Here is a 71,611-nt window from a genome sequence, read left to right as displayed (position 1 = left end):
ACAGTGCATTGCCGGTGTCACCCCCATGGCCACTGCCCGCCCTGCATCCCTGCGCTCGGCTGCTCCACGGATTTGAAAAGTCATGGAGACTGGAGAGGTGCCCAGCGGGGACGCGGCCAGCCAGGGGGAGGGGACATCGCTGCCACGGGGGGGGCCCTGCGGCTCCGCTCCCCCACCCGCAGTCCTGCCCTGGGGAGGGGCGTGCGCTCACACGCGTGTGCACGCGTGCAACCGCGCGTGCAAGAGCAAACGCACCCTGTGTGCAAAGGGCTCGGGGCCACGCGCGTGCACCCCTGTGCAAAGGGCACACGTGGCCTTGCACACACACGTACCTGTGCAAAGGGCACCCCGACCCTTGCACACACACATACCTGTGCAAAGGGCACCCTTGCACACGCACAGAAACCCCGTGCTCACATCTTTCTGTGCAAAAGCATGCACACCTCTGCACACACCCATGTGCACCCTGGCACACAGCTCCTCTCCTTGCACGCCGCTCTGGGCTGCAGCTGATGCACGCACTAGTGCATACACACCAATGCAGCTCCCTGCACACGCACGGGAATAGGAGCATCTACCCCAGCACGGCTGCATGCATGCAGCCCTGTGCATGCATGCGCACCCTGTGCACGCGCACAGGCACTGTCGTGCACGCATGCACCCCTGTGCACGCACACACCTCTGTGCACATGCATGCACCCCTGTGCACACCACGCACACCCTGTGTGTGCATACACACTGCTGTGCACACACGCGTCCCTATGCAGACACACGCACCTCTATGCATGTGCATGCACATGCTGTGCAAACTTGCACCCCTGTGCACACACACACACCCCTGTGCACCCGCGCACACCTTCGGTACACACAAATCCCTCTGTGCACACATGTACCCCTCTGCACACACACAGACACCCTATGCACACACACCTGCACCCCTGTGCGTGCACACACTCACCTGTGCACATATGCACACCCTGTGCACATATGCATGCCCTGGACAGCCATGCACCCCTCTGCACACTCACAGACACCCTATGCACACCCGTGTGCACACACCTGCACCCCTGTGCACACACACACACACCTGTGCACATACGCACACCCTGTGCACATATGCATGCCCTGGGCAACCATGCAGCCCTGTGCACACACGTGGACACCCTGTGCACACACCTGCACCCCTGTGCACACACACACTCACCTGTGCACATATGCACACCCTGTGCACATATGCATGCCCTGGACAGCCATGCACCCCTGTGCACCCGCGCACACACATAACCCTGTGCACACATGCACACCTGTGCACATGTGTACCTCTGTGCACGCGTGTACCCCTCTGCACACTCACAGACACCCTATGCACACCCCTGTGCACACACCTGCACCCCTGTGCACACACACACTCACCTGTGCACATATGCACACCCTGTGCACATATGCATGCCCTGGACAACCATGTACCCGTGTGCACACACGTGGACACCCTATACACACGCCTGCACTCCTGTGCACACACACACTCACCTGTGCACATACGCACACCCTGTGCACATATGCATGCCCTGGACAGCCATGCACCCCTGTGCACCCGCGCACACACATAACCCTGTGCACACATGCACACCTGTGCACACGTGTACCTCTGTGCATGCATGTACCCCTCTGCACACTCACAGACACCCTATGCACACACACCTGCACCCCTGTGCGTGCACACACATGCCTGTGCACCCACGCACACCTTGGGCACACACAAATCCCTCTGTGCACACACATAGATACACCTGTGCACACGTGTACCTCTGTGCACGCATGTAGCCCTCTGCACACACACCTGCACCCCTGTGCACACACCTGCACCCCTGTGCATACACACACCTGTGCACATATGCATGCCCTGGACAACCATGTACCCGTGTGCACACACGTGGACACCCTATACACACACCTGCACCCCTGTGCACGCATGCACACCTGTGCACACGTGTACCTCTGTGCATGCATGTACCCCTCTGCACACTCACAGACACCCTATGCACACCCCTGTGCACACACCTGCACCCCTGTGCACACACACACACACCTGTGCACATATGCACACCCTGTGCACACATGCATGCCCTGGACAACCGTGCACACACGTGGACACCCTATGCACACACCTGCACCCCTGTGCACATACACGCACCTGTGCACATATGCACACCCTGTGCACATACGCATGCCCTGGACAACCATGCACCCCTGTGCACACCCACCCACCCCCGTGCACACACTCGCACACCCTGTTCACACCCACACGCTGCTCCGTGGCCCCCATCCGCTCCCCAGCACCGCAGGGCTCCCCTGTGGGTTCCCAGCTCCTCTCGGGGTGCCCCTCTGTTCTCAGGGACCCCCCCCTTGTCTTTGCACCCACCGCTGCTCCATGGGGCACCCAGCACCCACCCTGCCCCCGTCCCGGGTGGGTTTGCTCCCACGGGGGTGGATCCACCGCATTCGCCTTCGTTATCCTGCTGCTAACGAGGCCACGGGGGAGGGAGGCAGCAAAACAGCGCCCGGTGCCCTTGGGCACGGGAGGGAGCTGGGCTGGGTGCCAGGGCGCCCGCAGCACCCATGGGACCTGCGGCACCCGCAGCACCTGCAGCACCTACAGCACCCATGGGACCTGCGGCACCCGCAGCACCTGCAGCACTTGCAGCACCCACAGCACCCACAGCACCCATAGGACCTGCGGTACCTGCAGCACCTGCAGCACTTGCAGCACCCACAGCACCCACAGGACCTGCAGCACCCACAGCACCTGCAGCACCCATGGGACCTGCGGCACCCGCAGCACCTACAGCACCCGCAGCACCCATAGGACCTGCGGCACCTGCAGCACTTGCAGCACGCACAACACCCATAGGACCTGCGGCACCCGCAGCACCTGCAGCACTTGCAGCACCCACAGCACCCACAGCACCCATAGGACCTGCGGTACCTGCAGCACCCACAGCACCTGCAGCACCCATAGGACCTACAGCACCTGCAGCACTTGCAGCACCTGCAGCACCCATAGGACCTACAGCACCTGCAGCACCCACAGCACCTGCAGCACCCATAGGACCTGCGGTACCTGCAGCACTTGCAGCACCTGCAGCACCCATAGGACCTACAGCACCTGCAGCACCCACAGCACCTGCAGCACCCATAGGACCTGCGGTACCTGCAGCACCCACAGCACCTGCAGCACCCATAGGACCTGCGGCACCTGCAGCACTTGCAGCACGCACAACACCCACAGCACCCACAGCACTTGCAGCACCCACAGAACCTACAGCATCCGCAGCTTTTGCAGCACCTACAGCACCCGCAGCACCCATAGGACCTGTGGCACCCACAGCACCTGCAGCACCCTTAAGACCTACAGCACCTGCAGCACCCACAGCACCCGTGGCACCCACAGGACTTGCAACACCTGCGGCACTTGCAGCACCCACAGCACTTGCACTACCTGCAGCACCCATAGGACCTGCAGCACCCACAGCACCCGCAGCACCCGCAGCACCCATAGGACCTGGGGCACCCGCAGCACCCATAGGACCTGTGGCACCCACGGCACCCACAGCACCCATGGCACCCCCAGCACCCACGGCACCCATAGGGCCTTCGGCATCCATGGCACCCATAGGACCTATGGCACCCACAGCACCCACAGCACTTGCAGCACCCGCAGCACCCATAGAACCTGGGGCACCTGCAGCACCCACAGCACCAGCAGCACCCGCAGCACCCATAGGACCTGCGGCACCTGCAGCACCCACAGCACCCGGAGCACCTGCAGCACCCATAGGACCTGCGGCACCTGCAGCAGCCGCAGCACCTGCAGCACCCACAGCACTTGCAGCACCTGCAGCACCCACAGCACCAATAGGACCTGCGGAACCCGCGGCACCTACAGCACCCACAGCACCCACAGCACCCATAAGACCTGCAGCACCTACAGCACCCACAGCACGCACAGCACCCGCAGCACCCATAGGACCTACAGCACCCACAGCACCTACAGCACCCACAGCACCCGCAGCACCCATAAGACCTGCAGCACCTACAGCACCCACAGCACGCACAGCACCCGCAGCACTCATAAGACCTACAGCACCCACAGCACCTGCAGCACCCACAGCACGCACAGCACCCATAGGACCTACAGCACCCACGGCACCCGCGGCCCCGCGCCAGGATTAGCACCGCGCATCCCGGTGCCGTGCGCCTAATCCGGCCGGCACAGGCGGAGCCTGGCAAGGTCAAGGCCCGAGCGTGCGTGAACGTGCACACGCGTGTGCAAGAGCAGCGGCTGCAGCGGGAGAGCGCGAGCAAGCGCGTGTGCGAGTAGGTGCATGTGCAAAAACGTGTGTGTGCAAGTAGGTGCATATGCAAAAACGTGTGTGTGCAAATGGGTACGTATGCAAAAACGTGTGCGTGCAAGTGCACGCATGTGGACATGCAAGTGTGTGCAAGCATGCAGGTGTGCAACCGTGTGCGCATGCATGGTGTTTGTGCATGCAGGAAGGTGTGCGCGGCGTGGCTGCCCAGCATGTGCACACGTGTGGCTGCATGTGTGAGCGTGTGCATGCAGGTGCATGCATGCACGCCTGTGCAATGGTATGGACACGCACACCCGTGTTCCTGCACCCTGGTGCGTGTGCGTGCCAGTGTCTGCCCCACGTGCGGGTGTGCATGCTTGCAGGCATGCGTGGGTCTGTGCACACTCATAGGCATGCATGGCCCTGTGCACACGCGTGTGCACACTCATAGGCATGCGTGTCCCCGTGCACACGCGTGTACACACTTGCAGGCATGCGTGGCCCTGTGCACACTCATACCTATGCATGGCCCTGTGCACACTTGCAGGCATGCGTGGCCCTGTGCACACTCATAGGCATGCATGTCCCCATGCACACACGTGTGCACACTTGCAGGCATGCGTGGCCCTGTGCACACTCATACGTATGCATGGCCCTGTGCACACGCGTGTGCACACTTGCAGGCATGCATGGCCCTGTGCACACGCGTGTGCACACTCATAGGCATGCGTGGCCCTGTGCACACGCGTGTGCACACTTGCAGGCATGCGTGGCCCTGTGCACACTCATATGTATGCATGGCCCTGTGCACACGCGTGTGCACACTCCTAGGCATGTGTGGCCCCGTGCACACGCGTGTGCACACTCATAGGCATGCATGTCCCCATGTGCACACTTGCAGGCATGCGTGGCCCTGTGCACACTCATACGTATGCGTGTCCCCGTGCACATGCGTGTGCACACTTGCAGCCATGCGTGGCCCTGTGCACACGCGTGTGCACACTCATAGGCATGCGTGTCCCCATGCACACACGTGTGCACACTTGCAGGCATGCATGGCCCTGTGCACACTTGCAGACATGCGTGTCCCCGTGCACACGCGTGTGCACTCCAGTGTGTGGGTTGCGGGTGTGTGGACATGCAGCCCCCCCCCATGACACAGACACCCCCGCAATGTCACCCGCTCAGATCCCCATCGTGTTGTCCCCATGGCACAGACACCCCCATGGCACAGGGGTCTCCCCCATGGCACGGACACCCCCATGGCATGAGGGTCCCCCCCATGGCACAAGGGTCCCCCCCATGGCACGGGGGGTCCCCCCCATGGCACAGAGTCCCCCCCCCATGGCACGGACACCCCCATGGCACAGGGGTCCCCCCCATGGCACAAGGGTCCCCGCCATGGCACGGGGGGTCCCCCCCATGGCACAGAGTCCCCCCCATGGCACGGGGGTCCCCCCCATGGCACAGAGTCCCTCCCATGGCACAGACACCCCCATGGCACGGGGGTCCCCCCCATGGCACAGAGTCCCCTCCCATGGCACAGAGCCTCCCTGGCACACAGTGTCCCCTGCAAGGGACACAGACCCCCCCCCAACCCATGGCACAAAGACCCCCCCCCTATGATACTGATCACCCCATGGCACAGAGACCCCCCCATGGCACTGAACCCCCCCCCCCCCTTCCAATGGCACAAACTACCCCATGGCAGGGGGACCCCCCATGGCACAGGGACCCCCATGGCAGGGGGACCCCCCATGGCACAGAGACCCCCCCCATGGCACAAACGTCCCCTCCCCATGGCACTGACCCCCCCCTCTGACGGCACAAACCACCCCATGGCACAGAGACCCCCCATGGCACAGAGACCCCTATGACAGAGCCCCCCATGGCACTGACCCCCTCCCCATGGCACTGACCCCCTCCCCATGGCACAGAGCCCCCCTCACAGCACGAATTCCCCCCCCCCAACGCTGTTCTCCCATGGCACAGATCCCGCTCCTTGGCACAGACCCCCCCCATTGCACTGAGTCCCCCCATGGCACAGAATTGCCCCATGGCACAACCCCCCCCAGGGACACCCCCCCCCCCCCACCATGGCACTGTCCCCCCCATGGCACTGCCCCCCCCATGGCACTGCCCCCCGCCGTGTCGCTGCCCCCCCCATGGCACTGCCCCCCCATGGTACTGCCCCCCCCATGGCACTGCTCCCCCCAGGGACACCCCCCCCGTGTCACTGCCCCCCCCCATGGCGCTGCCCCCCCCCAGGGACACCCCCCCCCATGGCACTGCCCCCTCATGTCACTGCCCCCCCATGGCACTGCCCCCCCCCAGGGACACCCCCTCCATGGCGCTGCCCCCCCCCCCCATGGCTCTGCCCCCCCGTGGCACTGCCCCCCCCAGGGACACCCCCTCCATGGCGCTGCCCCCCCCCATGGCTCTGCCCCCCCGTGGCACTGCCCCCCCCTAGGGACACCCCCCCCATGTCACTGCCCCCCCCATGGCACTGCCCCCCCCGTGGCTCTGCCCCCCCCGTGTCACTGTCCCCCGTGGCGCTGCCCCCCCATGGCACTGCCCCCCCCAGGGGCACCCCCCCCCCCCATGGCACTGCCCCCCCCGTGGCACTGCCCCCCACCCCCGTGTCATTGTCCCCGCGTGGCACTGCCCCCCCCCCCCCGTGTCACTGTCCCCCGTGGCGCTGCCCCCCGCTCACCTGCCGGCCTCGTACCCGGCTCGCAGCAGCCTCGCGCTGCAGCGCTGCGCCGCCGTCTCGTGCCCGTGTCCCGCGTGGGGGGCCCCGGCGTCCGGGGGGGGGGGCCGCGCGGGGGGCTCCTCCATGGGGCGCCGCGGACACGGGGGGGGGGGGTCGCGCCGGGGAAAAACGGGGGTTACGATGGGGGGGGGGGTGTCACACCGCGGGGGGGTCACACTGAGGGGTGTCGCAAGGGGGGATGTGGGGTCTTGGGGGGGGTCACACGGGGACGGGGGTCACCGAGGAGGATCGGGTGGGGGGGGGGCGGGTGGGGGGGGCGCGAAGGGGACCCGGGGGACACGAGAGGGCCCGGGGGGGGGGTCAAGGGCTGCCCGGGGGGGTGTCCGGGGGTGTCGCGAGGAGGTCAGGGGGTGGCGGGGGGAGGTCTGCGGCGGGGGGGGGGTCCCGGGGGTGTCCCGGGGGTCCGGGGGGTCCCGGGAGGTCGCGGGGGTGTCCGGGGGTTCCCGGCGGTTCCCGGGGGTTCCCAGCGGTTCCCGGGGGTGTCCGGGGGTGTCCGGGGGGTCCCGGGAGGTCGCGGGGGTGTCCGGGAGGTCGCGGGGGTGTCCGGGTCTCCCGGCGGTTCCCGGGGGTTCCCGGCGGTTCCCGGGGGTGTCCGGGGTGTCCGGGGGTGTCCGGGGGGTCCCGGGTGGGTCGCGGGGGTGTCCGGGGCTCCCGGCGGTTCCCGGGGGTCTCCGGGGGTCTCCGGGGGTGTCCGGGGGTGTCCGGGGTGTCCGGGCCGGGGGGGTCCCGTTCTCTCGGGCTGCTGCTCCGTCGGGCGGGGCGGGCGGAGGCGGCCGGGGCGGGCGGGGGGGGGGGGGCGGGGCCGCCCCCTCGGCTCCGCCCCACGGCGGGGGGGGGTGGCCCGGCCCGAACCGACCCGACCCGGTCCGACCCGGTCCGACCCGGGCGGCTCCGCTCTGTCCAAGGGGGCACCGAGACCCGGGGGGAACCGACGGGGTGGGATGGGGGGGGGGCACCGGGAGAACCGCCCCCCCCCCCGGGCAGCCCCCCCGTGGCCTCGGCGCTGCCCCCCCCCCCCGCGGCCTCGCTCAAGGTCCCGCGGGGGCCGCGGCCGCCGTGGGAACCGCGCGGCCCGACCGGCCCGGCCCACGCGCGGCCCCACGGCGCGGGGGGGGGGGCAACGGGGACACCGGAACCGGGGATGGGGGGGGTGTCCGGGGGTCCCGCCGCGCGCCCCCTCCCCACCGCCACCCCCGTGGGCTCGGCTGTCCCCGCGTGTCCGTGGGCGCCCCGTGGGGGGGGGATGTCCCCCGCGCTGGTGGCATTTGGCCGCCCGGGCTCGGCAGATGTCATCGGATTAGGACGCGCGGGGATTACGCGCGGCCCTGCTATTTAGCGGGCGCCGGGCGCCCCGCCAGCGTGGGGGCCGCGTGGGGACGGGGGGACCCGCTGCGGACCCCCCCACGCTGCTGTGGGGCGCTGGGGTGCAGCGTGGGCAAGGGCAGGGGCGAGTGTGCAAGGGGAGAGTGCAAACGGGGGTGCAAGGTGTGAAATGGGTGTGCAAGGGGAGCGTGCAAGGAGACGCGGGTGCCTCTGGGTTTGTCGAGGGTGCAAGGTGGCCCCTGGGTGTGCAAGGTGGGCCCTGGGTGTGCAAGGTGGGAGGCGAGTGTGCAAGGCTGCAGGAACGCGTGCCAACTGGGGAATGGGCGTGCAAGGCAATGTGCAGCGCGGTGCAGCATGGCGCGCTGCAGAGCGTGGCTGCACGGTGCAGTGCAGCATGGCGCAGGGTGCGGTGCAGCACGGTGCAGGGTGCATTGCGGTGCACTGCGGTGCATTGTGGTGCATGGAGGTGCATGGCGGTGCATTGCTGCTGCACCGGAGCCAAGGTCGCGGCGCATTAGCGCTCCATCTGCCAGCGCGGGGCTGAGCGCCGATTAGCCGGGCGCCCTGCCTGGGCAGCTCGCGGCATCCGGCCCTTCCGTGGGGCTCCGGGGTGTCCCAGGACACCGGGGTGGATGAGCCCCAGTGCAGCCCATTGCAGCCCCTGTGCCACCCGGTGCAACCTGGTGCCACCCAGTGCAGCCCCATTGCAACTCCAGTGCCACCCGGTGCAACCCAGGGCTACCCAGTGCAGCCCCAGTGCAACCCTAGTGCTACCTGGTGCAACCTAGTGCCACCCAGTGCAGCCCCAGTGCAACCCCAGTGCCACCCGGTGCAACCCAGTGCCACCCAGTGCAGCCCCAGTGCAACCCCAGTGCCACCTGGTGCAACCCCGTGCCACCCAGTGCAGCCCCAGTGCCACCCCAGTGCCACCTGGTGCAGCCCCAGTGCAACCCACTGCAGCCCCAGTGCTACCTGGTGCAACCCAGTGCCACCCAGTGCAGCTCCATTGCAACCCCAGTGCCACCTGGTGCAACCCAGTGCCACCCAGTGCAGCCCCAGTGCAGCCCCCATGCCATCCGGTGCAACCCAGTGCCACCCAGTGCAGCCCCAGTGCAACCCCAGTGCTACCTGGTGCAACCCAGTGCCACCCAGTGCAGCCCCAGTGCAACCCCAGTGCCACCCGATGCAACCCAGGGCCACCCAGTGTCACCCAATGCAGCCCCATTGCAACCCCTCTGCCACCCGGTGCAACCCAGTGCCACTCAGTGCAGCCCCAGTGCAACCCCAGTGCCACCCGGTGCAACCCAGTGCCACCCAGTGCAGGCCCAGGGCAACCCCAGTGCCACCCGGTGCAACCCAGTGCCACCCAGTGCAGCCCCAGTGCAACCCCAGTGCCACCCGGTGCAACCCAGTGCCACTCAGTGCAGCCCCATTGCAACCCCAGTGCCACCCGGTGCAACCCAGGGCCACCCAGTGCCACCCAGTGCAACCCCAGTGCCACCTGGTGCAACCCAGTGCCACCCGGTGCAGCCCCATTGCAACCCCACTGCTACCTGGTGCAACTCAGTGCCACCCAGTGCAGCCCCATTGCAACCACAGTGCCACCCGGTGCAACCCAGTGCCACCCAGTGCAGCCCCAGTGCAACCCGGTGCAACCCAGTGTGGACCCAGTGCAACCCGCTGCAGCCCAGTGCAGCCCCAGTGCAACCGGTGCAACCCAGTGCCACCCAGTGCAGCCCCCCTGCAACCCACTGCAGTCTCAGTGCAGCCCCATTGCAACCCACTGCAGCCCATTGCAGCCCCAGTGCCGCCTGGTGCAACCCAGTGCCACCCAGTGCAGCCCCAGTGCAACCCGGTGCGACTCAGTGTGGACCCAGTGCAACCCACTGCAACCCAGTGCAGCCCCAGTACCCCCTGGTGCAACCCAGTGCCACTCAGTGCCACCCAGTGCCGCCCAGTGCAACCTGCTGCAGCCCCAGTGCAGCCCAGTGCAGCTCCAGTGCACACACCGTGTTACACACTCACTCCTTCCCCAACACATCCAAGCACATCCCACGCATGCTGCATGCGTGTGCAATGCAAGCTGGATGCGTTTGCACACGTGTTGCACAGCGGGTGTTGCATGCACCTGCACACGCATGCATTCGCGCACGCGCTGGGGTGTTGCACCATCGGCGCGGCTGTTTACAGCCCCGCGGGTCCCCGGGGCCCTGCGTGCCAGGTAACCCGGTCCCAGCCCGTGGTGACGGTGACGGTGACGCCGGCCGCCCGGGGGATTAGTGACAAACAGGCGGCATCGGCACAAGCCTCTTAGCAACAATCCTGCCCTCGGCCACTCGCAGCCCTGGGGCAGGGGGGGGACGTGTGACGTCCCCAGGCCACCTCCGACCCGAGGACCCCGGCGCCCGGGGACACGGGCGCCCAGGGACACGGGCACCCGTGCATGCATGCAGGACATGCAGCACCGGCCGCAGCTGCACCCTGGGGAGGCGGCGCATGGAGGCGTCCCCAGCAGCCTGGTGCTCTGGCACCCCAGGAACCCCCTGTACCCCCAAACCCCAGGATGCAGGGACCCCAGCACCCATGGACCCCAGCACCCATGGACCCCAATGCCCAGGGACCCCTGTGCCCAGAGACCCCCCAGGACCCCCGTGTCCTGGTGTCCCCTAGGACCCAGGTACCAGGGACCCCAGGGACCCCTGTGTCCTGGTGTCCCCTAGGATCTGGGCACCAGGGACCCCAGGGACCCCTGTGTCCTCGTGTCCCCTGGGACCTGGACACCAGGGACCCCAGGACCCCCTGCACCCCCTGCACCCCAGGATACAGGGACCCCCGCACCCATGGACCCCAATGCCCAGGGACCCCTGTGTCCTGGTGTCCCCTAGGACCCGGGCACCAGGGACCCCAGGGACCCCTGTGTCCTGGTGTCCCCTAGGACCCAAGCACCAGGGACCCCAGGGACCCCTGTGTCCTGGTGTCCCCTAGGACCCAAGCACCAGGGACCCCAGGGACCCCCGTGTCCTGGTGTCCCCTAGGATCTGGGCACCAGGGACCCCAGGGACCCCTGTGTCCTCATGTCCCCAGGGACCCGGACACCAGGGACCCCAGGACCCCCTGCACCCCCAAACCCCAGGATGCAGGGACCCCAGCACCCATGGACCCCAGCACCCATGGACCCCAATGCCCAGGGACCCCTGTGTTCTGGTGTCCCCTAGGATCTGGGCACCAGGGACCCCAGGGACCCCTGTGTCCTCGTGTCCCCTGGGACCCGGGCACCAGGGACCCCAGGACCCCCTGCACCCCCAAACCCCAGGATGGAGGGACCCCAGCACCCATGGACCCCAATGCCCAGGGACCCCTGTGCCCAGAGACCCCCGGGACCCCCGTGTCCTGGTGTCCCCTAGGATCTGGGCACCAGGGACCCCCAGGACCCCTGTGTCCTCGTGTCCCCTGGGACCTGGACACCAGGGACCCCAGGACCCCCAAACTCCCAAACCCCAGGATGCAGGGACCCCAGCACCCATGGACCCCAATGCCCAGGGACCCCTGTGCCCAGGGACCCCAGGGACCCCTGTGTCCTCGTGTCCCCTGGGACCCGGCCACCAGGGACCCCTGGGACCCCTGTGTCCTGGTGTCCCCTAGGACCCAAGCACCAGGGACCCCGGGGACCCCTGTGTCCTCGTGTCCCCAGGGACCCGGGCACCAGGGACCCCAGGACCCCCAAACCCCCAAACCCCAGGATGCAGGGACCCCAGCACCCATGGACCCCAATGCCCAGGGACCCCTGTGTCCTGGTGTCCCCTAGGATCTGGGCACCAGAGACCCCTGGGACCCCTGTGTCCTCGTGTCCCCTAGGACCCAAGCACCAGGGACCCCAGGGACCCCTGTGTCCTGGTGTCCCCTAGGATCTGAGAACCAGGGACCCCAGGGACCCCTGTGTTCTGGTGTCCCCTAGGACCTGGGCACCAGGGACCCCAGGACCCCCAAACTCCCAAACCCCAGGATGCAGGGACCCCAGCACCCATGGACCCCAATGCCCAGGGACCCCTGTGCCCAGAGACGCCCGGGACCCCCGTGTCCTGGTGTCCCCTAGGACCCGACCACCAGAGACCCCAGGGACCCCCGTGTCCTGGTGTCCCCTAGGACCCGGCCACCAGGGACCCCCAGGACCCCTGTGTCCTGGTGTCCCCTAGGACCCGGCCACCAGGGACCCCGGGGACCCCTGTGTCCTGGTGTCCCCTGGGACCCGACCACCAGAGACCCCAGGGACCCCTGTGTCCTGGTGTCCCCTAGGATTTGGGCACCAGGGACCCCGGGGACCCCTGTGTCCTGGTGTCCCCTAGGACCCAAGCACCAGGGACCCCAGGGACCCCTGTGTCCTGGTGTCCCCTAGGATCTGAGAACCAGGGACCCCAGGGACCCCTGTGTCCGCTATCCATGTCCCCAGGGTCCCTGGTACGTGGGGACCTCAGCACCCAGCGCTCCCTGCACTCCGGAGACCCTGGGACACAGGGACCCCCGTGCCCAAGGACCCCCGGGACCGCAGTGTCCCCGTATCCCGGCACCTGGGGACCCTGGACCCTGGGGACCCATGGACCCCGCGCCCTGTCACTGCAGCACCCATGTCCCCAAGGGTTGGGGACAGTCCTGGGCACTGGGACTGGGTGGTGGCAGTGCCACCTCGGCCGGGCCCTAGTTGGCCCGGGCCAGGCCTGGGTCCCCGCTCGGGGCAGAATGCAGCCCAGAGGGCTCGGGAAGGGAGCCAGGACGCCTGGGCCCCCTTTGGCCCCGTTTCTGTCAGGCGCCAGGACGCCTGGGCCCCTCTGGGGTCCGATCCCGGGGCACAGCGGGACCCATAGCCGTGGGGCAACCCCAGGAGAGGGGCAAGTGGCTTTGGGGACCGCCGGTTCCGTGGGGCTCTGGCCACGCGTGGGGCCTCCCAGGGCCGCGTTCCGCCTCCCCTCGCCCGGGGCCGCCCCGTTCCTGCCGTCCCGCGCGCGGCCCCTTTAAGGGGCGTGTCCCTCTGGCCCCGCCCCGGGAAGGGGGCGGGGCGACGAGGCTATAAAGGGAGGGGGCTCCGCGGGGGCTGCGGTGGCTCCGCGGTGAGAGCGGGGACTTGGGGACACGAGGGACTTGGGGACACGGGGGACTTGGGGACACGGGACACGGGGACGGGGGACCGAACCCAGGGGACAAGGAACCAGTAGACACCGGGCCCAAGGAACACTGGACCCAGGGGGTGACACCGGACCCAGGGGGTGGCACCGGACCCAGCGGACACCGGGCACAGGGGGTGACACCGAGACCAGGGGACACGGGATCGGGGGCGACAACAGCACTGGGGGGTCTGGGTGCTCCGAGGGTTCCCAATCTGCGGGACATCGGGTGCAGGTGACACCGACCCGGGGGGCACCGGTTCCGGGAGGGTCCGTGGGGGGATCCAAAGGGTCCAGGGGGGCAGCCCCGAGTGGGGACGCGGCGATCCCCGTTGAGCGGGGCCGGTCACCGAGCGGGGACACGCGGGGGTTTGTGGCCTCTCAAGGGGAGGGCTGGGAGGTGGCACGCGGGGACACGGGGACACGGGGACCCCCGCCCCGGTGCTTGGTCACCGGCGTCTCGCATCTTCCCCCCGCCCCGGTGCAGGAGCAACGCGGAGCTCCACGGAGCGGGACAGCCCCACGCGGAGCTCCACCGAGCAGGACAGCCCCACGTGGAGCTCCACGGTGCGCGACATCCCGGTGTGGAGCTCCACGGTGCGAGACAGCCCAGCATGGAGCTCCACGGTGCGGGACAGCCCAGCATGGAGCTCCACGGTGCGGGACAGCCCAGCATGGAGCTCCACGGTGTGGGACAGCCCTGTGCGGAGCTCCACGGAGCGGGAGAGCCCCGCGCGGAGCTTCACGGTGCGAGACATCCCGGTGTGGAGCTCCACGGTGTGGGACAGCCCCACGCGGAGCTCCACGGTGTGGGACAGCCCGGCACGGAGCTCCACGGAGCGGGACAGCCCGGTACGGAGCTCCACGGTGTGGGACAGCCCAGCACGGAGTTCCACGGTGTGGGACAGCCCCACGCGGAGCTCCACGGAGCGGGACAGCCCCACGCGGAGCTCCACGGAGCGGGACAGACCCGCGCGGAGCTCCACGGAGCGAGACATCCCGGTGTGGAGCGCCGCGGTGCGGGACAGCCCGACACGGAGCTCCACGGAGCAGGACAGCCCGGTACAGAGCTCCACGGAGCGGGACAGCCCCACGCGGAGCTCCACGGTGCGAGACATCCCGGTGTGGAGCTCCGCGGTGCGGGACAGCCCCACGCGGAGCTCCACGGAGCGGGACAGCCCGGTACGGAGCTCCACGGTGTGGAGCAGCCCGGTACAGAGCTCCACGGAGCGGGACAGCCCCACGCAGAGCTCCACGGAGCGGGACAGCCCGGTACAGAGCTCCATGGTGCGGGACAGCCCGGCACGGAGCTCCACGGAGCGGGACAGCCCCACGTGGAGCTCCACGGAGTGGGACAGCCCGGCACGGAGCTCCACGGTGCGGGACAGCCCGGCACGGAGCTCCACGGTGTGGGACATCCCGGCACGGAGCTCCACGGTGCGGGACAGCCCAGCATGGAGCTCCACGGAGCGGGACAGCCCCGCGCAGAGCTCCACGGTGCGGGACAGGCCCACGCGGAGCTCCACGGTGTGAGACAGCCCCGTGCGGAGCTCCACGGTGCGGGACAGCCCCACGCGGAGCTCCACGGTGCGGGACAGCCCAGCACGGAGCTCCACGGTGCGGGACAGCCCCACGCGGAGCTCCACGGTGCGAGACATCCCGGTGTGGAGCTCCACGGAGCGGGACAGCCCCACGCGGAGCTCCATGGTGCGGGACATCCCGGTATGGAGCTCCACGTAGCGGGACAGCCCATCACGGAGCTCCACGGTGCGGGACATCCCGGTATGGAGCTCCACGGAGCGGGACAGCCCCATGCAGAGCTCCACGGTGTGGAACATCCTGGCGCGGAGCTCCACGGTGCGGGACATCCCGGCACGGAACTCCACGCTGCGAGACAGCAGATCGCGGAGCTCCGCAGGGCAGGGTAGAGCACCACGGAGCTGCGCTGCGCGGAGCTGCCCGGCGCAGAGCAGCAGATCTCGGAGCTCCCTGGCACGGGGCTGCGCGTGGCGGAGCTGCCCCCCGCAGCGTGTCCCCTCGCGGGTCCCGTGTCCCCTCGCGGGTCGCGTGTCCCCTCGCGGGTCGCGCGTGTCCCCGGCCGTGCAGTGGCCCGTGCGGCTCTCCCGGCTCCTCTCGCTGCCCTCGGCCCTCCTGGGGCTCCTGGTGGCCCGGGGCGGCCCCGAGCGCGGGCCGGGGGCTGATCGAGGTGTCGCGTGTCGCTCCCACCCGTGAGCGCCGCCCGCCCGGGGGCTCCTATTAAAGCGGGGGCTGCAGCACCGGCCACGAGCCCCGCGTCCCGCGTGGGTCTTTGCCCCGCAGCCCCCTCCCCAGCGTGCGCGGCCGGGGGCGGTCGCGGGGCTCTGTCCCCTGCGGTGGCCCCGGCGCCGCCCGCGGCTCCTCGGAGCCGGGGGGTGACAGTGCCGCGGTGCGGGAGGGGACATCCCTGTCACCCGCATCCTGCATCTCGCAGCGCCCGTGGACGGGGCCGGGCGGTCACAGTCTGGGCACGGAGGTGACAGTGGCAGGTGGCAGCACCTGGAGCTGGGGGGGACGTGGGGCAGCCCCGGGGCAGGGGTGGGTGCGAGGCAGGTGGCACTGGGAAATTTGTGTCCCCGTGTCCATGTGGGTGGCCATGTCCCCATATCCGCGTGGCTGTCCCATGTCCACGCCCCCATGTCCTTGTGGGTGACCCTATATCTGTGTCCTTGTGGGTGTCCCCGTGTATGTGTGGCTGTCCCCATATCCATGCCACCGTATCCATGGTGGGTGTCCCCGTATCTGTGTCCTTGTGACTGTTCCCGTGTCTGTGTCCCCATGTCTGTGTTGCTGTCCCCATGTCCTTGTGGGTGTCCCCATGTTCATGCCCCTGTGTCCACATGGGTATCCCCATGTCTTTGTGGGTGTCCCCATGTCCTTGTGGGTGTCCCCATGTTCATGCCCCTGTGTCCACATGGGTATTCCTGTGTCTGTGTCCCCATGTCTTTGTGGGTGTCCCCATGTCCTTGTGGGTGTCCCCATGTCCATGCCCCTGTGTCCATGTGGATGCCCCCATGTCTGTGTGGGTGTCCCCATATCCATGCCACCGTATCTATCTGGGTGTCCCTGTATCTGTGTCCTTGTGAGTGTTCCCATGTCTGTGTCCCCATGTCCTTGTGGGTGTCCCCATGTTCATGCCCCTGAGTCCACGTGGGTGTCCCCATGTCTATGTGGGTGTCCCCGTGTCTATGTAGGTGTCCCCATGTCTGTGTGGGTGTCCCCATGTCCTTGTGGGTGTCCCCATGTTCACACCCCTGTGTCCACGTGGGTATTCCCGTGTCTGTGTCCCCATGTCCCCACGCATGTCCCCATGTCCCTATTGTCTCTGGTGCTCCCGTCCTGGCTCTGCCCCGAGCCAGCTCTGTCCCCCTCCCAGCCCAACTCCCCCACAGCGGAGGGGACAGCAGGTAAGCGCAGGTGACCATGGGCCACCGTGGGTCCCCCCCTCGCATGTCCCCAGTGTCCCCAGGGGGCCACCCAGGCTGGGGGGGCAGCTGTGGGGCTCCATTAAGGGACTCTGGGGACATCCCCATGTCCCCCCTTGGCCTGTCCTGGATTTAGCCCCTCTCTTGCCCATCTGGGGACCCGGGAGGGGGTGTCCCCCCACATGGGTGCTGCGTGGCCCTGGGGACAACGGGGACCCGGTGGCACCCGGGTGGCACCCAGCCAGGCTCTGTTTGGGTGGCTGGTGACGGATCACAGGGCACCAAGGTGGTGACCAAGGGGGTCTGTCCCCATAGTGGTGGCCCACAGGTCCCAAGGTGGCAGCCAGGGGGGCCCTGTCCCCATAGAGGTGACCCACAGGTCCCAAGGAGGTGACCAAGGGGGTCTGTCCCCATAGTGGTGGCCCACAGGTCCCAAGGAGGTGACCAAGGGGGTCTGTCCCCATAGAGGTGACCCACAGGCCCCAAGGTGGCAGCCAGGGGGGCTCTGTCCCCATAGAGGTGACCCACAGGACACCAAGGTGATGACCAAGAGGGTCTGTCCCCATAGGGGTGACCCACAGGCCCCAAGGAGGTGACCAAGGGGGTCTGTCCCCATAGAGGTGACCCACAGGCCCCAAGGTGGCAGCCAGGGGGGCTCTGTCCCCATAGAGGTGACCCACAGGACACCAAGGTGATGACCAAGGGGGTCTGTCCCCATAGGGGTGACCCACAGGTCCCAAGGAGGTGACCAAGAGGGTCTGTCCCCATAGAGGTGACCCACAGGTCCCCTGGCTGTCAAGGGCTCCTCTCTGTGGTGGCCCCAATGGTGCCAAATGGTGGCCACTGCTGGTGGCCCTGTCCTGTCCCCAGCGTGGGACATGGGGGACATGGAGCCTCCCCTGCCACTGTCCCCTGGTGCCTCTCCGGCCCCCACGGCCACCATGGGGACAAGGTGGAGAGTGGCCACCAGCAGATGGAGCCACCGCCATCCTGCCTGTCCCCAAGCCACTAAGGCCCTGCATGTCCCCAAGCCACCGTGGCCTTGTGCCATTGCCCCTCTGCATGTCCCCATGCTGACTGTGTCCCCGCATGTCCCTGTGCCGTTGGAGCCCTGCAATCCCCTGGGGACTGCTCCGGTCACAGGGACCCCGTCCTGCTGGGAACTACTTGGGATGCTCCAACCCATCCCATTGGGAGCTGCTCTGGTCACACTGACCCCATCCCACTGGAAACTACTCGGGATGCTCCATCCCCATCCCGCTGGGAACTGCTCCAACCCCATCCCGCTGGGAGCTGTTCGGGATGTCCCGATCCATCCTGCTGGGAGCTGCTCAGGATGTTCCATCCCCATCCCGCTGGGAGCTGCTCCGGATGCTCCATCCCCATCCCATTGGGAGCTGCTCTGGTCACACTGACCCCATCCCACTGGGAACTGCTCGGGATGCTCCGACCCATCCCACTGGGAGCTGCTCCAGTCACAGGGACCCCATCCCGCTGGGAGCTACTTGGGATGCTCCAACCCATCCCACTGAGAGCTACTTGGGATGCTCCAACCCATCCCACTGGGAGCTGCTTGGGATGCTCCATCCCCATCCCGCTCGGAGCTGCTCCAGATGCCCCGACCTATCCCACTGGGAGCTGCTCAGGATGCTCCAACCCATCCCGTTGGGAGCTGCTCCGGTCACACCGACCCTATCCCGCTAGGAGCTGCTTGGGATGCTCCATCCCCATCCCATTGGGGATCCCATCCAGTCACAGGGACCCCATCCCGCTGGGAACTGCTCTGGATGCTCTGAGCCATCCTGCTGGGAGCTGCTCAGGATGCTCCATCCCCATCCCACTGGGAGCTACTCTGACCCTGTCCTGCTGGGAGCTGCTTGGGATGCTCCATCCCCATCCCATTGGGAGCTGCTCCGGTCACACCGACCCCATCCCGCTGGGAGCTGCTTGGGATGCTCCGATCCATCCTGCTGGGAGCTGCTTGGGATGCTCCGATCCATCCCGCTGGGAGCTGCTTGGGATGCTCCGATCCATCCCACTGGGAGCTGCTCCAGATGCCCCGACCCATCCCCCTGGGAACTGCTTGGGATGCTCTGACCCATCCCACTGGGAGTCAGAGGGACCCCATCCCACTGGGAGCTCCTCGGGATGCTCCATCCCCATCCTACTAGGAGATGCTCTGATCCCATCCCACTGGGAGCTCCTCGGGATGCTCCATCCCCATCCTACTAGGAGATGCTCTGATCCCATCCCACTGGGAGCTGCCCCGGACACTCTGACCCCGTCCTGCTGGGAGCTGCTCCGGATGCTCCATCCCCATCCCGCTGGGAGCTGCTCTGACCCCATCCTGCTGGGAGCTGCTTGGGATACCCCGAGCCTGTCTGGACCCGGAGCTGCCGGTCAGCAGATCACATTGAGTTAGAAAACTTCCTTTTGGGCAACTTTACCAGAAATGCAACATTCACCCTCCCCCCTCCCCGGCGGGCGTCACAGCCACAGGGGGGGGGCTCTGTGACCCCCGTGTCCCTGTCCCCTCCATCCGGGGGTGCCGGGGGGGGTGTCCGTGGTGGCTCCGGCCGCGCTGTCCCCTGTCCCCTGTCCGCTGTCCCCTGTCCCCGCGTCACGGCCGCCCCTTCCTGCACACGCAGCGATGCAGCTCCCGGCAGCGGCGCCGGAGGAACTGCCCGTGCAGGAGCAGCCCGCAGAACATGCGGCGGTTGGAGCCGCGCGGGCCCGGCTGGAACCTGCGGGGACGGCCCCTTCCCGCGGTGACACCGCTGTCCCCTGGTCCCCTCCGGGGCGGGAAGGAGCCCGGGGGGACACGTGGCCTGGGGGGGTGACACTGAGCCTGGGAGGGGGGACGTGGCCTGAGGGGTGGGTGGCTCTGAGCCCTGGGAGGGGACACATGGCCCAGGGGGGACACACGGCCCGGGGGGGGGGGGGTGACCCTCGGAGGGGACACATGGCCTGGGGGGGAGTGAGAAGGTGACCCTGGACTCCAGGAGGGGACACATGGGACAGGGAGGAGGGTGACCCTGAGCCCTGGGAAGGGACACATGACCTGGTGGGGACACATGGCCTGGGATAGGGGGTGACCCTGAGCTCCAGGAGGGGACACATGGCCCAGGGGGGACATATGGCCTGGAATGGAGGGGTGACCCTCAGAGGGGACACAAAGCCCAGGGAGGGGGACGACCCTGAGACCCATGAGGGGACACATGGCCCAGGGGGGACACATGGCCCAGGGGGGACACATGTCCCGGGGAGGGGGATGACCCTGGACCCCGGGAGGGGACACACGTCCCAGCGGCTCCGCCGTGTCCCCGCGGCGGTGACACCTCCTCACCGCTCCGTGGGGAACACGGTGCCATCCAACCACGTCCAGACCTTAGCGGTGCCATTGAAGGACAGACCGACCCAGTGGGGCAGGGACAACCGCGGGGCCGCGTCCCCCGACCCCAGTGTCCCCCGCATCCGCTCCGTGACGAACTCCTGCGGGACGGGGACCATGAGCAGGGCCGCCCTGATGCCACCTCCCGCCCGGGACGCTTGGGGACGTCACCATCTCCGCGTCCGTGTCCAGGCGGAGCAGCTGCGCATCCCGGGCGCTGCAGTAGCCCACGCACTTGCCCCACGCACGCGGCTCCGTGGAGAAGTGGTAGCAGATGCCACCGCGTTGGTGCCACCCCTCTGCGCACGGCGGGCACCCGCCGCCTGGGGACACCGGGGGACATCCAGCCTTGTCGTGGGGCGTCCCCACATGTCCCCCCATGTCCCCATGTCCCCAATGTCACCCGCCGCCTGGGGACACCGGGGGACATCCAGCCTTGTCGCGGGGCGTCCCCACATGTCCCCCCATGTCCCCATGTCCCCAGTGTCACCCGCCGCCTGGGGACACCTGGGGACATCCAGCCTTGTCGTGGGGCGTCCACACATGTCCCCCCATGTCCCCATGTCCCCAATGTCACCCGCCACCTGGGGACACCGGGGGACATCCAGCCTTGTCACGGGGCGTCCCCACATGTCCCCCCATGTCCCCATGTCCCCAATGTCACCCGCCGCCTGGGGACACCAGGGGACATCCAGCCGCGTCGCGGGGCATCCCCACATGTCCCCATGTCCCCAATGTCACCCGCCGCCTGGGGACACTGGGGGACATCCAGCCTTGTCGCGGGGCGTCCCCACATGTCCCCCCATGTCCCCAGTGTCACCCGCCGCCTGGGGACACCGGGGGACATCCAGCCTTGTCGCGGGGCGTCCCCACATGTCCCCCCATGTCCCCATGTCCCCAATGTCACCCGCCGCCTGGGGACACCGGGGGACATCCAGCCTTGTCGTGGGGCGTCCCCACATGTCTCCTCATGTCCCCATGTCCCCAATGTCACCCGCCGCCTGGGAACACCGGGGGACATCCAGCCTTGTTGCGGGGCGTCCCCACATGTCCCCCCATGTCCCCATGTCCCCAATGTCACCCGCCGCCTGGGGACACCGGGGGACATCCAGCCGCGTCGCGGGGCGTCCCCACATGTCCCCCCGTGTCCCCATGTCCCCAATGTCACCCGCCGCCTGGGGACACCGGGGGACATCCAGCCGCATCGTGGGGCGTCCCCACATGTCTCCCCGTGTCCCCAATGTCACCCGCCGCCTGGGGACACCGGGGGACATCCAGCCTTGTCATGGGGCGTCCCCACATGTCCCCCCGTGTCCCCATGTCCCCAATGTCACCCGCCGTCTGGGGACACCGGGGGACATCCAGCCTTGTCGCGGGGCATCCCCACATGTCCCCCCATGTCCCCATGGTCACCTGCCGCCTGGGGACACCGGGGGACATTCAGCCTTGTCGTGGGGCGTCCCCACATGTCCCCCCATGTCCCCATGTCCCCAATGTCACCCGCCGCCTGGGAACACCGGGGGACATCCAGCCGCGTCCCCATGTCCCCATGTCCCCCCATGTCCCCAATGTCACCTGTGCGCAGCCGCAGCTCCCGCAGCGCCTCGCGGAGCCGGGCGCCCTGCGCCCGCAGCAGCTCCACACGCCGCCGTGTCACCAAGGGGACCGCGAAGTCTGCGGGGGACACGGGGGGACGCGGACACGTGCCACCCGCTGCCCCGTGTCCCCGAGTGTCCCCTACTCACGCCGTGCCGCGAGCGCCAGCAGGGCCGGTGCCAGGAGCAGGCAGGCGGCCAGCAGGGCCAGTGTCACCCGCCGCCACCGCGGGGACGGCGCTGGGGATATCGGGATGAGCATGGGGAAAGACTGGCGTTTTGGGGCGGTTTGGGGTGTTTTTGGTCCCCGGCCGTGCCCTGCGCTCACCGCCCGCGCTGGGCGCCATGTTGTCCCCATGGGGGGGACTTGGTGGCCTTGGTGGCTGCGGTGGCAGCGGCCCCACGCGCCAGGTGGCCATGCGGGGGACGTGGCGCCGTCGCCATGGAGACGGAGCCCCCCGCGCGCCATCTTGGGGACACGGGGACTGTCACCGTGGAGACAGAACCCCCCCGCCGCCGCCATCTTGGGATGTGGGGATGTCACCATAGAGTTGGAGCCACCTTGGCCACCATTCTGGGGCCTAGGGGACCGTCATGGTGGAGATGGAGCCACCTCGGTTGCCATTTTGGGGTCTTGGGGACCATCATGGTGGGAATAGAGACACCCTGGCCACCATTTTGGGGCCTTGGGGACCATCATGATGGGGACAGAGTGTCCCCTGCCTAGACCACCTTTTTGGAGTCGCAGGGGCCATGACCATAGAGATGTCCCCTCCGTCACCACCTTGGGGCCCTGGCACTGTCACCATGGAGATGGAGTCACCCTGGCCACTGTTTTGGGGCCTTGGGGACCTCATGGTGGAGATGGAGCCACCTCGGTTGCCATTTGGGTGCCTTGGGGACCATCAGGATGAAGATGGAGCCACCCTGGCCCCCATTTTGGGGCCCAGGGGTCCATTATGGTGGAGATGGAGTCACCCTGGCCACCATTCTGGGGCCTTGGGGACCATCATGGTGGAGATGGAGCCACCTCGGTTGCCATTTTGGGGCCTTGGGGACCATCAGGATGAAGATGGAGACACCCTGGCCACCATTCTGGGGCCTTGGGGACCTCATGGTGGAGATGGAGCCACCTCGGTTGCCATTTTGGGGCCTTGGGGACCATCAGGATGAAGATGGAGACACCCTGGCCACCATTCTGGGGCCTTGGGGACCGTCATGGTGGGGACAGAGTGTCCCCTGCCTAGACCATCTTTTTGGAGCCGCAGGGGCCATGACCTTAGAGATGTCCCCTCCGTCACCACCTTGGGGCCCTGGCACTGTCACCATGGAGATGGAGCCACCCTGGCCACCGTTTTGGGGCCTTGGGGATCATCATGGTGGAGATGGAGCCACCTCGGTTGCCATTTTGGGGTCTTGGGGACCATCAGGATGAAGATGGAGACACCTTGGCCCCCGTTTTGGGGCCTTGGGGTCCATTATGGTGGAGATGGAGTCACCCTGGCCACCGTTTTGGGGTCTTGGGGACCATCAGGATGAAGATGGAGACACCCTGGCCACCATTCTGGGGCCTTGGGGGCCATCATGGTGGGGACAGAGTGTCCCCTGCCTAGACCACCTTTTTGGAGTCGCAGGGGCCATGACCATAGAGATGTCCCCTCCGTCACCACCTTGGGGCCCTGGCACTGTCACCATGGAGATGGAGTCACCCTGGCCACTGTTTTGGGGCCTTGGGGACCTCATGATGGAGATGGAGCCACCTCGGTTGCCATTTTGGGGCCTTGGGGACCATCAGGATGAAGACGGAGACACCTTGGCCCCTGTTTTGGGGCCTTGGGGTCCATTATGGTGGAGATGGAGTCACCCTGGCCACTGTTTTGGGGCCTTGGGGATCTCATGGTGGAGATGGAGCCACCTCGGTTGCCATTTTGGGGTCTTGGGGACCATCATGGTGGGAATAGAGACACCCTGGCCCCCATTTTGGGGCCTTGGGGACCGTCATGGTGGGGACAGAGTGTCCCCTGCCCAGACCTTCTTTTTGGAGCCCCAGGGGCCATGACCATAGAGATGTCCCCTCCGTCACCACCTTGGGGCCCTGGCACTGTCACCATGGAGATAGAGTCACCCTGGCCACGGTTTTGGGGCCTTGGGGACCATCATGGTGGAGATGCAGCCACCTCGGTTGCCATTTTGGGACCTTGGGTACCATCCCTGTGGAGATGGAGCCCCCCACAAAGACCATTTTGGGTCCCCAGGGGCCATCGTGGTAGACGTGGTGCCCCCCAAACTGCCATTTTGGGGCTCTGGGGACCGTCACCACGGAGGTGGCACCCCTACCCAGGCACCATCTTGAGGCCATGGGGCGATTCCCATGGGGACGAAGCGTCCCTAGGGCCCCTGTCCCCATCTTGTGCCCTGAGGGCCTGGGTGGGGACAGGGGGTGACTGTTGCTATTGGCGACCGACTCCGTGTCCCTCCCTGGTGACATCCGTTGGGGACAGATCCCTGCGGATCCCCGCAGCCATGGAGGAGGCCGGAGACGCTCCGGGGTCGAGGGACGACGTCCACATCGCGAGTGGGGACAGCGGCCCCGAGCGGCCTGCAGGGCACCAAGGGGACATCCCTGACGCGTCCCCCTGTTTTCCAGGGCCTCCCAAGGCCTCACGGTGGCCCTGGTTGGCCCTGTTGGCCTCCATCGCCCTCCTGGTCCTGCTGGGGCTCATGGGGGTCTTGTTCCACCAGGGTGAGGAGCGCGGGGGGACATGGGCTGGCGTGGGGAGGCCTCAGCTCTGTCCCTGTCCCCATCCCCATCTCCATCCCTATCCCTGTCCCCATCCTCATCCTCATCCTCATCCTCATCCCCATCTCCATCCTTATCCCTGTCCTCATCCTCATCCTCATCCTCGTTCTCGTCCTCATCCTCATCCCCATCTCCATCCCTATCCCTGTCCCCATCCTTGTCCTCATCCTCATCCCCATCTCTGTCTCCATCCCCATCACTGTCCCCATCCTTGTCCCCATCCCTGTCCCTGTCCCTATCCCCGTTCCTGCCCCCATCCTCCTCCCTGTCCCTTTCCCTGTCCCCCTTCCCATCCCTGTCCCCATCCCCATCACTGTCCCTGTGACATCCCCGTCCCTTTCCCTGTCCCCATCCCCATTCCTGTCCCCATCCCCATCCCCATCCTTGTGTCTATGCATGTCCCCATCTCTGTCCCGATCCCGATTCCCTGGAGACCACCCTGCCCTCCAAGGGACCCTGCTTGGTGCAGCTGGCGGTGGACGGGGTTTGGTGACACGTTGTCCCCATAGCCCTCGCTGCCACCTTGCTGGGGGGCACCATGTCCTGGGCCTTGGGACAGCTCAGGGGACCTTCCATGGGACCTCATGTGGGTCCCATCTTGGGGCGGGGAGGTCCCAGGTGGGGCTCCCACCTCAGGCTGGCAGGGCTGTGGGTGTCCCACCCTGGTGGCATCGTGGGGGTGTCACCCTGGGGCAGGCTGGGTGGGAGTCTCCTGTCAATGGGGCACATGGGGCCATGGGGTCCAACAGGGCTATGGGGTCCCATCCAGGGCACAGGACCATGGGGGTCCCACAGGACCATGGGGTCCCATCCCAGGGCACACAGGGCCATGGGGGTCTCACAGGACCATGGGGTCCCATCCAGAACACACAGGACCATGGGGGTCCCACAGGACCATGGGGTCCCATCCCAGGGCACACAGCACCGTGGGGGTCCCATCACAGGACATGTAGGACCATGGGGGTCCCACAGGGTGTGGGGGTCCCATCCCAGGGCACACAGGGCCATGGGGGTCTCACAGGGCCATGAGGTCCCATCCCAGGGCACACAGCGCCGTGGGGGTCCCATCACAGCACACATAGGACCATGGGGGTCCCACAGGACCATGGGGTCCCACAGGGCCATGGGGGTCCCATCCCAGGACACATAGGACCATGGGGGTCCCATAGACCATGGGGTCCGATCCAGAACACACAGGACCTTGGGGTCCCACAGTCCATGGGGTCCCATCCCAGGGCACAGAGGACCATGGGGTCCCACAGGCCATGGGGTCCCATCCAGAACACACAGGACCATGGGTGTCCCACAGGACCATGGGGTCCAACAGGGCCTTGGGGTCCCATCGCAGGACACATAGGACCATGGGGTCCCACAGGGCCATGGGGGTCCCGCAGGGCCATGGGGGTCCCATCCCAGGACATGTAGGACCATGGGGGTCCCAGAGGGCATGGGGTCCCATCCAGAACATACAGGGCCATGTCCCACAGAACCAGGGGTGTCCCACAGGACCATGGGGTCCCATCCCAGGGCACACAGGACCATGGGGATCCCACAGGGCCATGGGGGTCCCATTGCAGGATACGTAGGACCATGGGGGTCCCACAGGGCCATGGGGTCCCACACGACCATGGGGGTCCCACAGGACCATGGGGTCCCATCCCACGGCACAGAGGACCATGGGGTCCCACAGGACCATGGGGGTCCCATAGACCATGGGGTCCCCTCCAGAACACACAGGACCTTGGGGGTCCCACAGGGCCATGGGGGTCCCATCCCAGGGCACACAGAATCTTGGGGGTCCCACACGACCATGGGGGTCCCACACGACCATGGGGTCCCACAGGGCCATGGAGGTCCTATCCCAGGACATGTAGGACCATGGGGGTCCCACAGGACCATGGGGTCCCATCCACAACACACAGGACCATGGGGGTCCCACAGGACCATGGGGTCCCATCCCAGGGCACACAGAATCTTGGGGGTCCCACACGACCATGGGGGGTCCCACAGGACCATGGGGTCTCACAGTGCCATGCGGTCCCACGTAGCGTCACTGCGGTCCCACGTGCAGCTCTGTGAGGTCCCCCAGGGCTCTGTGGGTCACCCCGTCCCGCGTCCCCGTGTCCCCAGCCTACGTGGCGTGGCAGCAGCACCAGGCCGCGGTGGCCGTGGAGCTGGAGAACGCGGAGCTGGCGGAAGGCGTGCGGCAGCTCAGCAAGGGGCAGGGTACGCGGGGCACCGCGGGCACCGCGCGGGGACGGCGCCCGGCGCCTCCAACGTGTCCCCAGCCGCGGTGGCACCTGCCAGGGTGCCCACGTGTGCCCAGTGATGGTGACATCCTGGGATGCAGGTGATGCTGTGTGTCCCCAGCCATGGTGGCACCCTGGGACGCAGGTGATGCCCTGTGTCCCCAGAGATGGTGGCACCTGCCAGGGCTCCCACGTGTCCCCAGCCATGGTGGCACCCTGGGGACATAGGCGATGCCCTGTGTCCCCAGTCATGGTGGCATCCTGGGACGCAGGTGATGCCGTGTGATCCCAGAGATGGTGGCACCCATCAGGGCTCCCACGTGTCTCCAGCCATGGTGGCACCCTGGGACGCAGGCGATGCTGTGTGTCCCCAGAGATGGTGGCACCCGCCAGGGCTCCCATGTGTCCCCAGCCATGGTGGCATCCTGGGACGCAGGTGATGCTGTGTGTCCCCAGAGATGGTGGCACCTGCCAGGGCTCCCACGTGTCCCCAGCCATGGTGGCACCCTGGGGACGCAGGTGATGCCGTGTGTCCCCAGCCATGGTGGCATCCTGAGGACACAGGCGATGCCCTGTGTCCCCAGCCATGGTGGCATCCTGGGAATGCAGGTGATGTCCTGTGTCCCCAGAGATGGTGGCACCTGCCAGGGCTCCCACGTGTCCCCAGCCATGGTGGCACCCTGGGGACTCAGGTAATGCCCTGTGTCCCCAGCTGCGGTGGCACCCGCCAGGGTTCCAACATGTCCCCAGCCACGGTGGCACCCTGGGGATGCAGGCGCTGCCCTATGACCCCAGCTGCGGTGGCACCTGCCAGGGCTCCTGTGTGTCCCCAGCAATGGTGGCACCCTGGGGACACAGGTGATGCCCTGTGTCCCCAGATGATGATGGGACTTGGGTGGTGCCATCTCCCTCATCTCCCAGCCATGGTGGCACCCTGGGGACACAGGCGCTGCCCTGTGCCCCCAGATGCAGGCGGTGCCATCTCCCTCATGTCCCCACGATGGTGGCACAGTCCCCCAGCCGGGGGGGGGTCCGCGGGCGGTGCCACCTCCCGGTGTCCCCCCGGGCTCACGGTGTCCCCGGTCCCCGCAGGGCTCAACTGCAGCGCGTGCCCCGTGCGCTGGGTGCAGCGCGGCGCCAGCTGCTTCCTGCTCTCCGAGGGCACCGGCGCGTGGCAGCGGGGACGGGGGGTCTGCGTGGGCCAGGGGAGCGCCCTGGCACGGCTGGAGAGCCGGGAGGAGCTGGTACCGCATGGGGACATGGGGACATGGGGACGTGGGGACATGGGGACACGGGGACGTGGGAACGTGGGGACACGGGGACGTGGGGACACGGGGACATGGGGACATGGGAACGTGGGGACACGGGGACGTGGGGACACGGGGACATGGGGACATGGGGACATGGGGACGTGTGGCAGCGGGGACGGGGGGGTCTGCGTGGGCCAGGGGAGCGCCCTGGCGAGACTCGAGAGCCGGGAGGAGCTGGTACCGCATGGGGACATGGGACACGGGGATATGGGGACATGGGGACACGGGGACATGGGGACATGGGGACGTGGGGACATGGGGACATGGGGACATGGGACATGGGGACGTGGGGACATGGGGACATGGGGACACGGGGACGGGGGGTCTGCGTGGGCCAGGGGAGTGCCCTGGCACGACTGGAGAGCCGGGAGGAGCTGGTACCGCATGGGGACATGGGGACGTGGGGACGTGGGGACATGGGGACACGGGGACATGGGGACACGGGACACGGGGACATGGGGACATGGGACATGGGGACGTGGGGACATGGGGACATGGGGACACGGGGATGGGGGGTCTGCGTGGGCCAGGGGAGCGCCCTGGCGAGACTCGAGAGCCGGGAGGAGCTGGTACTGCATGGGGACATGGGACACGGGGACATGGGGACATGGGGACACGGGGACATGGGGACATGGGGACACGGGACACGGGGACATGGGGACACGGGGACATGGGGACACGGGGACACGGAGACGCGTGGCAGCGGGGACGGGGGGTCTGCGTGGGCCAGGGCAGCGCCCTGGCACGGCTGGAGAGCCGGGAAGAGCTGGTACCGCGGGGACATGGGGACACGGGGACACGGGGACACGGGGATATGGGGACACGGGGACACGGGGACATGGGGACATGGGGACGCGTGGCAGCGGGGATGGGGGGTCTGCGTGGGCCAGGGGAGCGCCCTGGCACGGCTGGAGAGCCGGGAGGAGCTGGTACCGCATGGGGACATGGGGACATGGGGACGTGGGGACATGGGGACACGGGGACATGGGGACACGGGACACGGGGACATGGGGACATGGGACATGGGGACGTGGGGACATGGGGACATGGGGACATGGGGACGGGGGGTCTGCGTGGGCCAGGGCAGCGCCCTGGCACGGCTGGAGAGCCGGGAGGAGCTGGTACCGCATGGGGACATGGGGACATGGGGACATGGGGACATGGGGACATGGGGACGCGTGGCAGCGGGGACGGGGGGTCTGCGTGGGCCAGGGGAGCGCCCTGGCACGGCTGGAGAGCCGGGAGGAGCTGGTACCGCGGGGACATGGGGACATGGGGACATGGGGACATGGGGATGTGGGGACATGGGGACATGGGGACGTGGGGACACGGGGACGCATGGCAGCGGGGACGGGGGGTCTGCGTCGGCCAGGGGAGCGCCCTGGCGAGATTCGAGACCAGGGAGGAGCTGGTACCGCATGGGGACATGGGGACATGGGGACACGGGGACACAGGGATGCTGGGGACACGAGGATGCGTGGCAGCGGGGACACGGGGCCTGTGCCAGCCTGGGCAGCACCCTGGCACAGCTGGAGAGCCGGGAGGAGCTGGTACCGTGGGGACACGGGACACGGGGACACGGGGACGTGGGGACGTGGGGACATGGGGACATGGGGACATGGGGACACGGGGACATGGGGACATGGGGACATGGGGACGCATGGCAGTGGGGACGGGGGGTCTGCGTGGGCCAGGGGAGCGCCCTGGCATGGCTGGAGAGCCGGGAGCAGCTGGTACCGCAGGGACACGGGACACGGGGACACGGGGACGTGGGAACGTGGGGACATGGGGACATGGGGACATGGGGACATGGGGACGCGTGGCAGCGGGGACGGGGGGTCTGCGTGGGCCAGGGGAGCACCCTGGCACGGCTGGAGAGCCGGGAGGAGCTGGTACCGTGGGGACACGGGACACGGGGACACGGGGACGTGGGAACGTGGGGACATGGGGACGTGGGGACATGGGGACACGGGGACACGGGGACATGGGGACATGGGGACACGGGGACGCGTGGCAGCGGGGACGGGGGGTCTGCGTGGGCCAGGGGAGCACCCTGGCACGGCTGGAGAGGCGGGAGGAGCTGGTACCGCAGGGACATGGGGACGTGGGGACATTGGGACATGGGGACATGGGGACATGGGGACGCAGAGCCTGTACCGGCCTGGGGAGCGCCCTGGCATGACTCGAGACCCTGGAGGAGCTGGTACAGCAGGGAGACGGGGACGTGGGGACATGGGGATAGAGGGATGCGGAGATACGAGGACATCAGGGAGGAAGGGTTGTGGGGACACAAGGATGCCAGGGGTGTGGGGACACCAGGGACACTGGGGATGCGGGAACGCAAGGACGTGGGAGTGCAGGGACACAAGGATGTGAGGACGCATGGATGCAGGGACACGGGGATGCTGGGGATGCCAGGGACGTGGGGACACAGGGATATGGGGATGCAGGGATGCTTGGACACAGGGACACAAGGATGCGGGGATGCAGGGATGCGGGGACACAGGGACACCGGGGATGCGGGGATGCCAGGGATGTGGGGACACAGGGATACGGGGATGCAGGGAGGCCAGAGATGCAGGGATGTGGGGACAGTTGGACACGGGGACATGAGGATGCGAGAACACAGGGATGCAGGGACATGGGGACACAAGGATGCCAGGAACGCAGGGATGTAGGGATACGGGGATGCAGGGAGGCCAGGGACACAGGGATACAGGGACACTTGGACACAGGGACATGAGGACACGGAGACACGAGGATGGCAGGGACGTGGGGACGCAGGGATACGGGGATGCAGGGAGGCCAGGAACGCAGGGATCCGGGGATACAGGGACATTGGACACGGGGACATGAGGACACGGGGACACGAGGATGGCAGGGACGTGGGGACGCAGGGATACGGGGATGCAGGGAGGCCAGGAACGCAGGGATACAGGGACGCGGCGACATGAGGACATGGGGACGCAGGGACGCAGGGTGCCCGTCCCAGTGGTCACGGCGCTGTCCCCGCGCTGTCCCCGCGCTGTCCCCAGGCGTTCGTGACACACGAGGTGGCCCTCGCGGGCGGCAGGGCCCCGCGCTCCTTCTGGCTGGGCCTGGCGTTCGACGGCGCCCGGCGCGTCTGGGCATGGAGCGACGGAGCCCCCCTGGCACCGGCACTGTAGGGACACGGCGGGACACGGGGACCGGCACCGCGGGGCGGGGGGACGGGATGGGGACGGGGACGGGGACAGGGATGGGGAGAGGGATGGGGACAGGGATGGGGATGGGGACGGGGAATGGGGATGGGGAAGGGGACAGGATGGGGAGGGGGATGGGGACAGGGATGGGGATAAGGATGGGGATGGGGATGCGGGCAGGGCAAGGGATGGGGATGGAGACAGGATGGGGACAGGGATGGGGATGGGGACAGGATGGGGATAGGGAGAGGGATGGAGACAGGGATGGGGACAGGGACAGGGATGGGGATGGGGATGGGGATGGGGATGGGGATAGGGAAGGGGACAGGGACAGGATGGGGACAGACATGGGGACAGGGACGGGGAGGGGGATGGGGACGGGTATGGGGATAGGGACAGGATGGGGACAGGGAGAGGGATGGGGACCCGGATGGGGATGGGGAGAGGGATGGGGATGGGGAAGGGGAAAGGGACATCATGGGGACAGGGATAGGGATGGGGATGGGGACAGGGATGGGGATGGGGACGGGGATGGGGACAGGGATGGGGATGGGGAAGGGGAGAGGGACAGGGATGGGGACTGGGACAGGAATGGGGATGGGGATGGGGAAGGGGACAGGGACAGGGATGGGGATGGGGATGGGGGTGGGGAAGGGGACAGGATGGGGACAGGGATGGGTTGGGCATGGGGATGGGGATGGGGACAGGGACAGGGATGGGCTTAGGGACAGGGAAGGTGAAGTGGGGACATGGAAGGCGATAGGGGACGGAGGACAGTGATGGAAATGGGAACAAGGGCCAGAGATCGGGATGGGGACAGGGCTGGAACAGGGCAGGGGTTGGGAGCCCCTGGAGACACCTCATGGGGACCATGGGGACACAGCGGAGCAGGTGCCACCTCCAGACTGTCCCGAGGGCCCAGGGAGGCTGCACCCCCGGCCACCCCATTGCCCGACCACTGTCACCCTGTGTCCCACCTCCCTGCCACCCCGTTACCCCCCTGCCTGTCCCACCTGTCCCTGTGTCCCCATTACCTGCCCCATTTGTCCCCCATCACCCAGGTGCCACCCCAGAGCCCTCCCAGGTCCCCGCCTGCCCCACTGCTGGTGTCCCCAGCCCCATTGCCAGCCCCCCAAAACCTCCGGCCCTGGGGGACCCTGAGTCTGAGAAGGGGGGATGCAAGCACAGTCTGAGTGTGCATGCATGTCTGTGCACATGTGCATGCATGAGGATGTGCATGCACGTGTATGCATGCCTGTGCATGCGTGTGCACATGCATGAGTATGTGCATGTGTGTATTTGCATGTATGGGTGTGCATGCATATGTGTATGCGTGCACACCTGTGTGTGTGCATACGCGCGCACACATATGTGCATGCATGTGCGCGCACGCATGTGTGCATATGCATGCATGTGTGTGCATATGTCTGCTTATGTATGCCCACGTGTGCGCGCATGTGTGTGCACACATGCATGCATGAGTATGTGCATTAGTGTATTTGCATGTAGGGGTGTGCATGCATGTGTGCATGCCTGCATGTGTGTGTGCATGCATGAATACGTGGATGTGTGTATTTGCATGTACGGGTGTGCATGCATGTGTGCATGCGTGCACACTTGCGTGTGTGCATATGCATGCACACATATGTGCATGCATGTTTGCATATGCATGCGTGTGTATGCATATGCATGCTTATGTACGCCCACATGTGTGCATGCATGTGTGTGCACACGTGCATGCATGAGTATGTGCATGCGTGTATTTGCATGTACGGATGTGCATGCATATGTGCATGTGTGCATGCCTGCATGTGTGTGAGTGCATGCGTGGATGTGTGTATTTGCATGTAGGGGTGTGCATGCATGCACAGGCATACCTGTGTGTGTGCATATGCATGCACACATATGCGCCTGCACGTGTGCATATGCATGCGTGTGTGTGCATATGCATGCATGTGTGTGCATATGCATGCTTATGTACGCTCGCATGTGCGCGTGCATGCGTGCACACGCATGTACGTGCATGCACGCGCTCCCTGCGCAGGTTCTCGCTGCAGGCGCGGAAGGGCTGCGCGTTCCTGCATGCCCGGGGGGTCTCCGCGGGGCCCTGCAGCAGCTCCCACCGCTTCCTCTGCAAGAAGCTGGCAGGGCTGGGCCTGTCCTGAGCCCTTGCTGCACGGTGCAGCTCGCTTGCTGCATGGTGCTGCATGGTGCAGCTCGCTGGCTGCATGGCATGCTCGCTGGCTGCATGGTGCTGCATGGTGCAGCTCGCTTGCTGCATGGCGTGTTCACTTGCTGCATGGTGCAGCTCGCTTGCTGCAGCCTCCAGCGCAGTTTTGTGCAGCGGTTTCACCCGCTGCAATAAATTCCAGCTGGTTTTCGGAGCGGCGCTGCCTCCCGTGCTGGCCTGGCAGCGCAGGACGGTCCCCAGGGCTCACCCGGATAAATGGGGGCTGTGACACCCCGGGGTGTCCCAGCGTGTCCCAGTGCTTCCCAGTGTGTCCCAGTGCATCAGGGCTGGGGCTGTTGACACCCCAACATGTCCCAGCGCCTCCCAGCATGTCCAAGTGAATCCCAGTGCATCCCAGTGTGTACAAATGGATCCCAGTGCATCCCAATCCCCCCAGCACGTCCCAGTGCTACCCAGCATCTCCCAGTGCATCCCAGTGTGTCCCAGTCCTTCCCAGTGAGTCCCAGGGCCTCCCAGCATGTCCCAGTGCTTCCTAGTGTGTCCCAGTGCATCAGGGCTGGGGCTGTGACACTCCAATGTGTCCCTGCACCTCCCAGCGTGTCCCAGTGAATCCCAGTGTGTCCCAGTGAATCCCAGCATGTCCCAGTGCATCCCAGCAAGCAGGGCTGAGGCTGTGACATTTTGGGGTGTCTCAGCACCTCCCAGTGTGTCCACATGCATCCCAGTGTGTCCCAGAGCCTCCCAGCATCTCCCAGTGCTTCCCAGTGTGTCCCAGGGCCTCCCAGTGTGTCCCAGTGCATCAGGGCTGGGGCTGTGACATCCCAACATATCCCAGCACCTCCCAGCATGTCCAAGTGAATCCCAGTGCATCCCAGTGTGTACAAATGAATTCCAGTGCGCTCCAATCCCCCCCAGCACATCCCAGTGCTACCCAGCATCTCCCAGTGCATCCCAGCGTGTCCCAGTGACTCCCAGTGTGTCCAAGTGCAACCCAGAGCATCCCAACACCTTCCAGCATGTCCCAGTGCCTCCTAGGATGTCCGAGTGTCTCCCAGTGTGTCCAAGTGTCTCCCAGGGTGTTCCAGTGTCTCCCAGTGTGTCCCAGTCCCTCCCAGTGTGTTCCAGTCCCTCCGAGCTTGTCCCAGTGCATCCCAGGGTATCCCAGTGTCTCCCAGTGTGTCCAAGTCCCTCTCGGCATCTCACAGTGCATCCCAGAACATCCCAGTGCCTCCCAGTGTGTCCCAGTGCCTCCCAGCGTGTCCCAGTGTGTCCCAGTCCCTCTCACCATCTCCCAGTGCATCCCAGCATGTCCCAGTGCCTCCCAGGGTATTCCAGTGTCTCCTAGTGTGTTCCAGTCCCTCCCAGCATGTCCTAGTGCCTCCCAGTGTCTCCCAGTGTGTCCCAGTCCCTCTCAGCATCTCCCAGTGCATCCCAGCATGTCCCAGTGACTCCCAGTGCGTCCAAGTGCAACCCAGTGCATCCCAACACCTTCCAGCATGTCCCAGTGCCTCCTAGGGTGTCCCAGTGCCTCCCAGTATGTCCAAATGTCTCCCAGTGTGTCCTAGTCCCTCCCAGTGTGTTCCAGTCCCTCTCAGCATCTCCCAGTGCATCCCAGCATGTCCCAGTGACTCCCAGTGTGCTCAAGTGCAACCCAGTGCATCCCAGCACCTCCCAGCACGTCCCAACACCTTCCAGCATGTCCCAGTCCCTCCCAGGGTATCCCAGTGCCTCCCAGTGTGTCCAAGCGTCTCCCAGTGTGTCCCAGTGCCTCCCAGTACGTCCAAATGTCTCCCAGGGTGTCCCAGTGCATCCCAGGGTGTCCCAGTCCCTCTCAGCATCTCCCAGTCCCTCCCAGTGTGTCCCAGTGCATCGCAGCATGTCTCAGTGACTCCCAGTGCATCCAAGTGCAACCCAGCGCATCCCAGCACCTCCCAGCACGTCCCAACACCTTCCAGCATGTCCCAGTCCCTCCAAGCTTGTCCCAGTCCCTCCCAGGATGTCCCAGTGCCTCCCAGTGTGTCCCAGTGCCCCCTGCCCTGTCCCCAGTGCCCCCCACCACCGGTGCCCGCAGGGACGCAGTGGGGCGGCCGCTGCCTTGTCTTTATTGCGGCTCCCGCGGCGCCCCCGTCCCGTCCATCCCGTCCATCCCATCCCATCCCATCCCATCCCATCCCATCCCGTCGTTCCCGTCATTCCCGTCTCAGCACTCGATGGAGTCCTCGAGCAGCTGCAGCAGCGCGGGCGGCACGCGCGGCTCCTCCTCGGCGCCCTCCTCGTGCAGCGCGGGCAGCGTCACCGCGCGCCACCCCCGCGGGGACCCCCCCGCTGCCACCGCTGCCACCGCCGGGGACACGGGGCTGCCCGGAGTCACCGCGGTGGGGACGGGAGACGGGCCATGCGCCGGGCCATGCGCCGTGCTGGGAGATGCACCATGCACCATGCTGGGAGATGCACCATGCATCGTGCTTGCAGATGCGCCATGCACCGTGCTTGCAGATGGGCCATGCACTGTGCTAGGAGATGCACCATGCACCGTGCTAGGAGATGCACCATGCATCGTGCTTGGAGATGCACCATGCACCGTGCTTGCAGATGGGCCATGCACCGTGCTGGAACATGGGCCATGCACCATGCCGGGAGATGCACCATGCACCGTGCTGGGAGACGCGCCATGCACTGTGCTTGCAGATGGGTCATGCGCTGTGCTGGAAGATGCACCATGCACCGTGCTTGCAGATGGGCCATGCAACATTCTGGGAGATGCGCCATGCACCGTGCTTGCAGATGCGCCATGCACGGTACTTGCAGATGTGCCATGCACCGTGCTGGGAGATGCACCATGCACCGTGCTTGCAGATGGACCATGCACCATGCTTGCAGATGTGCCATGCACCGTGCTGGGAGATGCACCATGCACCGGACCATGCAGTGTGCTGGAAGATGCACCATGCACCATGCCGTGCACTGCACCGGGAGATGGGCCATGCACTGCACCGGGAGATGCACCATGCACCATGCTTGCAGATGCGCCATGCACCGTGCTGGGAGATGCACCATGCACAGTGCTTGCAGATGCGCCATGCACCGTGCTTGCAGATGCACCATGCACGGTGCTTGCAGATGCACCATGCACCGCACTTGCAGATGCACCATGCACAGTGCTTGCAGATGCGCCATGCACCATGCTTGCAGATGCACCATGCACGGTGCTTGCAGATGTGCCATGCACTGTGCTAGGAGATGCACCATGCACGGTGCTTGCAGCCGCGCCATGCACGGTGCCCACAGCCGTGCCCGTCCCCACCGCGGTGGCCGCGGGGCCACCCTCGGCCTGGCCCACCGAGTTGGCCACCGTCTTGTTGTCCCCGCGGCCACCCGCGGGCGCCTCGGGGTGCCCGTCGCCCACGTCGCCGTAGCCCTCGTTGGGGAAGCAGAGGCTGCCGGCGCCCGGGGGGGCCTTGCTGGCGTTGACCTGCGCGGAGGGACGCGGTGACGCTCGGTGACACCGCGGGGACACCCCGGCCGCGCGGGGGCCCAACGCACCCATGGTGGGGACACCGTGAGCTGGGGTCGCCATGTCCCCATGCACCCCATGGTGAAGACTCATGGCCCAGGGTCACCCTGTCCCCATGCACCCCATGGTGGCACCTCATGCCTTGGGGTCACCCTGTCCCCATGCACCCCATGGTGAAGACTCATGGCCCAGGGTCACCCTGTCCCCATGCATCCCATGGTGGCACCTCATGCCTTGGGGTCACCCTGTCCCCATGCACCCCATGGTGGGGGCTCATAGCCCAGGGTCACCCTGTCCCCATGCACCCCATGGTGGCACCTCATGCCTTGGGGTCCCCATGTCCCCATGCACCCCATGGTGGGGGCTCGTGGATGCATTGGGTCCCCATGCACCCTGGCATGGGGACACCGTGAGCTGGGGTCACCATGTCCCCATGCACCCCATGGTGGCACCTCATGGCTTGGGGTCACCCTATCCCCATGCACCCCATGGTGGGGGCTCATGGCCCAGGGTCACCCTGTCCCCATGCACCCCATGGCTTGGGGGTCACCATGTCCCCATGCACCCATGGTGGCACCGCATGGCTTGGGGTCCCCATGTCCCCATGCACCCCATGGTGGGGGCTCGTGGATGCATTGGGTCCCCATGCACCCTGGGGTGGGGACACCGTGAGCTGGGGCCACCATGTCCCCATGCACCCTGGGGTGGGGTCTCGTGGCCCGAGGTCGCCATGTCCCCATGCACCCCATGGTGGCACCTCATGCCTTGGGGTCACCATGTCCCCATGCACCCCATGGTGGCACCTCATGGCCCAGGGTCACCCTGTCCCCACACACCCCATGGTGGCACCTCATGGCTTAGGGCCACCCTCTTCCCATGCACCCTGCACTGGGGACACCATGACATGGGGCCACCCAGTCCCATATTGGAGGGTCCCATGACCCAGGGCCACCCTGTCCCCATGCACCCTGCGCTGGGGGCTCACGGCCTGGAGTCACCATGTCCCCAGGCACCCTGGGCTGGGGACACCATGACCTGGGGCCACCCTGTCCCCATGCACCCCATGGTGAAGTCTTATGGCCCAGGGCCACCCTGTCCCCATGCACCCCATGGTGGCACCTCATGGCTTAGGGTCACCCTGTCCCATGTTGCAGAGTCCCATGACCTAGGGCCGCCCTGTCCCATGTTGGAGGGTCCCATGACCCGGGGCCACCCTGTCCCCGTGTTGGGGACGCCGCGGCCGCACTCACCGGCTGGAACCACCTGAGGCTCTGCAGAGAGAGCGGGACAGCGTGAGCCGGGGCCAACGCGGGGGGCCCAGGCGTCCGGGTGCCCCAAGCGCCGCCCAAGGGGCCCAGGTGTCCGGGAGTCCCTAGTGCTGCCCAAGGGGCCCAGGCGTCTGGGCGTCCCCAGCGCCACCCAAGGGGCCCAGGTGTCCGGGCGCCCCCCCCGATTCCCCAGTGCCACCCAAGGGGCCCAGGCGTTCGGGCGTCCCAAGCGCTGCCCGAGGGGCCCAGGCGTCCCCAGCGCCCCCCCTGAGTCCCCAGCACCACCCAAGGGGCCCAGGCGTCCGGGTGCCCCCCTGAGTCCCCAGCGCTGCCCGAGGGGCCCAGGCGTCCGGGTGCCCCCAGCGCCACCCAAGGGGCCCAGGCGTCCGGGTGCCCCCCTGAGCCCCCAACGTCACCCAAGGGGCCCCGGCGTCCGGGCGTCCCCAGAGCTGCCCAAGGGGTCCAGGCGTCCGGGCATCCCCCCTGAGTGCCCAGTGCCACCCAAGGGGCCCGGGCATCCGGGCACCCCTCTGAGCCCCCAACGTCACCCAAGGGGCCCTGGCGTCCGGGCACCCCCAGCGCCGCCCAAGGGGCCCAGGCATCTGGGTGCCCCCCTGAGTCCCCAGCACCATCCAAGGGGCCCAGGCGTCCGGGCGCCCCCCTGAGTCCCCAACGTCACCCAAGGGGCCCCGGCGTCCGGGGGGACCCTACCACGTTGGGGTGCTTCTCGAGCGCCAGCGCCGCGCGGTCCGCGGTGCCCTGGTGCTGCTGCCGCCTCTTCATGGCCCTCATGACGAGGAAGAGGATGGCGGCCGTGAGGAGCACCAGGGCGGCCAGGCCCCCGGCCAGGACCCCCGTGTGCACCGCGCTGCGGCCCGGCCCCACGTCCAGGGGGTCCCGGGGGGCTGCGGGAGGCTGCGTTAGTGGGGCTGGCGCTACGGGGCAGCCCCGTCAGTGGGGCTGGGTGCTATGGGGCAGGGGCAGCCCTGTCAGTGGGGCTGGGTGCTATGGGGCAGGAGGAGCTCCGCCAGCAGCGCTGGGTGCTATGGGGCAGGGGGAGCCCCATCAGCGGGGCCGAGCACTATGGGGCAGGGGCAGCCCCGCCAGGAGGGCTGGGTTCTATGGGGCTGGAGGACCCCAGTCAGTGGGGCTGGGTGCTATAGGGCAGGAGGAGCCCTGTCAGCGGGGCTGGGAACTGTAGGCCTTGGTCCTATAGGGCTGGAGGATCCCGATCAGTGGGGCTGGACGCTATGGGGCAGGAGGAGCCAGGTCAGCGGGGCCAGGTGCTATGGGGCAGGGCGCTATGGGGCAGGGCGCTATGGGGCAGGGTGCTATGGGGCTGGGCGCTATGGGGCAGGGCGCTATGGGGCAGGGTGCTATGGGGCTGGGCGCTTTGGGGCTGGGCGCTATGGGACTGGGCGCTATGGGGCAGGGTGCTATGGGGCTGGGCGCTATGGGGCAGGACGCTATGGGGCTGGGCGCTATGGGACTGGGCGCTTTGGGGCTGGGTGCTATGGGACTGGGCGCTATGGGGCAGGGTGCTATGGGGCTGGGCGCTATGGGGCAGGGCGCTATGGGGCAGGGTGCTATGGGGCTGGGCGCTATGGGGCTGGGCGCTATGGGGCAGGGCGCTATGGGGCAGGGTGCTATGGGGCTGGGCGCTATGGGGCAGGGCGCTATGGGGCCAGGCACTATGAGGCCAGGCGCTATGGGGCAGGGCGCTATGGGGCAGGGCGCTATGGGGCGTACCCGCCTGCCCCGGCCGCAGCACCTCCAGCTCCACGGTGGCGTTGGCCGTCTCGCCCGACTCTTCGTCCCGCGCCAGCACCTGGGGGGCAGGCGCCGCCGTGGGGCCCTCCCAGCCCCCCGGGGGCCGCCCGGACGCCTGGGCCCCTCCCCAGCCCCCAGCCCCACGGAGGGGTCCCAACCCCCTCAGGGACAGGGTCAGTCCCTGCAAAGTCCAGGCTGGGGTCCTGCCCCCATGGGTGCTCGATGTGGGGACGGGTCCTGCCCTATGGATGTGTGGGGCTGGGTCCTGCCCTATGTGTGTGTGGGGCTGGGTCCTGCCCTATGGATGTGTGGGGCTGGGTCCTGCCCCCATGGGTGCTGGATGTGGGGCTGGGTCCTGCCCCCATGGATGTGTGGGGCTGGTCCTGCCCCTCGGGGTCCCATCTGGACGGTGCCAGCCCTGGGGCCGGGTCCTGCCACCCGGGCGCCTCCCATCTGGCTCCTGTGTCCCCTGCACCCAGGGCCTCATCCCATCCCCATCCCGTCCCATCCCATCCATCCCATCCATCCCATCCATCCCATCCCATCCATCCCATCCCCATCCCATCCCACCCCATCCCATCCCCACCCCATCCCATCCCATCCATCCCATCCCCATCCCATCCCATCCATCCCATCCCATCCATCCCATCCCCATCCCACCCCATCCCATCCCCACCCCATCCCATCCCATCCATCCCATCCATCCCATCCCATCCATCCCATCCATCCCATCCCATCCATCCCATCCATCCCATCCCATCCCATCCATCCCATCCCATCCCATCCCATCCCCATCCCGTCCCATCCCATCCATCCCATCCATCCCATCCCATCCATCCCATCCCATCCCATCCCCATCCCGTCCCATCCCATCCATCCCATCCCATCCATCCCATCCCGTCCCATCCCATCCCGTCCCATCCCATCCCATCCCATACCATCCCATCCCATCCCCATCCCGTCCCATCCCATCCCATCCCATCCCATCCATCCCATCCCATCCCATCCCATCCATCCCATCCCATCCCATCCCATCCCATCCCATCCCGTCCCATCCCATCCCATCCATCCCATCCATCCCATCCCATCCCGTCCCATCCCATCCCATCCCATCCCATCCCATCCCCATCCCGTCCCATCCCATCCCATCCCATCCCATCCATCCCATCCCATCCCGTCCCATCCCATCCCATCCCCATCCCGTCCCATCCCATCCCATCCATCCCATCCATCCCATCCCATCCCGTCCCATCCCATCCCATCCCATCCCATCCCCATCCCGTCCCATCCCATCCCATCCCATCCCATCCCCATCCCATCCATCCCATCGCATCCCATCCCATCCATCCCATCCATCCCATCCCATCCATCCCATCCCATCCCATCCATCCCATCCCATCCCATCCCATCCCATCCCGTCCCATCCCATCCCATCCCATCCCATCCCCATCCCGTCCCATCCCATCCCATCCCATCCCCATCCCATCCCATCCCATCCCATCCCATCCCATCCCATCCCATCCATCCCATCCATCCCATCCCATCCCGTCCCATCCCATCCCATCCCATCCCATCCCATCCCATCCCCATCCCGTCCCATCCCATCCCATCCCATCCCATCCATCCCATCCCATCCCATCCCGTCCCATCCCATCCATCCCATCCCATCCCATCCCATCCCATCCCATCCCATCCCATCCCATCCATCCCATCCCATCCCATCCCATCCCATCCCCATCCCATCCCATCCCATCCCATTCCATCCATCCCATCCATCCCATCCCATCCCGTCCCATCCCATCCCATCCCATCCCATCCATCCCATCCATCCCATCCCATCCATCCCATCCCATCCCATCCCACACCTGCAGCCGGTAGGAGCGCCCCGGACGCAGGTCCCCCCGTGCCACCAGCAGCCCGTTGGGCATGATCTGCACCAGCTGCTGGCTCAGGTTGGCGCGCGGGCGCAGGCTGTACCGCACCTGCGGGTTCAGGCCCTGGGGGGCCGGGGGGCTCAGCCTGGACCCATGGGGGAGACCCCCAGGGACATCCTGGGACCCCCTGGGTACCCCCTGGGCACCCCTGGGACCCCCTGGGCACCCCTTTGGGCTCCCTCGGTTACCCCATGGGCATCCCCCTGGGCATCCCCCTGGTGGCCCCATGGGCATCCCCTGGGTACCCCCTTGGCCTCCCCTGGTGACCCCATGGGCATCCCCCTGGTTATCCCATGGACATCCCTCTGGGATCCCCTGGGACCTCCCAGGCATCCTGTGGGTACCCCCAGGCATCCCCCTGCTTACCCCATGGTTACCTCATGGGCATCCCTCTGGGGACCCCTGGAACATCCTGGGCAACCCCTGGGTACCCCCTGGCACCCCCTTGGCCTCCCCTGGTTACCCCATGGGCATCGCCCTGGGATCCCCTGGGGCCTCCTGGGCACCCCCTGGGTACCCCATGGGCATCGCCCTGGGATCCCCTGGGGCCTCCTGGGCACCCCCTGGGTACCCCATGGGCATCGCCCTGGGATCCCCCGGGCATCCCGTGGGTACCCCCAGGAATCCCCCTGGAACCCCCTGGCCATCCCTCTGGGCATCCCCCTGGGATTCCCTGGGACCTCCCAGGCATCCTGTGGGTACCCCCAGGCACCCCCTGGGACCCGCTAGTTACCCCATGGGCATCCCTCTGGGGACCCCCGGGACCTCCCGGGCACCCCCTGGGTACCCCCAGGCATCCCCCTGGGACCTCCTGGTTATCCCCCCCCGGGACCTTCCGAGCATCCCCCTTGTTACTCCATGAGCATCCCCTGGTACCTCCTGGGCACCCCCAGGCATCCCCTTGTGTACCTCTTGGGCATCCCCCGGTACCAACCAGGGATCCCCCTGGTACCTCTTGGGCATTCCCCTGGGACCCCTTGGGTACCCCCTGGGCATCCCCTCTGGGTACTTCTTAGTACTGCCCAGTCACCCACTGGTACCCTCTGAGCATCCCCCTGGTACCCCTGGGCACCCCCCTGATACATCCTGGTACCCCCTGAGCACCCCCCCGGGCATCCCCCTGGTAGCTCCTTGTAACCCCTGGGTACCCCCAGGTACCTCCCGGGCATCCCCCTGGTACCTCTTGGGCATCTCCTGGGCATCCCTCATGTGTTCCTTGAGCATCCCCCTGGGTACTCCCCGGGTAACCCCTGGGTATCTCCCTGGCAGCCCCCATTACCCTCCTGGTACCCCTGAGCACTCCCTGGTTACCCCCCAGGCATTCCCCCAGTACCCCTGGGCATCCCCCTGATACCCCATAGCACCCCTGAGCACCCCCTGGTTACCCCCAGGCATCCTCCTGGTACCCCCTGAGCATCCTCGGGTTCTTCCCCGGGCATCCCCCTGGGTATCCTGCTGGTTATCACCCAGGTATCCCCCTGGTTTTCCTCCGGGCATCCCCCTGGTACCCACGGGCATCCCCCTGGTACCCCTGGGTATCCCACTCGTTATCCCCCAGGTATCCCCCTGGTTATCCCCTAGGCATCTCCCGGGTACCCGCTGGTATAACCTGGGCATCCCCCCGGTACCCCCGGGCATCCCCTTGTTACCCCCAGGCATCCTCCTGGTACCCCCTGGGTACCCCCCGGTACCCACAGGCATCCCCCTGGTTATCCCTTAGGCATCCTCCTGGTATTCCTTGGGTACCCCCTGGTACCCCCAGGCATCCCCTTGGCATCCCCCGGGTACCCACTGGTATAACCCGGGCATCCCCCCGGTACCCCTCTGGTCATCCCTTAGGCATCCTCCTGGTTTTTCCCCGGGCATCCTCCTGGTACCCTCTGGGTACTCTCGGGCATCCTGCTGGTTATCCCCTAGGTATCCCCCTGGTACCCACTGGTATAACCCGGGCATCCCCCTGGTACCCCCAGGCATCCTCCTGGCTAACCCCCAGTCATCCCCCCAGTACCCACTGGTATAACCGGTGCATCCCCCTGGCACCCCCGGGCATCCCCCTGGTTTTTCCTCAGACGTCCTCCTGGTACCCTCTTGGTACCCCCAGGCATCCCCCTGGTTATCCCCCAGGCCTCTCCTTGGTTATCTCCCAGCCATCCTCCTGGTACCCCCTGGGTACCCCGCGGTATCCCCAGACATCCCCCTGGTTATCCCCTAGGCATCCTCCTGGTACCCTCTTGGTACTCCCTGGTACTCCCAGGCATCCCCCCGGTACCCCTGGGCATCCCGCTGGTTACCCCCAGTCATCCCCCCAGTACCCACTGGTATAACCCAGGCATCCCCCCGGTACCCCGGGACATCCCTCTGGTTACCCCCAGTCATCCCCCTGGTACCCACTGGTATAACCGGTGCATCCCCCCGGTACCCCTGGGCATCCCCCTGGTTATCCCCTAGGCATCCTCCTGGTACCCCCTGGGTACCCCCTGGTACCCCCGGGCATCCCCCTGGTTATCCCTTAGGCATCCTCCTGGTATTCCTTGGGTACCCCCTGGTACCCCCAGGCATCCCCTTGGCATCCCCCGGGTACCCACTGGTATAACCCGGGCATCCCCCCGGTACCCCTCTGGTCATCCCTTAGGCATCCCCCTGGTTTTTCCCCGGGCATCCTCCTGGTACCCTCTGGGTACTCCCGGGCATCCCGCTGGTTATCCCCTAGGTATCCCCCCAGTACCCGCTGGTATAACCGGTGCATCCCCCCGGTACCCCTGGGCATCCCCCTGGTACCCCCAGTCATCCCCCTGGTACCCACTGGTATAACCGGTGCATCCCCCCGGTACCCCTGGGCATCCCCCTGGTACCCCCAGTCATCCCCCTGGTACCCACTGGTATAACCGGTGCATCCCCCCGGTACCCCTGGGCATCCCCCTGGTTATCCCTTAGGCATCCTCCTGGTATTCCTTGGGTACCCCCTGGGACCCCCAGGCATCCCCTTGGCATCCCCCGGGTACCCACTGGTATAACCCGGGCATCCCCCCGGTACCCCTGGGCATCCCCCTGGTTACCCCCAGTCATCCCCCCAGTACCCGCTGGTATAACCGGTGCATCCCCCTGGTACCCCTGGGCATCCCCCTGGTTACCCCCAGGCATCCCCCCGGTACCCACTGGGTACTCCCTGGTACCCCTGGGCATCCCCCTGGTTATACCTTAGGCATCCTCCTGGTATCCCTTGGGTACCCCCTGGGACCCCCAGGCATCCCCCTGGTTACCCCCAGTCATCCCCCCGGTACCCACTGGTATAACCCGAGCATCCCCCCGGTACCCCTGGGCATCCCCCCGGTACCCCGGTCATCCCCCCAGTACCCCCTGGTATAACCCGGGCATCCCCCCGGTACCCCTGGGCATCCCCCCGGTACCCCGGTCATCCCCGTCCCCCCGGTGCGGTGGCGCGTGGGGACACTCACGTCCTCGAAGTCGGCGTCGTGGGCGCGCAGGGCGAGCACGCGCCCGCCGTAGGTGGTGAGCAGCACGGGCTCGCGCGGCGCCGCGGGCGCGAAGGCGCGGTAGGCGGCGCGGGCGAAGCGCGGCGGGTGCCGGTTGGCCGCCAGCACGCGCACCAGCGCCTCCGTCACCGCGTACTTGGTGGCGTCGTTCGCCTGCGCGGCCTGCGGGGACGGCGCCGCAGCTCGACCCGGGAGCCCTCGTCCCGACAGCCCGACAGCCCAACAACCCTCATCCCAACAGCCCTCATCCCAACGGCCCAACAACCCTTGTCCCAACAGCCCTCGTCCCAACAGCCCAACAGCCAAACAGCCCTCATCCCAACAGCCCTCAACCCAACAACCCTCATCCCAACAGTCCAACAGCCCTCATCCCAACATCCCAACAGCCCTCATCCCAACAGCCCAACGTCCCAACAGCCCTCATCCTGACAGCCCAACAGCCCAGCAGCCCTCAACCCAACAGCCCTCGTCCCAACAGCCCTCAACGCAACAGCCCTCATCCCAACATCCCAACAGCCCGCGCCCCAACATCCCAACAGCCCTCATCCCAACAACCCTCGTCCCAACAGCCCTCGTCCCAACAGCCCTCGTCCCAACATCCCAACAGCCCTCGTCCCAACAGCCCAACTGCCCAACAGCCCTCATCCTAACAGCCCTCATCCCAACATCCCTCAGTCCAACATCCCAACAGCCCTAATCCCAACATCCCAGCAGCTCTCGTCCCAACAGCCCTCACCCCAACAGCCCAACATCCCAACAGCCCTCACCCCAACAGCCCTAATCCAAACATCCCAACAACACTCGTCCCAACAACCCTCATCCCAACAGCCCAACAGCCCTCGTCCCTGGCACCCAACAGCCCTCACCCCAACAGCCCTCACCCCAACAGCCCTCATCCCAACAACCCTTGTCCCAACATCCCAACAACCCTCGTCCCAACATCCCAACAGCCCTCGTCCCAGCAGCCCTCACCCCAACAGCCCTAATCCCAACATCCCAACAACCCTCGTCCCAACAACCCTCGTCCCAACAGCCCAACCGCCCTCGTCCCTGCCACCCAACAGCCCTTGGCCCAACAGCCCAACAGCCCTCATCCCTGGCACCCAAGAGGCCTTGTCCCAACATCCCTCATCCCAACAGGCCTCATCCCAACGTCCCTCACCCCAAGCATCCCTCATCCCCAGCACCCGACATCCCTCACTCCAACAGCCCTCATCCCAACATCCCTCATCCCGAGCATCCCTCACCTGAGCATCCCAACATCCTTCCCCTTGAGTATCCCTCATCCTGAGCATCCCTCTTCCTGAGCATCCCTCATCCTGAGCATCCCTCACCTGAGCATCCCAACATCCTTCCCCTTGAGCATCCCTCATCCTGAGCATCCCTCCCCAGAGCACCCCTCACCCGAGCATCCCATCATCCTGAGCATCCCACCCTCCTTCCCACCCAAGCATCCCTCATCCTGAGCATCCCAGCATCTTTCATCCTGAACATCCCCATCCCAGCATCCCAATATCCTTCCTGCCTGAGCATCCCTCTTCCTGAGCATCCCAACATCCCTCCCCTTCAGCATCCCTCCCTGGAGCATCCCTCACCCCAACTATCCCTCACCCCAAATATTTCTCAACCGATCAATCCTCATCCTGAACATCCCTCATCCTGAGCATCCCTCATCCTGAGCATCCCTCATCCTGAGCATCCCAACATTCCTCCCTTTGAGCATCCCTCACATTTCTCAACCAAGCATCCCTCATCTTGAGCATCCCTGATCCTGAGCCAGCCTCATCCCAACATCCCTCCCCTTGAGTGTCCTTCCTTGGAGCATCCCTCACCTGAGTGTCCCTCATCCCAGACATCCCACACCAGAATATATTCCTTGCCTGAGCATCCCTCGCCGAGTATCCCTCTTCCTGAGCATCCCTCACCCGAGCATCCCAACATCCTTCCCCTTGAGCACCCCTCACCTGAGCACCCCTCTTCCTGAGCATCCCTCACCTGAGCATCCCAACATCCTTCCCCTTGAGTATCCCTCATCCTGAGCATCCCTCTTCCTGAGCATCCCTCATCCTGAGCATCCCTCACCTGAGCATCCCAACATCCTTCCCCTTGAGCATCCCTCATCCTGAGCATCCCTCCCCAGAGCATCCCTCACCTGAGCATCTCTCACCCCAACTATCTCTCACCCCAAATATTCCTCACCTGGGGTCCCACACTGAGCATCCCTCACCTGAGCATCCCTCACCCGAGCATCCCAACATCCTTCCCCTTGAGCAGCCCTCACCTGAGCATCCCTCACCTGAGTATCCCCCAGCTTGAGCATCCCTCACTTGAGCATCCCTCCCCAGAACATACTTCACCCTGAGTGTCCCTTGCCCCAACTGTCCCTCACCGGAGCATCCTTCAAGAGGTGCCTCTCACCCAAGGTCCCTCACCCAAACAGCCCTGCCTCGAGGCCCTTCCTCTGCCCGCGTCCCCATGTCCCCATGTCCCTGCGTCCCCATATCCCTGCCCCCCTGCATCCCCGCACCCTTGCATCCCCCATCCCAGTGTCCCTGTGTCACCTCATCCCCGTATCCCCACATTCCCATATCCCTGTGCTCCTGTATCCCCATGTCCCTGCGTCCCCATATTCCCACATCCCCACACCCCTGCATCCCTGCATCCCTGCGCCCTCGCATCCCCCCATCCCTGCATCCCTGTGTCCCCTCATCCCCGTGTCCCCATATCCCCACATCCCTATGTCCTCATAACCCGTATCCCTGTATCCCCACATCCCCATATCCCTATATCCCCATGTCCCCGTGTCCCTGTATCCCCGTGTCCCCATATCCCCACGTCCCCGCATCCCCATGTCCCCATATCCCCACATCCCTGTGTCCCCACATCCCTGTGTCCCTGCATCCCCACATCCCTGTGTCCCCGTATCCCCACATCCCCACATCCCACCTCCCCATGTCGCCACATCCCCGCATCCCTGTGTCCCTGTATCCCCATATCCCTGTATCCCAACATCCCCGTATCACCGTGTCCCTGTATCCCCATGTCCCCACATCCCCACATCCCTGTCTCTGCATTCCCGTATCCCCACATCCCTGTATCCCCATGTCCCTGTATCCTCGCTTCCCCGCATCCCCATATCCCCACATCCCTGCATCCCCGTGTCCGTGTCGCTGTATCCCCACATCCCCATATCCCCATATCCCCACATCCCCGCATCCCCGTGTCCCTGTGTCCCTGTATCCCCACATCCCTGTATCTCCACATCCCCACATCACTGTGTCCCCACGTCCCCACATCCCTATGTCTCTGCATCACCGTATCCCCACGTCCCTGTATCCCCACATCCCTGTGTCACCATATCCCCACGTCCCTGTATCCCCACATCCCACCTCCCTGCGTCCCCAAATCCCCACATCCCCGTGTCCCTGCGTCTCTGTATCCCCATGTCCCTGTATCCTCACATCCCCATACCCGTGTCCCTGCATCCCCATGTCCCCACATCCCCACGTCCCCACATCCCTGTGTCCCTGTATCCCCATGTCTCTGTATCCCCCTATCCCCATGTCCCCATATCCATGTCCCCGCATCCCCACATCCCTGTGTCCCCGCATCCTTGTGTTTCTGCATCCCCGTATCCCCACGTACCTGTATCTCCATGTCCCTGTATCCCCCTATCCCCATGTCCCCATATCCCCGCATCCCCACATCCCCGTGTCCCCGCATCCCCGTGTCCCCATGTCCCCGTGTCCCCGTCCCCACATCCCCGTGTCCCCACATCCTTGTGTTTCTGCATCCCCGTATCCCCACGTACCTGTATCTCCATGTCCCTGTATCCCCCTATCCCCATGTCCCCATATCCCTGTATCCCCACATCCCTGTGTCTCTGCATCCCCGTATCCCCACATCCCTGTATCCCCACATCCCACCTCCCCGCGTCCCCACATCCCCACATCTCTGTGTCCCTGCGTCTCCGTATCCCCATGTCCCTGTATCCCCACATCCCCGTGTCCCTGCATCCCCATGTCCCCACATCCCCACGTCCCTGTATCCCCACATCCCCGTGTCCCCACATCCCTGTGTTTCTGCATCCCCATATCCCCACATACCTGTATCCTGTATCCCCATATCCCCGCATCCCCGTATTCCCACGTACCTGTATCCCCATGTCCCTGTATCCCCGTATCCCCATGTCCCCATATCCCTGCATCCCCACGTCCCTGTGTCTCTGCATCCCCGTATCCCCATGTCCCTGTATTCCCATGTCCCCGCATCCCACCTCCCCAAGTCTCCAGCTCCCCACATCCCACCTCACCACATCCCCACATCCCTGCGTCCCTGTGTCCCCATGTCCCTGCATCCCCACATCCCTGTGTCCCCATATCCCCATGTCCCTGTATCCCCACATCCCCGTGTCCCCACCTCCTTGTGTTTCTGCATCCCCGTATCCCCATGTACCTGTATGCCCATGTCCCTGTATCCCCACATCCCCGTATCCCCGTGTCCCTGTATCCCCACGTCCCTGTATCCCCACATCCCACCTCCCCACGTCCCCGCATCCCTGAATCCCCACATCCCCGTGTCTCTGCATCCCTGTATCCCCATATCCCCACGTCCCTGTATCCCCATGTCCCCGTGTCCCCACGTCCCCGTCCCCACGTCCCCGTCCCCACATCCCCGTGTCTCTGCATCCCCATGCCCCCGTGTCCCCGTCCCCGCGTCCCCGCATCCCCGCGTCCCCGTCCCCACGTCCCGGTCCCCGCGCACCACGACGCCGAGGCGGATGGCGGGCGTGCTCCGGCTGCTCTCCACGGCGCGCAGCAGCGTGATGGCCCCGCTCGCGTTGTCGATGTGGAAGCGCCCGCTCTCCTGCCCTGGGGGGACAACCAGGGGGTCCCCCAGCGCCCCCTCCGCGTCCCCGTGTTGGGGTGCAACGGGGTGACCCCCGGCAACCCCGTCCCCCCCCCGGCGCTGGGGGATTAGGGCCCCGCTCGATCCCTTGATGCAATTTGCGCCCGCGGGGCCCATTGGATGGTGCCAATTGGATTGCGGCACCGCCGCCCCCGCGCGCCGGGATGTGCCGGGATGTGCGCTGCGTGCGCATCCGCGTGCCACGCGTGCAAGGCCCGGTGGTGTGTCGGGGCTCGGGTGTGCACACGCTTGTGTGCCCGTGTTCTCGTGTGTGCACACTCCTGTGACCATGCTCATATGCGTGCACGCTTGTGTCCTTGTGCTCTTGTGTATGCATGCTTGTGAGCCCATGTTCTCGTGTGTGCACACTCGTGTGACCATGCTCATGTGTGTGCACGCTTGTGTGCCCGTGCTCTCGTGTGTGCAAACTCGTGTGACCATGCTCATGTGTGTGCATGCTTGTGTGCCCGTGTTCTTGGTGTGTGCACACTCGTGTGACCATGCTCATATGCGTGCACGCTTGTGTCCTTGTGCTCTTGTGTATGCATGCTTGTATGCCCGTGCTCTCAGTGTGTGCACACTCGTGTGACCATGCTCTTGTGTGTGCATGCTTGTGTGCCCGTGCTCTCGTGTGTGCAAACTCGTGTGACTGTGCTAATGTGTGTGCACGCTTGTGTGCATGCTTGTGTCCCCGTGCTCTCGTGTGTGCATGCTTGTGTGCCCGTGCTCTTGTGTGTGCACGCTCGTGTGACCATGCTCGTGTGTGTGCATGCTTGTGTGCCTGTGCTCTCATGTGTGCATGCTTGTGTGCCCGTGCTCTTGTGTGTGCACACTCGTGTGTGCATGCTTGTGTCCCGGTGCTCTTGTGTGTGCACGCTTGTGTGCCTGTGTTCTCGTGTGTGCACACTCATGTGACTGTGCTAATGTGTGTGCATGCTTGTGAGCCCGTGCTCTCATGTGTTCACACTCGTGTGACCATGCTCTCATGTGTGCACGCTTGTGTGCCTGTGTTCTCATGTGTGCACACTCGTGTGACCATGCTCATGTGTGTGCATGCTTGTGTGCCCGTGCTCTTGTGTGTGCACACTCGTGTGACTGTGCTCATGTGTGTGCATGCTTGTGTGCCCATGTTCTCGGTTTGTGCACACTCGTGTGACCGTGCTAATGTGTGTGCACGCTTGTGAGCCCGTGTTCTCGGTGTGTTCAGACTCGTGTGACTGTGCTAATGTGTGTGCACGCTTGTGTGCCCATGTTCTCGGTTTGTGCACACTCGTGTGACCACACTCATGTGTGTGCGCGCTTGTGTGCCCGTGTTCTCGTGTGTGCACACTCATGTGACCATGCTAATGTGTGTGCATGCTTGTGTGCCTGTGCTCTCGTGTGTGCGCACTTGTGTGCCCGTGTTCTTGGTGTGTGCACACTCGTGTGACTGTGCTAATGTGTGTGCATGCTTGTGTCCCCGTGCTCTCGTGTGTGCGCGCTTGTGTGCCCGTGCTCTCGTGTGTGCACACTCGTGTGACCATGCTCTCGTGTGTGCATGCTTGTGTGCCCATGTTCTTGGTGTGTGCACACTCGTGTGACCATGCTCTTGTGTGTGCAAGCTTGTTTGTGCTCTGAGGTTTGCACACTTGTGTGACTGTGCTCCTGGTGTGTGCACGCTCGTGTGGCCTTGCTCTTGTGCGTGCAAGCTCGCGTAGCTGTGCTCTTGCACGTGCACGCTCCCATGGCCGCGCTCTTGTGTTTGCACGCTCGTGTGAGCGTGCTCAGGTGTTTGCACGCCCGTGCTGCTGTCTGTGCTCACACGCGCGTCCCGTTGCACGCGCGCCCCGTTGCACGCGCGCGTGCCCCCCGTACCTGCGAGCAGGGAGTAGGTGATGGGCGCCCGCAGGCCCCGGTCCCCGTCCTCAGCGTGCACCGCGCCGGGGGCGAAGCGCAGCGGGCCGGCCTGCGGGAAGGGCGGCATGGCATGGAATGGAATGGAATGGCATGGAATGGCATGGAATGGCACAGCACAGCATGGCACGGAACGACATGGCACAGCACGGAATGGCACGGAGCGGCGCAGAATGACACGGCACAGCATGGCACGGCATGGCACGGAATAGCACAGCACAGCATGGCACGGAACGACATGGCACGGCATGAAATGGCACGGAGCAGCACGGAATGGCACGGAATGACAGAGCACAGCATGGCACAGCATGGCACGGCATGGCATGGAATGACACAGCACAGCATGGCACGGCATGGCACAGCATGGCACGGCATGGCATGGAATGGCACGGAATGGCACAGAATGACACGGAATGGCAGGGAATGACACAGAACGGCAGGGAATGACACAGAATGGCACAGCACAGCATGGCACGGAACGACATGGCACGGCACGGAATGGCATGGCACGAAATGGCACAGAATGGCATGGAATGACACAGCACAGCATGGCATGGCATGGCACGGAATAGCACAGCACAGCATGGCACGGAACGACATGGCACGGCACGAAATGGCACGGAGCAGCATGGAATGGCACGGAATGACACAGCACAGCATGGCACAGCATGGCACGGCATGGCATGGAATGACACAGCACAGCATGGCACGGCATGGCACGGCATGGCATGGAATGGCACGGAATGGCACAGAGTGACACGGAACGGCAGGGAATGGCCCAGAACGGCAGGGAATGACACAGAATGGCACAACACAGCATGGCACGGAACGACACAGCACGAAATGGCACAGAATGGCATGGAATGACACAGCACGGCATGGCATGGCACGGAATAGCACAGCACAGCATGGCACAGAACGACATGGCACGGCACGAAATGGCACGGAGCGGCACGGAATGGCACGGAATGACAGAGCACAGCATGGCACGGCATGGCACGGCATGGAACGGCACGGAATGGCATGGCATGGCACAGAATGACACAGCACAGCATGGCATGGAACGACATGGCACGGCACGGAATGGCACGGAGCGGCACGGAATGGCACGGAATGACACAGTACAGCATGGCATGGCACGGAACGGCACGGAATAGCACAGCACAGCATGACAGGGAATGACACAGTGTGGCATGGCACAGAACGGCATGGAATGGCAGGGAATGACACAGAACAACATGGAATGGCACGGAATAGCACTGCACAGTGTGACACGGAATGGCAGGGAGTGACACGGTGTGGCATGGCATGGCATGGAATGGCATGGAATGACATGAAATGGTGTGGCACGGCCTAGAATGCCAGGGAGTGACATGAAATGGCATGGAATGACACAGAACAGCATGGAATGGCATGGAACAGCACAGCAGGGCACAGCACAGAATGGCAGGGAATGACACAGCATGGCATGGCATGGCACAGTAGGGCATGGCACAGCACGGAATGGCAGAGAATGACATGAAATGGCACAGAATGACATGGAACACCATGGAAAAGCACAGAAGGGCATGGAATGGCACAAAACGGCATGGCACAGAATGGCAGGGAATGACACAGGATGGAATGGCAGGGAATGACATGAAGTGGCACGGAACAACAGGGAATGGCACAGAATGACACGGAAAAGCACACAACAGGGCACAACACAGCATGGCACGGAACAACACAACATGGTATGGAACGACATGGAATGACATGGACCAGCACGGAATGGCACAGCATAGCATGGCATGGAACGACATGGAACGGCATGGAGCAGCACGGAATGACATGGACCAGCACGGCATGGCACAGAATGGCACAGCATAGCATGGCATGGAACGACATGGAACGGCATGGAGCAGCACGGAATGACATGGACCAGCACGGCATGGCACAGAACAACACAGAATAGCATAGCATGGCATGGAACGACATGGAATGGCACGGAGCAGCACGGCATGGCACAGCATAGCACAGAACAACGCAGAATGGCACAGCATAGCATAGCATGGCATGGAACGGCGTGGAGCAGCACGGAATGACATGGACCAGCGTGGAATAGCATGACGTGACACAGAACAACACAGAATGGCACAGTATAGCAGAGCATGGCATGGAACGACATGGAATGGCACGGAACAGCACGGCATGGCACAGCATGGCACAGAACAATGCAGAATGGCACAGTATAGCATAGCATGGCATGGAACGACATGGAACGGCGTGGAGCAGCACGGAATGACATGGACCAGCATGGCATGGCACAGCATGGAACAGAATGGCACAGCGTGGAAAGGCATAGCACAGAACGGAATGACATGGACCAGCATGGCATGGCACAGCATAGCATGGCATGAAATGACATGGAACGGCATGGAGCAGCACGGAATGACATGGAGCAGCACGGCATGGCACAGCATGGCACAGAATGGCACAGCGTGGAACGGCATGGCACAGAACAACGCAGAATGGCAGAGCATAGCATAGCATGGCATGCAACGACATGGAATGGCACAGAGCAGCACGGCATGGCACAGCATGGCACAGAACAATGCAGAAGGGCACAGTATAGCATAGCATGGCATGGAATGACATGGAACGGCATGGAGCAGCACGGAATGGCATGGACCAGCACGGAATGACATGGACCAGCACGGAATAGCACAACGTGACACAGAACAACGCAGAAGGGCACAGCATAGCATGGCATGGCATGGAACAATATGGAACGGCATGGAGCAGCACGGAATGACATGGACCAGCACGGCATGGCACAGAATGGCACAGAACAACGCAGAAGGGCACAGCATAGCATAGCATGGCATGGAACGACATGGAATGGCATGGAGCAGCACGGAATGGCATGGACCAGCATGGCATGGCACAGAATGGCACAGAATGGCACAGCGTGGAAAGGCACAGCGTGGAACCGCATGGCACAGAACAACACAGAATGGCACAGCATAGCATAGCATGGCATGGAACGACATGGAACGGCATGGATCAGCATGGAATGGCATGGACCAGCACGGAATAGCATGATGTGACACAGAACAATGCAAAATGGCACAGCACAGCATAGCACGGCATGGAACGACATGGAATGGCGTGGAGCAGCACGGAATGACATGGAGCAGCGCGGCATGGCACAGCATGGCACAGAATGGCACAGCGTGGAACGGCATGGCACAGAACAACGCAGAAGGGCACAGCATAGCATAGCACGGCATGGAACGACATGGAACGGCATGGATCAGCATGGAATGGCATGGACCAGCACGGAATAGCACAACGTGACACAGAACAACACAGAATGGCACAGCATGCATGGAACAACATGGAATGGCATGGAGTAGCACGGCATGGCACAGCATGGCACAGAACAATGCAGAATGGCACAGCATAGCACAGCATAGAATGGCATGGAACGGCATGGAACGGCATGGAGCAGCACGGAATAGCACAATGTGACACAGAACAACGCAGAAGGGCACAGCACAGCATGGCATGGCATGGAACGACATGGAATGGCATGGAGCAGCACAGCATGACACAGAACAACACAGAAGGGCACAGCACAGCATGGCATGGCACGGCCCGGCCCAGCGCGGCGCCATCACCTGCAGCTCGCCCTCGGTGACGTTGGCGCGGTACACGGGGCTCACGCACACCGAGGCGCCGCGCAGGCTGCGGCGGCTGCAGGGCAGGAACTGCGGGTACTGGTCGTCGCCGTCCTGCACGTGGACGCGGATGCGCGCCGACGCGTTGAAGCGCTCCTTGGTGCTCATCTCCTGCGGGCACCGCGCGCCGTGGGGGACGGGGACCCGGCACCGCGCGCCGCGGGGACACCGGGCGCCGCGGGGACACCGGGTGGCCCCGGTGCCCGTCGTGCGCCCGCATGGGGACAAGGACACTGGGACCCCCCCATGGCACCAGGAGCCCTGGACACAGCGACCCCCAAAGCAGAGGGACCCACAGGGCATGGGGACACCCAGGGCACTGGGATGCCCAAGGGACAGGGACCCCCGTGGCACCAGGACCATCAGTGCACAGGGACCCTGGGCATGGGGACACCCATTGCACCAAGACCCCTGGGCACAGGGTCCCCCATGGCACCAGGACCATCGATGCACAAGGACCCTGGGCATGGGGACACCCATTGCACCGTGACCTCTGGACACAGGGACCCTGGTGGCACCAGGACCATCAATGCACAGGGAGCCCAATGCCCAGGGACCCCCATGGCACCAGGACCACCAATGCACAGGATCCCTGGGCACAGGGACCCCCATTGCACCAGGACCCCTGGGCACAGGGACCCCGGTGGCACCAGGATCACCAATGCACAGGGACCCTTTGCATGGGGACACCCATTGCACCCGGACCCCTGGACACAGCAACCACCAAAGCAGAGGGACCCTCAGGGCATGGGGACCCCCAGGGCACTGGGATGCCCAAGGGACAGGGACCCCTGTGGCACTAGGACCCCTGGGCACAGGGACCCCCATGGCACCAGGACAACCACTGCACAGGGACCCTGGGCTTGGGGACCCCCGTGGCACCAGGACCCCTGGGCACAGTGACCCCCAAAGCAGAAGGACCCTCAGGGCATGGGGACCCCCAGGGCACTGGGATGCCCAAGGGACAGGGACCTCCGTGGCACCAGGACCATCAGTGCACAGGGACCCCAATGCACAGGGACCCCGGTGGCACCAGGACCCCTGGACACAGGGACCCCCATGGCACCAGGACCATTGATGCACAGGGACCCCAATGCCCAGGGACCCCCATGGCACCAAGAACATCAATGCACAAGGAACCCTGGGTATGGGGACCCCCCCCATTGCACCAAGACCCCTGGGAACAGGGACCCTGGTGGCACCAGGACCATCAATGCACAGGGACCCCAATGCCCAGAGACCCCCATGGCACCAGGACCATCAATGCGCAGGATCCCTGGGCATGGGGACACCCATTGCACCAGGACCCCTGGACACAGGGACACCCAAAGCAGAGGGACTCTCAGGGCATGGGGACCCCCAGAGCACTGGGATGCCCAAGGGACAGGGACTCCCGTGGCACTAGGACCCCTGGGCACAGGGACCCCCAAAGCAGAGGGACCCTCAGGGCATGGGGGACACAGAGACCCCCAGGGTACTGGGACACCCAAGGGACAGGGGCTTCCGTGGCACCAGGACCACCAATGCACAGGGACCCTGGGCATGGGGACACTCATGGCACCAGGACCCCCATGCACAGGGACCCCCGTGGCACCAAGACCATCAGTGCACAGGCACCCTTTGCATGGGGACCCCCATTGCACCAGGACCCCTGGGCACAGCGACCCCCAAAGCAAAGGGACCCCCCCAGGGCATGGGGACCCCCAGGGCACTGGGATGCCCAAGGGACAGGGACCTCCGTGGCACCAGGACCATCAGTGCACAGGGACCCTGGGCATGGGGACACCCATTGCACCAGGACCCCTGGGCACAGGGACCCCCATGGCACCAGGACCATCAATGCACAGAGACCCTGGGCATGGGGACACCCATGGCACTAGGACCCCCATGCACAGGGACCCCGGTGGCACCAGGACCATTAATGCACAGGGACCCTTTGCATGGGGACACCCATTGCACCAGGACCCCCATGGGCACAGCGACCCCCAAAGCAAAGGGACCCTCAGGGCATGGGGACCCCCAGGGCACAGAGACCACAGGGTACAGGGACCCCAATGCCCAGGGAGCCCCATGGCACCAGGGCCACCAATGCACAAGGACCCTGGGCATGGGGACACCCATTGCACCGTGACCCCTGGACACAGGGACTCTGCTGGCACCAGGACCATCAATGCACAGGGACCCCAGTGCACAGAAACCCCCAGGGCACTGGGACACCCAAGGGACAGGGACCCCGGTGGCACCAGGACCATCAATGCACAGGGATCCTGGACACAGGGACCCCCATGCACAGAGACCCCCAGGGCACTGGGACACCCAAGGCACAGAGACCCCCAGGGCACCGGGACCATCAATGCACAGGGACCCACCATGGCACCAGGACCCCTGGGCACAGCGACCCCCAAAGCAGAGGGACCCTCAGGGCATGGGGACCCCCAGGGCACTGGGATGCCCAAGGGACAGGGACCCTGGTGGCACCAGGACCATCAATGCACAAGGACCCTGGGCATGAGGACACCCATTGCACCAGGACCCCTGGGCACAGGGACCCTGGTGGCACCAGGACCATCAGTGCACAGGGACCCCAATGCCCAGAGACCCCCATGGCACCAGGACCATCAATGCACAGGGACCCCGGGCATGGGGATCCCCCCATTGCACCAAGAGCCCTGGGCACAGGGACCCCCGTGGCATCAGGATCATCAATGCACAGGGGACTCTGGGCATGGGGACACCCATTGCACCAGGATCTCTGGGCACAGGGACCCTGGTGGCACCAGGACCATCAATGCACAGGGACCCCAATGCCCAGGGACCCCCATGGCACCAGGACCACCAATGCACAGGGACCCTGGGCATGGGGACCCTCCCCCCCCCATTGCACCAAGACCCCTGGGCACAGGGACCCTGGTGGCACCAGGACCGTCAGGGCATAGGGACCCCAATGCCCAGGGACCCCCGTGGCACCAGGATTTCCAGGACACAGGGACCCCCGTGGCACCAGGACCACCAATGCACAGGGACCCTGGGCATGGGGACCCCCATTGCACCAGGATCTCTGGGCACAGGGACCCTGGTGGCACCAGGACCATCAGTGCACAGGGACCCCAATGCACAGGGACCCCCGTGGCACCAGGACCACCAATGCACAGGGACCCTGGGCATGGGGACCCCCATTGCACCAGGATCTCTGGGCACAGGGACCCTGGTGGCACCAGGACCATCAGTGCACAGGGACCCCAATGCACAGGGACCCCCATGGCACCAGGACCATCAGTGCACAGGATCCCTGGGCATGGGGACCCCCATTGCACCAAGATCCCTGGGCACAGGGACCCTGGTGGCACCAGGACCATCAGTGCACAGGGACCCCCAATGCACCAGGATTTCCAGGACACAGGGACCCCCCCCAGCGCACCAGGACCCGCAGGACACAGGGCAGGACGGGGACACGGGGCTGCTGCCACGGAGCCGGTGACACCTGCGGCGGCGCCGGTGCCGCGGGGGGGTCAGGCCGGATGCGCCGGCCATTAGGGCCGCCTTAGCGCAATTAGGGAAATTAAAAAGGGGGATTGAGGGCAGCGGCGGGGCGCTGACGAGATCACGTCGCCCCCAATTAGCGGGGAAGGCGCCGGGGCCGCTAACGAGCTCGGCGCGGGGTGGGGGAGGGTACCGTGCACCCGTGGACACCTGCACGTGTCCCCCCAGCACGGGGCACACGCGTGTGTCATTGCACGCGCATCCCTGAGCCCCTCCAGGGCATGTACCGTGTTGCATGCACCCTTTGCTGCAATGCATGCACGCATGCTTGAGCATGCATCACTGCAGCACTCCAGTCCATGCACCCCCCCATTGCATGCACACGTGTGCTCGCACACACATCCCTGCACCCCTCCAATGCGTACACCGGGGCTGCATTGCACGCGTGCATGCTTGCACACGCATCCCTACATCCTTCCATTGCACACACCCCTGCTGCATTGCACACACGTGTGCTTGCACACGCATCCCTGCACCCTTCCAGTGCATGCACCCATCCCTGTTGCAATGCACACACGTGTGCTTGCACATGCATCCCTACATCCTTCCATTGCACACACCCCTGCTGCAATGCACATACGTGTGCTTGCACATGCATCCCTGCACCCTTCCAGTGCATGCACCCGTTGCACACACGTGTGCTTGCACACGCATCCCCACACCCTTCCAGTGCATGCATCCATTGCACGCACCCATTGCACACACCCCTGCTGCATTGCACACACGTGTGCTTGCACACACATCCCTGTACTCTTCCATTGCACGCACCCATTGCACACACCCCTGCTGCATTGCACACACGTGTGCTTGCACACGCATCCCTCCACTCTTCCAGTGCATGCACCCATTGCACACACCCCTGCTGCATTGCACACACGTGTGCTTGCATATGCATCCCTCCACTCTTCCAGTGCATGCACCCATTGCACACACCCCTGCTGCAATGCACACACGTGTGCTTGCACACGCATCCCTCCACTCTTCCAGTGCATGCACCCATTGCACACACCCCTGCTGCATTGCACACACATGTGCTTGCACACGTATCCCTGCACCCTTCCAGTGCATGCACCCATTGCACACACGTGTGCTTGCACACACATCCCTGTACTCTTCCAATGCGTGCACCCATTGCACACACCCCTGCTGCATTGCACACACATGGGCTTGCACACGCATCCCTCCACTCTTCCAGTGCGTGCACCCATTGCACACACCCCTGCTGCATTGCACACACATGGGCTTGCACACGCATCCCTCCACTCTTCCAGTGCATGCACGCATTGCACACACCCCTGCTGCAATGCACACACATGTGCTTGCACGCACATCCCTACACCTTTCCAGTGCATGCACCCATTGCACACACCCCTGCTGCAATGCACACACGTGTGCTTGCACATGCATCCCTCCACTCTTCCAGTGCATGCACCCATTGCACACACCCCTGCTGCAATGCACACACGTGTGCTTGCACACACATCCCTGCACCCTTCCAGTGCATGCACCCATCCCTGTTGCAATGCACACACGTGTGCTTGCACATGCATCCCTCCACTCTTCCAGTGCATGCACCCATTGCACACACCCCTGCTGCATTGCACACACATGTGCTTGCATATGCATCCCTCCACTCTTCCAGTGCATGCACCCATTGCACGCACCCCCGCTGCATTGCACACACGTGTGCTTGCACACGCATCCCTGCACCCTTCCAGTGCATGCACCCATTGCACACACCGCTGCTGCAATGCACACGTGTGTGCTTGCACATGCATCCCTGCACCCTTCCAGCACATGCACCCATTGCACACCCCCCCGCTGCATTGCACACATGTGTGCTTGCACACGCATCCCTGCACCCTTCCAGCTCATGCATGCATTTCACACACATGTGCTTGCACATGCATCCCTACACCCTTCCAGTGCATGCACCCATTGCACACACCCCTGCTGCAATGTACACATGTGTGCTTGCACACACATCCCTGCACCCTTCCAGTGCGTGCACCCATTGCACGCACCCATTGCACACACCCCTTCTGCATTGCACGCACGTGTGCTTGCACACGCATCCCTGCACCCTTCCAGTGCATGCACCCATTGCACACGCCCCCGCTGCATTGCACACATGCATGCTCGCACACGAGCGCATCCCTGCACGCGTGCTCACCACGGCGTGCACCACCACGTCCAGCTGCTGCTTGGTCTCGAAGTCGAGCGCCCGCGCCAGCACCACGCGGCCGCTGTTGGGCAGGTCGATGCGGAAGTACCTGGCGTCGGGCTGGGGACAGGGTGACAGGGTGACAGCGGTGGCAGATGGCCCGGCCGCCCCCGCGCGGCCCCGCGCTGCCCGCTCATCCCCGCCCCCGGACGCCGGGGCCCCGCGGCACTCACCGAGGCCGTGTCGAGGACGTACATGAGCGTGTCGCCGTCGGCGTCCTCCGCCTGCGCGCTGAACACCACCGAGTGCACGGCCGCCAGCTGCCACGCGGGTGGCCCTGTCACCCGCTGTCCCCTGCGTGTCCCCGCGCGGTGGCCCGGCCCACCCGGCGCCCGTCCTGCTCCTCGATTCCTCGTGGGAGCCCCCGGCCCGCCAGGGCACCCTCTGGGTGTCCCATCTGCCCTTGGCACCAGTTGTCACTGTCCCCAGTGTCCCTATTCCCATCCCCATTCTGGTCCCTCTTTTGCAGTCGTCCCTGTCCCCAACGTCCCTATTCCCATCCCCATTCCGGTCCCTCTTCCACAGTTGCCCCTGTCCCCAGCGTCCCTTTTCCCACCCCCATTCCCATCCCTAGTCTTTTCCCTGTCACTGCCCCCATATCCAGGTCCATTCTTGTCCCATCCCTGTCCACATTCCCACCCCTGTTCCCATCCCCATCCCTGTGCCCTCCCTGTCCCCATCCCCATTCTTTCCCTGTCCCCATCCCTGTCCCTTCTCTCCCTTATCCCCATCCCTGTGCCATTCCCATCCCCATCCCCATTTTTGTGCCATTCTAGTCCCCATTCCCATGACATCCCCATGCCATCCCCATCCCCATGCTTTTCCTGTCCCCATCCCCATGCTTTTCCTGTCCCTATCCCTGTGCCTTCTCTTCCTGTATCCCCATCCCTGTGCATCCCTGTTCCCATCCCCATCCCTGCGCCCTCCCTGTCTCCATCCCCATGCTTTCCCTGTCCCCATCCCTGTGCCTTCTCTCTCCCATCCCCATCCCTGTGCCATCCCGATCCTTATCCCCGTGCCATTCTAGTCTCCATTCCCATGCCGTCCCTGTCCCCATCCCCATTCCTGTGCCCTCCCTGTCCCCATTCCCATCCCCATGCTTTCCTTGTCCCCATCCCCATCCCTGTGCTCTCCCTGTCTCCATCCCCATGCTTTCCTTGTCCCTATCCCTGTGCCTTCTCTCCCTGTATCCCCATCCCTGTGCATCCCTGTCCCCATCCCCATCCCTGCGCCCTCCCTGTCCCCATCCTCATGCTTTCCCTGTCCCCATCCCTGCACCCTCCCTGTCCCCACCCCTGTCCCTGTGCCATCCCCATCCTCATCCCTGTGCCCTCCCCGTCCCCATCCCCATCCCCATGCTTTCCTTGTCCCCATCCCCATCCCCATCCCTGTGCCTTCTCTCCCCATATCCCCATCCCTGCGCATCCCTGTCCCCATCCCTGTCCCTGTGCCATCCTCATCCCTGTGCCATTCTAGTCTCCATTCCCATGCCATCCCTGTCCCCATCCCCGTCCCCGTCCCTGTCACCTCGCTGACGTTGTGGGTGAGCACCGAGGCCCCCAGGAACCGGGGCCGGTTGTCGTTCTCATTGAGGACCTGCACGATGATGCGGTACTCGACCTGCGGGGACAGGGGCCGTGGGGACACGGTGGCACCGCGTGGCACCGCGTGGCACCCCCATGCCCTCCGTACCGGTGAGAAGCCGTCCTCGGCGCACGTCAGGGCCACCATCAGCACCGGCGACTCCAGCTCCTGCAACGGGGCGTCACGCGGGGACGGGGACGGGGACGGGGACAGCGCCCGCCCCCGGCACGAGTGGGATCCCCCCTACCCGGGATGGGTGTCCCATGGGCGGGTGAATGGGGGGGACAGGGAGGGGACCTGGTGGCTGCAGGGGGACGTGGGGAGGAGGCAGGAGGATTTGGGATGGATGTGGGAGGATTTGGGATGGATGCGGGATGGAAGCAGGAGGACATAGGATAGAGGCAGGAGGATGTGGGATGGGGGCGGGATAGCCGTGGGATGCAGGACAGGGACTAGCATGGATGGACGGATGGATGGATGGATGGATGGATGGATGGATGGATGGATGGATGGACGGACCGATGGATGGATGGACGGATGGATGGACGGATGGATGGACGGATGGATGGACAGACCGATGGATGGATGGATGGAGGGTGGGTGGATTTGTGCAGATGTGGAGATGGATGTGGACCATCCACATGGATGTGGCTTGGATGGATGCGGAGATGGATGCAGAGTGGATTCACGTGGGGACAGGAGGACACAGGAGGGGACAGAAAGGGACTGGAGGATGCAGATGTGGACAGGAGGATACAGGTGGGGACAGGAGGACACAGGAGGGGACAGAAAGGCCCTGGAGGATGCAGGTGGGGACTGGAGGATGCAGGAGGGGACAAAAGGGGACTGGAGGATGCAGATGGGGACAGGAGGATGCAGATGGGGACAGGACACAGGTGGGCACAGGAGGATGCAGATGCGGACAGAAAGGGACTGGAGGATGCAGATGGGGACAGGAGGATGCAGGTGGGGACAGGAGGACACAGGAGGGGACAGAAAGGCCCTGGAGGATGCAGATGGGCACAGGATACAGGTGGGCACAGGAGGATGCAGGTGGGCACAGGAGGACACAGGAGGGGACAGAAAGGCCCTGGAGGATGCAGATGGGGACAGGATGCAGATGGGCACAGGATACAGATGGGCACAGGAAGATACAGGTGGGCACAGGAGGATGCAGGTGGGGACAGGACACAGGTGGGCACGGACGCCGCGCGTGGGCACCTCGCGGTCCAGCGCGCGCTCCGCGGACACGTTGAGCCGCACGGAGCGGCCGTCCAGGTAGAACCAGGCGGCGTCGGCGCCGGCCAGGCAGAGCCGCAGCCCCGCGGCGCCCGCGTCCCCCGCGTCCCCCGCCGCCGGTGGCAGCCGGGCCACCAGGCTCCCGTGGGCGCTGTTCTCCGCGATCTCCGCAAACACGTTCCCGAAGCCGCTGCAGCGGTCGGCGCCGGCTGCCGGGGGCGCCCGCTCAGGGAGACGGCCCCGTGTCCCGGCCCCGTGTCCCCAGCCCCGTGTCCCCATTCCCACGTCCCCAGCCCCGTGTCCCAGCCCCGTGTCCCGGCCCCGTGTCCCCAGCCCCGTGTCCCATCACCGTGTCCCCAGCCCCGTGTCCCAGCCCCGTGTCCCCATTCCCATGTCCCCAGCCCCGTGTCCCATCACCGTGTCCCCAGCCCCGTGTCCCCATTCCCATGTCCCCAGCCCCATGTCCCGGCCCCGTGTCCCGGCCCCGTGTCCCCAGCCCCGTGTCCCATCACCGTGTCCCATCACCATGTCCCCAGCCCCGTGTCCCCAGCCCTGTGCTCTTCCTCTCCCAGGGTCCCCATCCCTGCATCCCCATCCCATGTCCCCATCCCCATGTCCCCAACCCCGTGTCCCCAGCCCCGTGTCCCCAGCCCCGTGTCCCCATCTCTGCCCTCCTCCTCTCCCAGGGTCCCCATCCCCATGTCCCCATCCCTGCATCCCCATCCCTGCATCCCCATCCCCATGTCCCCATCCTCGTGTCCCCAGCCCTGTGTCCCCAGCCCTGTGTCCCCAGCCCTGTGTCCCCCATCTCTGCCCTCCTCTTCTCCGAGGGTCCCCATTCCCATGTCCCCATCCCTGTGTCCCCATCCCTGCACTCCTCCCAGGGTCCCCATTCCCATGACCGCATCACCGCGTCCCCATCCCTGTGTCCCCATCCCCGTGTCCCCATCTCTGCCCTCCTCCTCTCCCAGGGTCCCCATTCCCGTGTCCCCATCCCCATGTCCCCATCTCTGCCCTCCTCCTCCCCCAGGGTCCTCATTTCCATGTCCCCATCACCGCGTCCCCATCCCCGTGTCCCCATCCCTGCGCTCCTCCTCTCCCAGGGTCCCCATTCCCATGTCCCCATCCCCGTGTCCCCATCCCTGCACTCCTCCTCTCCCAGGGTCCCCATCCCTTCATCCCCATCCCCGTGTCCCCATCCCCAGGGTCCCCACTCCGGGGGTCTCCGTCCCCATGGTCCTCATGTCCTGAGGTCCTCATGGCCTCATCCCCTGGGTCCCCATCCCCAAGGCCCCTTCCCCATGTCCCCATTCCCAGGGCCATCTCCATGGCTCCCATCTTCCAGGTCCCCATGTCCTAAGGTCCCCATGGCCCTTGTCACCATCCCCAGGACCTATTCCCAGTGTCCCAATGCCCTTGGTCCCCATGTCCTGTGTCTCAATGACCTGTGTCCCCATCCCCAGGTCCCCTTCCCCAGGTCCCCATCCCCAGGGCCATCTCCAGAGGTCCCATCTTCCAAGTCCCCATGTCCTAAGGTCCCCATGGCCCTTGTCACCATCCCCAGTGTCTCAATCCCCCAAGTCCCCGTGTCCTAAGGTCCCCATGGCCCAAGGTCCCCATGTCCTGTGTCCCCAAGACCTGTGCCCCCGTCCCCAGGTCCCCATCCCCAGGGCCATCTCCAGAGGTGCCATCTTCCAATTCCCCATGTCCCAAGGTCCCCATGGCCCTTGTCACCATCCCCAGTGTCTCAATCCCCCAAGTCCCCGTGTCCTAAGGTCCCCATGGCCCAAGGTCCCCATGTCCTGTGTCCCCAAGACCTGTGCCCCCGTCCCCAGGTCCCCAACCCCCGCTGTCCCCCCGTGTCCCCGTGCTGCTCACCCGTGGCCAGCTGCAGTGCCAGGCAGGTGGCCAGGAGGGCCAGGCCGCGCGGTGCCCGCATGCTGCCACCCGCGGCGCCGTGCCATGCCATCGTCACGCCACGCCGTGCCGCCGCCACGCCATGCCACTGCCACGCCACTGCCACCCGCGCGGGACGGGCAGAGCATGCCAGCCGTGACATTGTCACCAACCATGTCATTGCCACCACCGCCCGTGCCATTGCCACCACCCGTGCCACCACCACCCATGCCATTGCCACCACCTGTGCCATTGCCACCGCCACCCGTGCCATTGCCACCACCACCCACATGGGCCATGCACTAGCACCTGTGCCATTGCCACCACCCGTGCCACCCGTGCCATTGCCACCACCCGTGCCATTGCCACCCGTGCCATTGCCACCACCACCCGTGCCATTGTCACCACCCATGCCATTGCCACCACCACCACATGGGCCATGCGCTAGCACCTGTGCCATTGCCACCGCCCGTGCCACCTGTGCCATTGTCACCACCCGTGTCATTGCCACCACCACACGTGCCATTGCCACCACCCATGCCACCACCATTCATGCCATTGCCACTACCACCCACATGGGCCATGCACTAGCACCTGTGCCATTGCCACCACCCGTGCCACCACCACCCGTGCCATTGTCACCACCCGTGCCACCACCACCCATGCCATTGCCATCACTGCCCACATGGGTCATGCACTGGCACCCGTGCCATTGCCACCACCCGTGCCATTGCCACCACCACCACATGGGCCATGCACTAGCACCCGTGCCATTGTCACCACCCGTGCCACCACCATTCGTGCCATTGCCACCACCACCACATGGGCCATGCACTAGCACCCATGCCATTGTCACCACCCGTGTCACCTGTGCCATTGCCACCACCACCCACATGGGCCACACACTAGCACCCACGCCGTTGTCACCACCCGTGCCACCACCACCCGTGCCGTTGCCACTGCCACCACCATTGGCCGTGAAACCCATGCCACCACCACCACCCATGTCACCACCACCACCCATGCCACCACTGCCACCCACACGGGCCATGCACCCATGCCACCACCACCCAGGCCAACCGTGCAAGCCATGCCCTGCTACGCGTGCCACTGTCACCCATGCTGGCCATGCAACCCGTGCCACTGTCACCCATGCTGGCCATGCCACGCCACCTTGCCTCAATGTAACCCATGCCACCACGACATGTCCCCCTTGTCCCCACCCCCTCGGTGCCATTACAGTGGGGTCCCCATGTCCCCCAGGCCTCCTGTGTCCTGTCCCTCTATGGTCCCCCATGCCCTGGAGTCCCCAGCGCTCCCGAGAGGGTGTCCCCGTGTCCCGTGTCCCCGTGTCCCCAGTGGGGCTCTCACCGCGGCAGCGCCGGGGGCTGGCGGGTCCCAGGGAGCCGTGGGGCGACGCGGCCGCTCCGGGGCAGCGCTGAGCCTGGGAGAGAGCAGCGCGTGCGGGGAGCGTGCACACGCGTGTGCAACAGCCAGGGCACACGGAGTGTGCACACGCGTGTGCAACAGCCAGGGCACACGGAGCGTGCACACGCGTGTGCAACCCAGCTGGGGCACACGGAGCGTGCACACGTGTGTGCAAACCCAGCTGGGACACATGGAGCGTGCACACGCGTGTGCAACAGCCAGGGCACACGGAGCGTGCACACGGGTGTGCAAAACAACTGGGGTACATGGAGCGTGCACACGCGTGTGCAAACCGAGCTGGGGCACACGGAGCGTGCACATGTGTGTGCAACACAGCTGGGGCACACGGAGCGTGCACACGCGTGTGCAAACCGAGCTGGGGCACACGGAGCGTGCACACGCGTGTGCAAAACAACTGGGGTACATGGAGCGTGCACACGCGTGTGCAACAGCCAGGGCACATGGAGCATGCACAGCGTGTGCAAACCGAGCTGGGGCGCATGGAGCATGCACACGTGTGTGCAACCCAGGTGGGGCACACGGAGCATGCACACGCGTGTGCAACACAGCCGGGGCACACAGAGCGTGCACATGCGTGTGCAACAGCCAGGGCACATGGAGCGTGCACACGCGTGTGCAAAACAACTGGGGCACATGGAGCATGCACATGCGTGTGCAACACAGCCGGAGCACACGGAGCGTGCACACATGTGTGCAACACAGCCGGGGCACACGGAGCGTGCACACGCGTGTGCAACCTGGCCAGGGCACACGGAGCGTGCACACAACCCAGCTGGGGCACACGGAGCGTGCACACATGTGCAACCAGCCAGGGCATACAGAGCATGCACACGCGTGTGCAACCCAGGCAGGGCACATGGAGCGTGTACACATGTGTGCAACCCAGCCAGGGCATACAGAGCGTGCACATGCGTGTGCAACCCAGCCGGGGCACACGGAGTGTGCACACATGTGCAACCAGCCAGGGCACACGGAGCGTGCACACACATATGCAAACCCAGCTGGGACACATGGAGCATGCACACGTGTGTGCAAACCCAGCTGGGGCACATGGAGCATGCACACACATGAGCAAATCCAGCCTAGTACAAACAGAACATGCACACACATGTGCAAACCCAGCCAGGGCACACAAAGCACGCACACGTGTGTGCAAACCCAGCCTGGGCACACGGAGCGTGCACACACGTGTGCACACACAGCCGGGGACACATGGAGCGTGCACATACATGTGTGCACTTAGCCCGCTGCACACAGAGCATGCTCCACTCGCATGCACACACACGTGCGCCTGTGCACACCCAAAATATGCCCCACGTGTGTACACATGTGCAGGTCCCCGTGCACACCGTGTCCCACACGTGTGCACACCGACGGCCGCTTGTGCACGCAGAGCATCACACACACGTGCATAGCAGTTACCCCCAAGGTGTGCATGCCCAGGGCACCCTGTCCTGCGTGTGCACCCGGACACGCGCGTGTGCACCCGGACACACGCGTGTGCACCCGGACACGCGCGTGTGCCCTCTCCCAACCCCGCTAACCCAATTACGTGGCCCTGGCCCACGCACGGACCGGGCTGAGTGATGGTGTCAGAGTCCCGTGCGGCCTTGCACACTCACGGCCCCAACGTGTGCCCGGGCACAGCCTGGCACCATCCTGGTGTGCTCCCTTGCACCATCCTGGTGCACGCCTTGCACCACCCTGACACATCCTTGCACCACCCCGGCACATTCCTGTGCATGGTGCTTGCACACTACTGTCACCAATCCTGACGTGCTCCCTTGCACGGCCCTGGCACGCACCTTTGCACAATCCTGACATGCTCCTGTGCATGCTGCTTGCACACACCCTGGCACACTCCTGTGCACGACCCTTGCACGCACCTGTGCACAACCCGGACACGCTCCCACGCACAGCCCTTACCTGCTACCATCACAGCTCCTGGCACACTCCTGTGCACGGTGCTTGCACGCTCTTGTGCAGGGCCCCAACACGCTTCCCTGCACAATCCTGACACATTCCCACCCGAGCCCCAAGACGCTCCCGTGCACAATCCTGACACGCTCCCTTGCACGGGCCTCACACGCACCCTGTGTGCTCCTGTACACAACCCTTGCACACTCCTGTGCACTCTCCCAATAAACCTATGGAAGTGACCCTGGCACGCTCCCATGCACACTCCTTGCACGCTCCTGTGCACGCTCCCATGCACAACCCTTGCACACGGCTGTGCACCCTCCTGACACGCTCCTGTGCACGCTCCTGTGCACGCTCCCATGCACGACCCTTGCACACGGCTGTGCACCCTCCTGACACGCTCCCATGCACACTCCTTGCACACTCCTTGCACGCTCCTGTGCACGCTCCTTGCACACGGCTGTGCACCCTCCTGACACACTCCCGTGCACGCTCCCGACCTGCTCCCGAGCGCGGCGGTTCCGTGTCCGCAGCGCCGGGACCGGCTCGGACACCGGCCGGGACAAGGCTACGGATGAGGATAGGGACAAGGATACGGGACAAGGATACGGACGAGGCTAGGAACGAGGCTAGGGACGAGGATAGGGACGAGGATAGGGACAAGGATAGGGACAAGGCTAGGGGACAAGGATAGGGGACAAGGATAGGGGACAAGGATAGGGACAGGGATAGGGGACAAGGATAGGGACAGGGATAGGGACAGGGATAGGGGACAAGGATAGGGGACAAGGATAGGGACAAGGCTAGGGACAAGGCTAGGGACAAGGATAGGGACAAGGCTACAGACAAGGATAGGGACAAGGCTAGGGACAAGGCTAGGGACAAGGCTAGGGGCAAGGATAGGGGCAAGGATAGGGGCAAGGATAGGGGACAAGGACAGGGACAAGGCTACGGACAAGGATACGGGACAGGGATACGGGACAGGGATACGGGACAGGGATACGGGACAGGGATACGGACACCGGCCCCGCGCCCCCCCCCCGCCGCCTCTCACCGTTTCCAGCCCGGGCGCACCGGGGGCTGCATGGGGGCCCCGGCGTCCGGGGGCCGCGGGCGGGCGCTCGGCGCCGCCGCCGGCTCCTGCCGCGCTCATTAGCTAATGAGGGCGGCGCGGGGGGGGCGGGGGGGGGAGGGAGCTCGGCCCCATCTGCCTGCCCCGCCCCCCCCCGGCCACCGCGGGGCCCCGGCGTCCGGGCCCCCCCCCCACCCCACGGTCGCGCGTGGCCGCCGCTCACCTGCCCGCGGTACCGGGAACGGCGGGGGGGGGACCGGGGGGAGGGCGGAGCGGCGGGCGCGGGGGGGGCGCGGGGGGGGCGCGGGGGGGCCGCGCGACTCCGGCTGTATCGCGTGGGGGGGTATCCGGTAGGGTGTAGCGCGTGGGGTGTATTGCAACAGGCGTGCTGCTGCGGGTGT

At 65.3% G+C, this 71,611-nt stretch overlaps 2 protein-coding genes across 2 annotated transcripts; both read right to left on the bottom strand.

Annotated features, from left to right (window-relative positions):
• Window positions 1-19,685: 19,685 nt before the first annotated feature.
• Window positions 19,686-22,398, bottom strand: LOC148591248 (C-type lectin domain family 1 member A-like). The gene is made up of 6 exons (XM_088537933.1): window positions 22,380-22,398; window positions 22,202-22,291; window positions 22,048-22,130; window positions 20,628-20,753; window positions 20,412-20,557; window positions 19,686-19,809 (listed from the first exon to the last, which is right to left on the bottom strand). Exons 1-6 carry the CDS (start codon window positions 22,396-22,398, stop codon window positions 19,686-19,688), a joined length of 588 nt encoding a protein of 195 aa, XP_088394059.1.
• Window positions 22,399-35,983: 13,585 nt separating this feature from the next.
• Window positions 35,984-66,842, bottom strand: LOC148591247 (cadherin-related family member 5-like). Its single transcript, XM_088537931.1, has 16 exons — window positions 66,752-66,842; window positions 64,856-65,082; window positions 63,743-63,802; window positions 63,578-63,670; window positions 62,224-62,310; window positions 62,000-62,110; window positions 56,227-56,397; window positions 52,526-52,616; window positions 50,528-50,634; window positions 45,725-45,925; window positions 42,201-42,332; window positions 40,315-40,393; window positions 39,277-39,470; window positions 38,548-38,568; window positions 37,088-37,255; window positions 35,984-36,052 (listed from the first exon to the last, which is right to left on the bottom strand). The coding sequence occupies exons 1-16, from the start codon at window positions 66,840-66,842 to the stop codon at window positions 35,984-35,986; spliced, it is 1,902 nt and encodes a 633-aa protein (XP_088394057.1).
• Window positions 66,843-71,611: the final 4,769 nt, after the last annotated feature.

Source organism: Tinamus guttatus, unplaced genomic scaffold, assembly GCF_059628265.1.
Source record: "Tinamus guttatus ecotype Peru unplaced genomic scaffold, ASM5962826v1 Tinamus_guttatus_pri_ptg000902l, whole genome shotgun sequence".
NCBI lineage: Eukaryota > Metazoa > Chordata > Aves > Tinamiformes > Tinamidae > Tinamus > Tinamus guttatus.
Note: the sequence above shows the minus strand (reverse complement) of the source record. Positions and strands in the feature narration are given on the sequence as shown.

Coding starts and splice junctions, on each gene's coding strand:
- LOC148591247 (XM_088537931.1), bottom strand. CDS start 66,842: ATGGCATGGCACGGCGCCGCGGGTGGCAGCATGCGGGCACCGCGCGGC. Junction 56,398..61,999: donor ACGTGGTGGTGCACGCCGTG/GTGAGCACGCGT, acceptor CGGTGCCCGCAG/GAGATGAGCACCAAGGAGCG. Junction 40,394..42,200: donor GGCGCTCCTACCGGCTGCAG/GTGTGGGATGGG, acceptor CCTGCCCCCCAG/GTGCTGGCGCGGGACGAAGA.
- LOC148591248 (XM_088537933.1), bottom strand. Junction 20,558..20,627: donor TGGACACGGACGCGGAGATG/GTGACGTCCCCA, acceptor CCCGTCCCGCAG/GAGTTCGTCACGGAGCGGAT. Junction 19,810..20,411: donor ACCGTGTTCCCCACGGAGCG/GTGAGGAGGTGT, acceptor CCGTCCCCGCAG/GTTCCAGCCGGGCCCGCGCG.